The 60948-nt window shown below is 43.7% G+C and overlaps 3 protein-coding genes across 4 annotated transcripts; all 3 read left to right on the forward strand.

Moving 5' to 3' along the window:
- Nucleotides 1-2871: 2871 nt before the first annotated feature.
- On the forward strand, nucleotides 2872-32227 carry OGA (O-GlcNAcase). Its single transcript, XM_036734423.1, has 16 exons — nucleotides 2872-3565; nucleotides 7420-7471; nucleotides 7771-7868; nucleotides 9768-9898; nucleotides 12864-13035; nucleotides 14137-14235; nucleotides 15049-15333; nucleotides 17691-17849; nucleotides 18562-19172; nucleotides 19534-19708; nucleotides 23073-23158; nucleotides 24151-24255; nucleotides 25013-25098; nucleotides 25544-25736; nucleotides 26732-26891; nucleotides 29953-32227. Exons 1-16 carry the CDS (start codon nucleotides 3346-3348, stop codon nucleotides 30087-30089), a joined length of 2769 nt encoding a protein of 922 aa, XP_036590318.1. The 5' UTR covers nucleotides 2872-3345; the 3' UTR covers nucleotides 30090-32227.
- A 3836-nt stretch (nucleotides 32228-36063) lies between these two features.
- NPM3 (nucleophosmin/nucleoplasmin 3) lies at nucleotides 36064-38868 on the forward strand. Its single transcript, XM_036735974.1, has 6 exons — nucleotides 36064-36197; nucleotides 36564-36649; nucleotides 37014-37133; nucleotides 37401-37494; nucleotides 38124-38236; nucleotides 38387-38868. The coding sequence occupies exons 1-5, from the start codon at nucleotides 36074-36076 to the stop codon at nucleotides 38225-38227; spliced, it is 528 nt and encodes a 175-aa protein (XP_036591869.1). The 5' UTR covers nucleotides 36064-36073; the 3' UTR covers nucleotides 38228-38236; nucleotides 38387-38868.
- Nucleotides 38869-46054: 7186 nt separating this feature from the next.
- On the forward strand, nucleotides 46055-52670 carry FGF8 (fibroblast growth factor 8). Of its 2 annotated transcripts, none has more exons than XM_036736396.1 (5): nucleotides 46055-46107; nucleotides 46281-46317; nucleotides 48361-48541; nucleotides 51062-51168; nucleotides 52383-52670. In XM_036736396.1, the coding sequence occupies exons 1-5, from the start codon at nucleotides 46055-46057 to the stop codon at nucleotides 52668-52670; spliced, it is 666 nt and encodes a 221-aa protein (XP_036592291.1). The 2 variants fall into 2 exon arrangements, with proteins under 2 accessions (XP_036592291.1, XP_036592292.1); XM_036736397.1 differs by having other exon boundaries at nucleotides 46076-46107; nucleotides 48394-48541.
- Nucleotides 52671-60948: the final 8278 nt, after the last annotated feature.

The raw sequence follows: 60948 nt of genomic DNA on the forward strand, positions 1-60948 counted from the left end.
TCAATTATGCCAAATGCTGCAAAGAGGTCAAAAAGGATGAGGAGTAAGAAAATGTGATACTTTTAAAAATACTGAAAGAAAGAGAGGATTTACATTTCATTGAGTAGGTTTGGAACCAGACTTCAAGAGGCTGAGAAGTGAGTGAGAGGAGAGGAAGGGAAAGCAAAGGTTCTCAGGGTTTGACTGGGAAAGAGAAGAGAGACAGAGGATGATAGTTTGAGGTGATAGTAAAGAAGTGAGGATATTTTAAGGATTGGCCTTCCTGAGGAGAAAGGCCACCTCTTCATCAGAAACTGGGGTAAAGAAGAAAAGAGATGAATAGGGGAGAAGAGGGAGCTTACAGAGAATGGCCTCTTATTTTCTTAGTAAAAAATGAGGTGATATCCTCTGTTGAGAAGGTAGGAAGAAGGGCAGTGCGGGTGCTTTGAGAGGTGTCTAATACTTCATTTGAAAACTATGCTAGATCTTTTCTGGTGGTAAAGAATTAGAAATTGAGGGGATGCCCATCAATAGGGGAATGGCTGAACAAATTGTGGTATGTGATTATGATGGAATACTATTGTGCTATAAGAAATGATGAGCAGGATGGCCTCAGAAAAACCTGGAAAGACTTACATGAGCTGATGCAAAGTGAAATGTACTGTGTACAAAGTAACAGCAATATTGTAACATGATCAATTGTGAATGACTTAGCTATTCTCAGCAATATAATGATGCAAGACAACTTTGAAGGACTTAGGATGAAAAATGCTCTCCCTCCCCAGAGAAAGAACTGATGGTGTCTCATTGAGACATACTTTTTTTTTAAACTTTATTTTTCTTGAGTTTTTTTTTTTGTCTAGGTTTTCTTTCACAACACGGAAATGTTTTGCTTGACTACATGTTTGCTTGCCTTCTCAATGAGGGGGAAGGGATGGAAGGAGGGAGAGAATTTGGAGCTCAAAGTTTTAAAAACAAATGCTAAACTTGTTTTTACATGTATCTGGGGAAAAATAAAATACTAAATAAAACAAAAATGAGGAGAAGGGATTGCCTGACTGTAGTGAAGGCCCAGTCAAGATTAGATTAACAATTGTTTAAAGATAATCTCCTTTTCTCTCTAAGGCATCCATACAAAGTCCAGTATCAATATGGTGAGCTGGGGACCATTAGGTTGACTAAGGAGGGTCAAAATAACCTAGTTTAAGAACAGCAGATTAAAACTCCCATGCTGATAGGTAGTGGAATTGGGTCTTTGAATAACCACTGCACTTTCAGCCTTGATCATGGAAGTGAAACACCTGTGGGTGATGGTGAGCTAAAGGGGTGACCCTTCTTCCCTGTACCTTGCTATGATGCAGTAAAAGAGTAGGTCATGGGATGTGTCTATTGAAGTTCCATTGTATAAGGGAAAAAGTTGGAGTATAGAGGAAGGCTGTGAGGCAGGTAGGTATTGAACTCCTTGAGAAAGGAGGGAGGATGAGCTGGGAACCGGTAGATAAAATTGGACAGAATCAATCTCAGAGGAGGAGAGGTTGCTGAGTGATGATAGCAGAAGGTGGGTCAGAAGCAGTAATGGGAGCAGACAAGAAATATGCAACCCCTCTCTCCAGGACCAGAAGAAGTCAGGCTGAACTGTTCTAGCTGTACTCATTTAAGCTGAGGATCAATCCAATTCAACAAACATTTTAAATGCCTTCTCTGGGTTAGGCCTTGCCCTAGGATTCAAAAGATGAAAAATGACAAGCCTTCCTCTCAGGGAACTTACAGTCCTATAGGTGGCATATGACAGGTACAGAGAGATAGGGTAGTCTAGTGGCTAGAGGGTTGGTCTTGGCATTCCAAAGACCCGAGTTCCAAGTCGAACTGCCTCTGACATATAGTAGGCCGGTGACAGTGGCCAGGTTGGTTAATTTCCCAGTGCCCCCATGCAACTCTTTAAGCCTATAACTCACAAAGGAACTGCAGATCTGCATCAGCAGAAGGAACTTATAGTGGGAAGTTTCATGTACTTATGGAATCACAGATTGTGACAACAACAAAAATGCAAGATATCACTTTTAGGTAGGGGAATCAGGGAAGCTCAGGGAGCTGGGTCTTGAAAGAAGAGAGATTTCCACAGGTAGCGTAGCATGTTGGAAAGAATACTGTACTGTACGGTTCCAGGCCTGGTTCCTGATTCTTCCCAAAGTGACTGTGGCTAAGTTTTCTTACCTGCAAAATGGAGAGGACACGAGCACCCTTCGGGTGGGAGGAAAGCGCTTTATTAACTTTAAATCACTGTAAAGGGTGACCCTAAGGTCTTAGGGCAGCTGTAAACTTGAGTAGCTTCAGGCCTTTGGGGACACCCAGTGTAAACAGACGATAGTTAATAACAATGACGTGTATACACGGAAATAGACAAGTGCAAGGTGAAGCCTGGACAAGCCTAGCCTTGCACTCTAGCTGGAAGAAGAGCATGTGAAGGGGAGTAATGTGAAATATGGCTGCAAAGTTAAATTGTGGAGGCCAAGTTAACTAGAGGCCTGAGTCCCGGTGGCGGGGGAATTTAGCCAGAAACTGCTGCAGTGGAAAAGTAGGTCAGAGCAGGGAGAGAAGACCCACCTGTCACTTTAAGAAACAGATGCCGGGCTTCCGCGCCTGCGCACCGTGGAAGTAAACACTTCTCCCCCCTCCCATCCTCCCCTTCTTCTAGTGATGTAATGGTCCGTCCCAGAGTGCTCGCCTGGTTCTATGGGGGAAACGCAAATGGTATGCCCTGCTGTTGCTTCTATAGTCCGTGTCCCCGCGGTTTCTCAAGTGTTTCCCTCCCCCGCCAACTGGGCCCAGTGGCTTGGTCCAGAGGCGGGGAGGGAGAGAAGGGGTAGAAAGGACCGGTCTGAGCCGGTCTGCGGCGCAGGCGCAGTGCGGATAAACAGGAAGCGGGCGGTAGCAGCAAAGGCAACCTAGGGGCTCCGGGGAGAAGCGGCTTAAGGAGGAAGGGTAGTGGAAGGGCGGCGGCAGCAGCAGCGGGTGATCGGGAGAGAAGAGTAGGAAAATAAGTTGCCCTTCTACCTTCGGGGAACAAAAACGCTAGCTTGCTCCCCTATTCCGGCTCCGGTTGCCCGGATCCGGCTCAGGCGGCAGCTGACAAAGGGCTTGCGCCGGGCACCGCCGCCTTCTCATCCGGGCATTCGGGCCCCTGTGGAGAGGTGGCGAGGGAGGAAGAGGGGGAGGGGAAAGGAAGGCGTAGCGGGCGCGGCGTTCGCGCTCTCTGCTCCGTGGTCCAATCCGAATCGCTAGGCCGACAGACCGACCGGGAGGACGGACGGAGGCCGGGAAGGGCCCGCGGTGACTGCGGCGGTGGCGGCGGCCGGGGCCAGGAGGATGGTGCAGAAAGAGAGCCAGGCGGCACTGGAGGAGCGGGAGAGCGAGCTCACCCCCAACCCCGCTGCCGCCGCCGCCGCCGCCGCCGCCGGGGGCCCGCTGGAGCCTACTGCGGCCCCATCCCCCGGGGAAGGGACTCAGGCTGGGGCAGGAAGCGGCTCTACGGCCTCCGCCGCGACATCGGGCGGAGCGCGGAGGTTCCTCTGTGGTGTGGTGGAAGGTGAGGGCCTCTGCTGGAATTGGGATCGGGGGGGAATCCCCTGACTTCTCTAGGATGGGAGTTGGGGGCAGGGCAGAGATAGTCCATGGCCCCACCCTGCAGAGAATTTGGGCTTTGGAAAAGGGGTCGGGGGATGGGTGGGGGGTGGGGGGAAACTTATTCCTCTTTTTCCTCGCTGGAATTGATGCTTTCTTCTGCTCTGGGCTGTCTGACCGCACCCGATTTGGGCACCTTTCCAAGTACCTTAGCTAGCCCTTTGGCACGGGCCGGGAAAGGGAAAGGGCGGGTTCAGATTCTGTAGTCCTTGCTGCGCAATCTTAAAATTCCTTTGGATCTTTTTTTGCTGCCCCTTCCTCCCTCTCCCAAATCCCGTCTCTGACCCCACCTCCACCTCACCTCCACCCCCGCACTTTTGTAATCTGGGCAGAAGGGAAGCAGCTGCAGCACCGCATGTTTTTTTTAATGTCTGCTGTGTTGTTTTTCTCTGCCGCCTTCATTCCCAAATTCCTTTGAGGGCCATACTGCCGGTTTAGAAAACGTTTTGAGAGTCTTCCCCAGTTCGTTTTCCTGTGTGCTATGTGAAAGGCCTAGTCTTGTTCTTAGTAAGGAATTGAAGGACGGGCACCTACCTCACAGTGGGAGGATCAAGTAAGATAATGTACAGTCTTTTTCAGACTCTAAAGCCATTTATAGATGTTACCCACAGTTACTAGAACCAGTTTTAGTGAATTAAGAGGATACTGAAGAACATATCGCAGGTTACCCAGTGATTAGCTGGAAATGTACCATAAGCTCCTTGAGAGTTCATTTTTCAAAAGTAACACTTTCTTACCTAGAAGAGCTAACCAGAAAATGTTAAATCTGTAAATAACCTAAACCAATTCGGGGGTCCTGCCCTTCTCCCCCCCCCCCCCCCCCCCCCCGTCCGCTCCCCAGCATTATGCCTGTGTTCGTTTGCTGCTTTTCTCAGTTCCCCACCTCCATTCAGTATGCTTTTGAGACATTTTGGCTACCTCAAGTTTTAACAGATGTTTGTCTTGTTAGCACGCATCACTCCTTACGTTATGTAACAAGTATGTTTTTATATGTCAGAAAAACCCCGTATAATGAGATTCCTGCTAAAAGTAGGATACTCTTGCCTGCCAGGTTCCAGTCAACCAGAATCATGATTCTAATTGGTTTTATAGACTCTTCTTTTAGTATTCCTTAGAAGGTCAGCCTAAATAAAGAAGAAAAATATTTTCCAACTTGGGAAGGGAACTCCTTGCTATTACAGGACTTTCTAGGGCTGTTCCTAAGTGAGGGTTGAACAGCTGTGAATTTGGCCTTCATTGTTTACTCTGAAATAGTTTTGACTGGATTGGTTAAAGTTTTAAATTTTTGTAGTACTACGGGGATGGAGAGCAAATAATTCCCGGAGGCAATGGAGAGAAAGATGGACTGTTTATCAAAGTCACTAATTACCTTGCAGAATACTTTTTGTTCGGAGTTTACAATGGTGCAGATTGCATTTGCTTGCCGCAGATGCTTACGAAAATGTAACTACTATATGGCTTGGCTTCTTAGCTAATGTATTTTATTAGCACGTATCCAGTTAAATGCAACCAGAAAGATGTCAGGAGAATCTGCAAGACCCCAGATGTATGTGTGTATAGGTATGTATTGTGTATAGGTGTGTACATAAATAGGTACATACAGTGCACACAAACACATATGTTCTTGTACCCTCTAGTAGTGAAAAAGTCCTAGACTGAGACAGTACTCAGGTAATGGAAACTCTAATCCAGAGGGTGCTCTTGGTCACAACGTTTTGTTTTTCAAAGCAGAATTGTACAGTTCTCCTTGCTGCCCCTAGAGGCCAGTTCTCTGTATGTTCCCTTGTGACTGTGCACCTGAGTCAGCACTGATTCTTTGTTCTTCAGGATTGGCCCGGTTCCTAAAACGATTAAGAATAAGCAGTATAACTTTGAAGTACTTCCAGGTTTCCTCTCCCCCCCCCCAAAAAAAAAATCCTTGTAAGATATATTACTGGTTCATAACAACACTTTTGCCTTCAGTTTAAAGTAGGATACTCTTGCCTGCCAGGTTCCAGTCAACCAGAATCATGATTCTAATTGGTTTTATAGACTCTTGTTTTAGGATTCCTTAGAAGGTCAGCCTAAACCTAAAGAAGTCTGTTTGTTGCTTTTTGTTTTGGAAAGACTATCAAGAAAGATGCTCAATGATGGCATTAGGAAAAGCAAGAAAAATTCTAAGACTATTAAAAAAAAGCTGGGAACTCTGATTAAAATTTATTCTATAAAAGCTCCTTAAAATAACCTGTAAGGAATAGATGGGAGAACTTGACAGGATTAGAAGCTATCTTGATTAGGATGTCACTGACTCTTGTAAGTCTGTTTGGAACTTATTAAATTTATGTTTTAGATAGCTATATGTAGATTACTGGCTTTAGAAATGTTGCATCCACAGGATTTGCCTGGGGCTGTATTAGGAAGTACGTAAATGTGAATACAAAGTAAAAAAAATTGTAGTATGGATACATTTTCTATTGAAACGTTACCACAGTAGAATGGAAAAAATAGCACTTAGAGAGTCTTTTTTCATCTTAAGATCATAGGGCCAGAGCTAAAAAAAACCTTAGAGGTTAAAAAAATGCTCTTTATCATTTATAAATATATAGCTACTCTCTCTTTCAGAGATGACAAGTATGAGGGAAAAAAATTGCTGTAGTAGAGTTAGGATTGGGGAGTGCCCAACTCCAGTGCTACATTCATACGGCTGTTGAGGTCATCTATCCATCAGGTGTTTTGGTTTGGTTTTTTGGCGGTTGTTGGGTGTTTTTTCCAGTGAATGTTAATAGTTCTTCTGTCTTTTAGGGGAATTGTTCTGGGGCAGATCAGGTTCTTGAGAATTTTGTATCTTTAAAGTATCTACTCTAGAAAGGAAATTGCTGGAGAATTTCCTATCCAGGCCTGCTTCCTACTGCATAATTTGTTGTGAATGTGGCTTTGCCAACCCCCTTTTTGGTTGCAGACAGTTTTGGGGTCTGAGTAGTTCAAGAAATTTAAAATAAAAAATAGAAATGATCATAATACCAGGTAAAGCCAAGTTCTTCCCATTTTTTCTGTCCCATTCTACCTTAGTGCCTACTCACCCCACACACTTCATCAGAAAGCAGTAAAAAATTCTAGACCCAAACCACGGATGAATATAAGTGGTATAATGTGTGTGACCAACAATAATTGAAAAGGTTATCTTTAAATACTATTCTAGGGACAGCTAGGTGGCGCAGTGGATAGAGCACCAGCCCTGGAGTCCTCAGACACTTGATACTCACTGGCTTTGTGACCCTGGGCAAGTCACTTAAACCTGATTGCCTCAAAAAAAAAATACTATTATATACTTTTTTGTAACTTTGGGCATAAAATATAAGTTTTTATTTGTTTAGTTTTCTTCATTGGATTATCCCCTAAACTTAATTGAAACCTATTTTGTTTCCCATAGATAAGAAAAACAAGGCATTTCCCTTAAGTGAAGTAGGGTACAATGTGAACTATTTAGAACCTCAGAGGGCCAGAAAGAAGTGAATAGTGGCCACCAGGCAATTTCCATTCCCACACCAAATTGTCCAAAGTACTTAAACATTCTTAGAGTACCAATCTGGGATCTCACTGATTTATAGATAGTTTTGGTTTTTTTTTGCTGCCTCAGGGCATGACTTTCCACTACTATCATCACCAGTGACCTCCCAACCCTAATTTAGAATTGAAGGTATCTGTACAAAAATTGAAAGGAAGGTGATGTAGTTAGTTTTGAGATGTGAAAAAATAACTTGAATATTGCTTTCAATCTAGGATTTTATGGAAGACCTTGGGTTATGGAACAGAGAAAAGAACTCTTCAGAAGGTAAATCATTATTTTTCAAAGGAGAGAAATAAAGGTGTGCTACTCCTTGTAAATAAAACATTTTCCTTTCATGTGGGATTGTTAACATCACTATAGATCTACTCATGGATAATTTGTTATTCTTACAGTCTTTTGCATTGTGTTTTGATTATTTTCTATTTGAGTATTGGTACTTTTTGAAAGAATGTGGGGGACTCCAAGGAAAGAAGAGTATACAAATTTTCAAATTTGTTTCATAATAATGTCTATACATATACAAACAACTGTTTAAACATTTTATTCCCCTTTTTCCCTTGAAGGCTACAAAAATGGGAATTAAATACATATTTATATGCACCAAAAGATGACTACAAACACAGGATGTTTTGGAGAGAGATGTATTCAGTGGAAGAAGCTGGTAATCTTTTTCCTTTTTAAACAATGTTTTCTGAGTGTGTGTGTGTGTGTGTGTGTGTGTGTGTGTGTGTGTGTCCATGTCCTAATATATACATATACACACATTGATATGGCAGAGAGAAACTGGTATTTATTTAATCTTTTATCTTTTTAGTTGTGCGAGGATTTCAGTAAATGATTTATTATTACTTTCCAATTTTTTCTACTTTTTTCTGTAAACACTTAGTTTAGTTTGGTAAGACTAATTGAAGTCAAGCTTATGGATTTTAATTCCATGGGAATCAATTAGCTTTAGTTCATTCCAAGTGTCTAAACTATGTGCTACTGATGAAAAAGGAGAACTTTGTCACTAAGTCGCATTTATATAGCACTTTAAGGTTTACATAGCACTCCTTGACAACAAACAGCCCTCTGAGGTAGGTAGAACAAATGTTTTATTCCTATGCAGATGAGGAAACAAATCTGAGGGGTTTTGACCTCAGAGTCAAAACTAAGCTCATACAGCTTAGAGTGATTTAGAATTAGAGGTTAAATGGAGAAAATTAAGACCTACTCAAGAGAAACTGATTTAGAATCACACATCTAAAACTGGAAGAGCATTCAGAGGCCAGCTCATCCATTACCTTCATTTTACAGACAAGGAAACTGAGGTCTAGGGAGGTTATGTGATTTGCCTAAAGTTGTCAGAGCAAAATTATAATTCAAACAGGGGCCACCCTCTCACTCCCAAGTCAGTGTATTTTCTGATGCACTGTGCTAATATGGATAACTCTATCTCTGCTACATTGCCTTTCTGGCAGTGGTTCAGTTAGCTTTAATAAGCAATGAAAAGCATTTTTTTAACCTCAAAATTAGAATATGAATTCCCCTTGCATAGAATATTGAGTGAATGAATGGAGATAAAAGTCCTATCAGTTTTTTCCTTTGATTTAAATTATCTTCAAAATTACCTAACTGGCATTTGGTGCAATATAGCCAAGAGGACAAAATCTAGCCAAGAGGAACGACTTGAGAACATTTTGTTATTTTGCTGGGATTGTTTTTAGTTATGAAGGACCAGTTAAAATTGTTGCTTCTTTTTATAGCTTCCATTGTGTACTTGCTGTAGTTAATTCATTATTATTCAAAATTATAAAAATTAAACTATTCAAATTAGTATCTTGAGGTACTACTAAAAAAGTAAATGTTAAGATGTGCAAAACAACCTTTGTGGAATTATTTGGGGAAATGATATGGGGAAGTTACATGGGGAATATTAAAGATTCCATTAAATTTTAAAACTTTTGTATTGCATGTGGTACTGCTTTCTTTAATGAAGGGACACTCATTCATTCAAGACGAGCACTTAAAGCACTAAAAATTACTTGATTCTGAATACATTCTTTTCTATTTCCCAAATTATTTTAAATTACAGATTTTTTGTTTAGGATTTTGTATTAAAACCATCATTTGTATTGTATGGGTGCTTAAAGATGCACAATTAAATAATCTTTATTTACAGAATAGCTGTAGCTTGGCATTTTTGAAAAATGGGAAATGGGAATAGTTTTTAGTTTGATTGCTTGTAGGTGGAAGGGTAATTTTTTCAGGTAAAAGAGGAATCTATTTCTATGCCAATTGTAAATTTTAATACTATTGTCAGTATTCATATCATTCAACTGTTTTTGTTTTCCTCTACCCCTAAATAAAATGGTACCTAGTTTGTATTTTTGTATGTCTTGATATTTGACATAGCATTCACTTTTAGCACAATTAAGAAAGATTCTTTTTCCTTTTTTATACCAAATTTACTAGAAATTTGAAGACTTCAGTTGCAAGGTTGGCTTGCTTTGCCTTGTAGTATTTTCTACAGGGTATAAAATTATCTGTAAATTTAGCTTTTTTATTTTTATTTTTTAAGAACAACTTATGACACTTATTTCTGCTGCACAAGAATATGAGATCGAATTCATTTATGCCATCTCTCCCGGACTGGACATCACCTTTTCTAACCCTAAAGAAGTGTCCACATTGAAAAGAAAACTGGACCAGGTAGTTCTTTGTTCCTTAAATGAGGCTGGGTTAAAGATGATTAGGTACGTTTATGTCAAGTTTAATGAATTTCTTTATAGCATCTGGAAGGAAATGAAATTCGTATTGCCTCTAGGGCAATCACATTTTATGCTTCTGCTAACAGGAGGATAATTTGTAAAATGAAGTTGAGGAAATTTCACCTCAGTAACCTTTCAGTTCAGTTCACGCAGCATTTTTAAAGTGCCTACAAAGTACTGTGTATATGCAGATAAAAATGAACCAGTCCTTTTCCTCAGGTAGCTTACATTTTACTTGGGGGAGCGGAGGTGGTGAGAGTGAGGCAGGGATTTATACCTAAGTACAATATATACAAAGTAATTTCAGGGCTGGGGAAAGGCGGGGGAGTGGAGAGGTACTAACAACTACTGTGAACTGAAAAGGCTTTTTATAGGAGGTGGCATTTGAGCCAAGTGTTGAAGAGGGTGTGGGGCGCTGGGTTTTCCAAGAGGAAAGGTATACTAGGCATGGTGAATAAACCCTTGTAAAGGTATAATACTCAGTGATTGTTTGATGTATTAGCAGATATTGACTTGGCCAATTTGCCTGAAAAGTAGAATGCTTGAAAAGAAATATCTGGGGAAAGCTAGATTGGAGCCTCATTGTGAAGAGCTTTAAATGCGAAACAGGAGTTTGTATTTGATCCTAGAGGTAAAAAGGGTGACGCTGGAACTTCTTGCGCAAGGGAGTAATGTAGGCTTGTCTTTTACTAATATGAATTTTAAGGCTGTGTTGAGGGTGAATTAGAGTAGGGGAGAAACTGGAAGCAGGAAAAACAATTAGGCCCTTGCAGTTGTCTAGGTAAAAGGGGGTGGTGGGGGTGGTCATGATGTGAGTGGAGAAAAAGGATAGATGAAAGAAATAGTGCAGAGTTAGAATGAGGAATATTTGTCAATCAGTATGGGGGGAGGGGTGAATGAGTTGAAATTGGGGTTGTCTTCGTAGTGATTGAGCTGGCTGACTAAAAAGGTGGTGCCTTTCCCCAAATTAAGAAAGTTAGGAGATCTGTTAGGCTGGGGCAGAGGTGAAAGTTGGGAGGGAGGAGTTTTAAGTTTGAGAACCATGGGACACTGAGGTGAAAATATCTGTCATCTCTATGATGTCCAGCACTTGGTGTTACAGGACTACAACTAGGAGAGAGAGAGAGAAGAAGATGAAAAAGTCAGCATTTATCATTCTGTGTCAGGCATTAGGAAGACAAAGATGAGAATGAAAATATCTGACCTTAAGGAATTTTTGTCTGGAGGAGAGGTGTTCATAAATAAGTACATACAAAATAATAAAAAGCAATTCTGGGAAATACTTCATGCAAGCAATGGAAAGGAATGGTACATGTAGGTGCAGAGAAGATGGCAAGGTGTCTGGGGTGGATGGATGTGAAGTACTGTGTAGAATTGGTTAGATCAGTTTTTGTTTTGTTTTGTTTTACCAGTTGGGGGACAGCTCAGCCCCAGGGCAATCTTAAAAAACCAAAGAAGAAAATATCTAAGAGGAGGTGATTAACATATGACATAGAGGCCAAGAAGGATGAAGACAGAGAAGAAGCCATTGAATCTGGAATTTAAGAAATAATTGGTAACTTTGGAAAGAGCAGTTTCAGTTGAGTGAGGTTGGAAGCCAGTTTGCAGAGAATTGAGAAGTAAGGTTGAACAGAAGGACCCAGGATTGAAAGCATGATGGGCCACCCCCGTATAGAGAGTAAGGCACTTCAAAGCATCTGGGCCAAGCTCCCCTAGAGGGCTAGGGATGATTTCTCAGGTCAAAAGGTTCTTGGTTTAACACTACTTTCCTAGCACAATCTGCTTTTTGGAAAGAGGATCAGTTGGACAGGGCACATTGGGTGAGGCAAGGCAGGGGAAAGAAACAGCCCTAAGCTTTTCTGAGAATGCCTGTGGTCCTGGAGTCCCTTCCCTGGAAGCTTTGCCTTCCCAAGCTGCTCAGTCTTTCCTGTGGAGTTGAAACAGGTAAGGTGAATGAGCTTGGGGTAAAGGTAGAGAAATTCCCCCTACCTCTTTTGTGTTCTGTCCTGAGTCATGAGTCAAACAAGTGCTTCATTATATTCCAGGGTTACTTTTCTTCCCTTTTCCCCTAGTTAATATTGAATTGAATATCCTTTGAGTATTATACCTTTATGAATTTGGGGGTCTTTTTCTGCTGATTTTATATGTAGAAGGCACATGTGTTAAATTGTTAGGTTGAAAAGGATGAGAATTAGGAAAGGCTATCAGATATGACAGTTAAGAGGTCATTGGTTACCAGTGATCTGGAGAAGGCAGTTGAAGTTCAATAATGAGTTTAGAAGCCAGATGGCAAGGAGTTGAGAAGTGGAGGCAATGAGAAAACTGAGGTTTTTGTGTTTTGTTTTGTTTTTTAAGAATTTTGGCTGAAAAGAGGGAGAGAGAGAGAGAGAACAATAGCTGGGGGTAATGATGAGGTCAAGTGAAGTTTATTCAGGAAAAAGGAGATTTGGGTGTGTTTGAAGGCATTAGAGAAAGGAACCAGTATATATGTAGAGATGGAAGATTCAGTCTATGGGAGAAGAGGGCATGGGGTCAAATGCATATGTAGAAGGGTTGACTGTGGCAAGGAGAAGGGTCACTTTATTGTCAGACACTGGGGAAAAGGTAGGTGATGTTGTCAAGGGGTATTGAAATGAAGATAAGAGAAGAAGGACTCACATCCAATGACCTCAATTTGTACATAGTAGGTTTTTTTAAATGGGTGAATTGAATTAGAATATTTTAGTTGGCATTAGAAATCAAAATGTTTGACTAAAAAGATAATAGAATAAATCTGAGAAGTTAAAGGGCTAAATTTTCCTTCAGGTTCTAAGAAATGACATCTTAATAGGATTGAGATATATACATGCATACATATATATATTTATGTTAGCTCTTGTCTTAAGAATCTTAATGTTTTCTTCCAGGTTTCCCAATTTGGTTGCAGATCTTTTGCCTTGCTTTTTGATGATATTGATCATAACATGTGTGCAGCAGACAAAGAAGTGTTCAGTTCCTTTGCACATGCCCAAGTCTCTATAACAAATGAAATTTATCAGTATTTAGGAGAGCCAGAAACCTTTCTTTTCTGCCCCACAGGTAAAAGCATCATTACCCTTTTACAGCTTGTCACCTTCAGGGGGATGGGTGTATATGTACAATTGGCTGGTAGGGAAGAATCATGCTTTCTAAAAATAGTATCTAAAGGTTTTGGTGAAAACTTTTAAGTTGGGGAAAATCACATTACTATTACAACAGCTATGTTAGCTAGCGACTTTATCACTTTGAAAGTACTGATATAGTATTTGAAGGGATGGTTGAGAAACAGTGTTCATATACAGTTCTCTATATGTTCTATGTATATGGAAATGGGGGAGGTTTGGTTATTATGTTTAGAGTTTTAAAAGATGTGTGTAATATTGAAATGGAAAAATCAAACTAGGTAGTTTTTAACTCCACTTTTCATTTCTGTCTATTCCCTTCTTTGTCCCCATTTATGTCTGTACTTCTCCCCACCCCCCAACTTCTTCCAATTTCTAATACATGGCTTGAGGAGAGACCATTTATTTTTTCATTTTCATTTTTCCAATAAGTAAAAAGCTACTTCAGTTGTCCCCCCCCCACTCAACCATAAGTTTTGTCTTAGGAAGTGATTAAATTATAAAAACAGTTTGGACTGGATTAGTTTCTTTGAAAGTAATTAATTAATTACCTTTCCTATAGCAACACCACCATAGAAATTTTACATACATTGAGTTTTCAGTACTTTAATAAGATTGTATTAAGAATCACTTAAAACACATATAAACTTGAATTACATTTAGAAACATTAAACTTTGTTGGATGTAAGCCTGTATTGTCTCTGAGATAACATTTCACTTTCACTGTCTCTGAGAAATGTGGGCAGTTCAAACTCAAGGTTGATTGTTGTCATTCACCTCACAATGCGATTTCTAGTGATTACTTTTAGAATAATAGGAGGACTTCTGGAATAGTGTGAGGATAATTGTTAGAATTTGTTAATTGATTCTTAAATGAGTGGCTTAGGAGATTTCAAAACTTTTGAGGACTAATCCAGTATTTGATGTAAATGATACTCATCAAACTTATAAAAACTAGAACTTGGGTTCTTTCAGAACAAGATTTTTACTTGTATAAAAACTTTTTCCGCACTAATCATTGTTTTTGAACTTTATTTAGAGTACTGTGGAACCTTTTGCTATCCAAATGTTTCTCAGTCTCCTTATTTAAGGACTGTGGGTGAAAAACTGTTACCTGGTATTGATGTGTTGTGGACAGGTAAGTCTTTATCTTTTTAAAGTATAGAAAATGGAAATTTTGATGAAATAAATTAGGGAAGGTAGTTATCTGGTTAATTGAATTTTCTGGTTATCTTTAATCAGAAAATTTTTTGCTTTTACTGTTAAACTTTCCAAAATGTGGGATATTTTTTCTAATAGTGCAATAAACTAAAGGTCATTAATCAAAGTCAACGCTGCCTTTACTACTGTGAAAAAGGCATGACAACCAGTGACTTCCCAACAAGAATCCCTGTGATTGAGTTTGTTCCATTGGCCACCTGAAGACTTCTCTCTATTCCTTCATACCCATCCATGGCAACCCTCTCCCACACTTTCTTACCCTTCTATTGTGCACCTCCCCCCCACCCCCAAACCTTTGTTCTATTGTTAATAAAGTATCTTTCACATTAACTTATCATTCTTTGAGGCTCTTGCAATGCTTCCTAGTCATTCTGAATGTGTTATTTTTACAGCACTGTATACATATATGGCTAATTAATTGGAATAAGTGTTTATTGGATTAGAATGTGTTTATTGACTTTAGCACATGATATAGTCTTAAAAAAAGATCCTTTGAATTTTCTAATAATTTATCTATTTCTCCTAAGTCACATTCTTCCTACTTCTCCCTCTTCCTTCCGAAAATGTGGGGTTTAGGTTAGTTGAGTTCATATTAATGTGTGATAAACTAAATTGGTTTTATGAGCTGTCTAGAAAGTCACTGTAGTAGATTAAATTTATGTTGTTAATATTATATATACTTAAATAAGTACAGATAAAATACTCTAACAGGCCTTACTTATGGTTATAGGTCCGAAAGTTGTTTCTAAAGACATTCCAGTAGAGTCTATTGAAGAGGTTTCCAAGATTATTAAAAGAGCTCCAGTTATTTGGGATAACATTCATGCTAATGATTATGACCAGAAGAGACTATTTCTTGGCCCATACAAAGGGCGATCAACAGAGCTCATTCCACGACTAAAAGGAGTCCTGACTAATCCAAACTGTGAATTTGAAGCTAACTATGTTGCCATTCACACTCTGGCCACCTGGTACAAATCAAATATGAACGGAGTGAGGAAAGATGTCGTAATGAGTAAGTAAATTTTGGTGGGAGGAAAGCTGTGGGCTATTCTTTGAATAAATACAACACCTGCTTTCTTTTTCTGAGGTGACAAAGCTTTAGTTACCTTTTGAGGGCTTTGGGGTGATTTGATACACACTTACCTTGTTTATTTGAGCCAAGCAAGCGAATCCTCCAGTTCTGGAGGTTTCTCTTGTATAGACATTTGTCTTCAAATCTCATTTTGGGCCAGCATTGCATTGCTACACTTCTTTTAGCATGAATGTCTCAGTGTACATGACTGAAAATGAAAGTTTTATTTGAAAGCAAAATAAGACTCTCACATTTGTAAAATAAGCTCTTGTGTTTCCAGACTGTAATTTTAAAAAACAGAAAACAAAAAACTTAGTCCAAAAGTATATGTCTGAAACCACTGTTCCCACCTCTGCTCTACTGGCTAGGTTGGGCATCTAAATCATCCTTGATAACTCTTTAATCTTACACACCTACCCAAGCCTACCAACTGTACCTCTGACATTACTCTCCTCTGCTCATTACCTTTTCTTTTTCTTTCTTTCTTTTTAATTGAAACCAAAATTGGTGTTTTTATTCAGGGGGAGATATGGTTGTACTAAAAGAAAACAAATACTCTTAACAAAAGCAGGAATGGTCTTGTGATATTCACACATTCAAACACTAACTGAGATCATCAGAGTTCTTTGGGGTTTTGTTGCTGTTATTTTTTTTGAAGACTGTTGGTGGGGCAGTGAGTAGAGCTTTAGCCCTGGAGTCAGGAGGACTCGAGTTCAAATCCAGCCTCAAGACACTTGACACATTTACTAGCTGTGTGATCTTGGGCAAAGTTCCTACTGTGTTCTAGGCACTGTGCACATTACAAATGTTATCTCATTTGACACATAATGTGGATGTGTTAGCTTTTCCACTTCTATGCCAGACAGCCCTGCTTCACTCAAATCAAAGTCAACTGCAAGTCATGTCATCATTTCCCTGATGTCATGGTCCTCTAAGAGAACAAAGGACAAACACAATCTGTGCCAGAATTTGAAACCCAAATTTATCTTCCATGGCCACTATAATTTCTGTTGGGTCCAAATTATCCAAGCCCAGGTCTTTCATGAAATAGGAATATATTCAGTTTTTTCTGGATCAGTCTTAAATAGCTTCATGACATAGAGAGACACAATCCTTAATGCTCTCAAGAGTCTAAGGGAACAAGTCACTATATTCACCCCCTTCTTTTCACTCCCACTGCCCTGCTTAAAGCGCTGATTCTGTCTTCTCTAGACTATTCCTGTAGCTTTCTAATTGGTGTCCTTCACTTCATCAGTCTGTTTTACCAGATACCTATGAAGCAGGGCAGAAACATTGGTTCCCCATTGTCTGCAGACTGTTATTCAAACTGCTTAGGCTGGCATTCCATGATCTGAGCTGACCTTTCTAGTCTTGTCTACACTTACTCACCTACGTACCTTGTGCTTCAATTAGGCCATGCTCTTTTTCTCTCTCTTCATAAGTTTTATTTATGCCATTACTTGCACCCAAAGTGTTTCATGCCGTCTTATTAGGGGACTAGAATAAACATTTATATAGCACCTGTGTGCCAGGACCTGTGCTAAGCGCTTTACAAATGTTAGCTCATTTGGTCTTCACAACCACCCATAGATGTAGGTGCTGTTATTATCTCCATGTTACAATTGAGGCAAGCAGAGGTTAAGTGCCTTGCCCAGGGTCACAGTTGTCAGAGGTTGTATTTGAATTCAGGTCTAATTCCAGGCCCAGTGCTTTAGCCTTGGCGCCACCTAGCTGCCTGCTACTATCAGTTCAGATGTCTCCTTTTCCACAAAACTGCCTTTCCTTTTCTCACCGGCTAGAAATAACATCTGTGCTCATGTTTCCTTTGTTGATAAAACTCTTAATGCCACTGTTTTTCAGCCTTTTGTTGTAACTTACTTCTATCCATGTTACTATGTTACTATCCATGCCTTACTAGGTAGTAAGTTCTTTATGGGTAGAGACTATGTATCCTTTTTCTGTACCTACCCTCCCTACCTCTGTAGCACTTAGCAGAGAACCTTGTATAAGTGGGGGCTTAATAAAAATGTTTTGAATACATGTTTTAGAGATTGCAAGATTTCTAGTATTTGTATTTCATCATATAACGTGCTATAGTTTGCATGGGAGATATTAGAGAAGTCTCAATTTTTTTTAAAGTTATGCCTATAAATAGTGTTTAAATATATGTAAGAAGGGGGTCCTTGTAATATCTGGCTATAGATAGTTCTAACTTCCTAATCTGCCTGTGAACTTTTAACGTAGAGATTGATTTTTTTTACAATAAAAATATTTCTGTCATTTTGTTTTTGTTGCAGCTGACAGTGAAGACAGTACAGTATCTATTCAGATTAAATTAGAAAATGAAGGCAGCGATGAAGATATTGAAACTGATGTGCTGTATAGTCCTCAGATGGCCTTAAAGTTGGCGTTAACAGAATGGCTGCAGGAATTTGGTGTTCCTCATCAATATAGCAGTAAGTAAGCAGGGGGAGGGAGAGAAAAGTTATGGAGCAAGGTGGTTGAATCAAAAATACAGTCAAACAATTTTTAATGACAATGGTTAGCATTTTACTTGGAAGGCAAGGGCTATGTGGGTCATTAGAGAAGTGAAATTAAGTGAAAATTTGGAAGTAGGAAATGCGAGTCTGGGTGTAATATCATGGTGGTTGTTTTTCCCTTTATAACTAATTGCGGACTCTCCCTGGAGTGCTAATTATAAGTGCATAAGAACCTGAAAATAAAACTACTCCATGAAATAAGCAAAAAAAAAACCTCTAAAAGTGATTAAAATCAATTAGCAATCCAATTTGATTTTAAAGTCTAGTGCCAGTGAAAATGAATCTTTTAAAGAGCTGTCACATACTGTCATTTAAGAAAAGGGACCAAAGATTCATTTAGACAGAATTCTTCAGATTTTAAAATTTTATACAATGAAATATTAGATTCATAAGGAGGCTAGTCTTTTAGAGATCTTGGAAATGTTTAGTCTTTGGAGAACAAGGTAGAAGAGAAATGGAGGTGTTTTAGTTTTAGATGTATTATTGCTTTAGTTGTATTACTGCTTGATTCCCTCATTGCTGATACAAAGATGAGAAAATAGATTTCTTTAAATCTGTACTTGTTGAGTTAAAAAGGGGATTCCCAATTTCCTAATGGTATTTACAGATTATGTGTCTTATTTTTCAGGTAGACAGGTGGCACACAGTGGAGCAAAAGCAAGTGTAGTTGATGGGGCCCCCCTAGTGGCAGCACCTTCTCTGAGTGCCACCACTGTAGTGACTACCGTTTACCAGGAGCCTATCATGAGCCAGGGAACCACTCTGAGCAATGAGCCTCCACCCCTTGTCAAGGAAGAAGAAAAGAAACAGCTTGATGAGGAACCCATGGATATGGTGGTAGAGAAGCAAGAGGAAACGGACAAGAATGATAGTCAGATACTGACTGAAATCGTTGAAGCTAAAATGTCAGAAGAGTTGAAACCAATGGATACTGATAAAGAAAGCATGGCTGAATCAAAATCCCCAGAGATGTCAATGCAGGAAGATTGCATTAGTGACGTTGCCCCAATGCAGACTGATGAGCAGACAAACAAGGAGCAGTTTGTACCAGGTCCAAATGAGAAACCTTTGTATACAGCGGAACCAGTGACTTTGGAGGATTTACAGTTACTTGCTGATCTTTTCTATCTTCCATATGAGCATGGTCCCAAAGGGGCACAGATGTTAAGAGAATTCCAGTGGCTTCGAGCAAACAGCAGTGTGGTCAGTGTTAATTGCAAAGGAAAAGACTCTGAAAAGGTGAATATATCTTTATTCTACTTTTACTTCTTGCTTCTAATTATTTTCTAATAAGGAGAATTCTAATATGGAGAATGCTCCTAAAGCTTCTTCTAAGAAGTATAAAGACTTCTGCTATACTTAACCTCCTAGCTACTTGGGAATAAAGGGAACTTAAAGATGTTTTGTAACAATGTTTGTCACTGGGCTATGTTTTTATTGTTTGTTAAAAATCTGTTACCTACAATCCCTTGCTGCTTAGAAACAATCTCAGTTCCTGCTGGCATCAGTAGTGTTTCATATGTAATTTTTAGTTTCTGAATTTAAAAAATTATATTCAGAATAGTTTGAATTTTTCTCTTATATGGTTGATCCTCAATAGATTGAAGAATGGAGATCTCGAGCAGCCAAGTTTGAAGAGATGTGCGCACTGGTGATGGGGATGTTCACACGGCTCTCCAATTGTGCCAACAGGACAATCCTTTATGACATGTACTCCTATGTTTGGGATATCAAGAGTATAATGTCTATGGTGAAGTCTTTTGTGCAATGGTTAGGTAGGTGCACCAGGAACAATCTTCTCCCAGAGTATAATGTGTGTTTGAAAAAACATGATTAGTCCACAGGGGAAAATTGGATGCGTATTTTATTTTCTTCAAATTCTTTGCCTATGTTTATTCTAAATGTAGGCACAATTACAGACTTCAATTGCAAGTCATTATGATTAATCACAATAAGCTGATTTCATATTTCCCCTTGGGCTAATTCAGCATAAATATCTTTTTAATATATTAGAAAGTATTTACTTGTTCTGACTGAATGCATCCTGGACGGAATTCTGTGCACCTCTCAACAGCCTTCTGCTGATTGGGAATTGAGACACTATGAAATGTGACTCTCCATCAGCTCTCTGCTGCTTGCTGTGTCTTGATAACATAATTGCTGTGTTTTGATAGAACCATTGCTGAACTGACCGAAGGGCCTGGCCAAGAGGAAGCTGATCCTCCCAGCCCCATGCGCATGCGAGCTTGAGGACAAGGCTATTCTGGTGCATCGTATCAGATTTTCTTCCTCCCTTCACTAAGTAGTTGGCTTTAATAAGGGGTGGAAATGATAGTGCCTTTAATGTCTACTGCATTAAAATGACGCTCAAGACTTGTGTGCGTCTTTTTTTTTTTTTTGCCTTTTTTTTAATTAATTAAATTTTTGGAAACCTCCAACTTGGTAGAAAGCACCAGCATGGCCCACATTACTCCAGGGACATGACTTTATTTTTCCAGGTTTTAATCCAGTTCTAAGGAATATGTTGTATATTTGCTTATGACACACAGCAGGCAGCAAGACTGACAGATTTATGTCATACTTTTCATAGCTGTCATAGATATCCCAATGGGTTACAGAGATGTCTAAAATACTGGTGTCAATAATATTAGGAATCAGTAGTAAAAGTATTTTTGGTTTTCTGCCTAACTACTGATTAGTCCTTATATAATCTTATTTAAAATTTTTAAGAAAAATTCTGAAGGAAGCTGTTAGTGCCAAAAGTTAGTATTTCCAGTCCTTAATCATGTCATAAAAATCCTTTTTGGATTAACATGTGGAAGTGCAGCTTGGGGAAGAAATTTAGGCCTTCTTTAAAATAGTGCCGTGTTGTCCCTTCTAGGGGAAAGGACCTCAGAACTTTAAGTGATAAATAGATTACTTTCCTTCCCAGTTACTACCAAGGGAAGATAAGTCCTTATTGGAATTTAAGGGTTTTAAAAAAAAAATTGTTTTCCATTAAGCATTTTTTTTTCTGCCTTTCGCACAGGGTGAGTGGGGGAACCTTGTAAGCAGTATCAACTTAGGACTCATAAATCTCATGTTTGGATACTGACTTGAAAATATATATATATTTGTAATGAAACTTTAATGCAAGGATAATTTAAAATTTTAGCTTCTTGACTCCTTGAAACATGCACTATTGTGTCTGCTTCTACTTAAGCAGTGGGATTGGATAGTATTTAACTCTGGGTATAAATAACTTGGTCAGGAAGTAAAGAGATAATTATTGTCCACTCTCCAATGACAAAGATGCTTTAGTTAGTTTGTTTTGTTTTTTTTTTTTTGAGTAGTATGCCTTACCCAGAGCTTATGTTAGGAGTCATTTTCAAAGCTAATTGCTGAGTTTTCATAACAATATAAGATTTAGATTGCATTTAGTATAGATACATTGAGCAGTATTCATCAGAGCATGGGGATATAGATTGGAGCCCTTTTTTCTTCCCTTTTCTTTCCAGTCCAGCTGGCATTCAGTCCCTTAAAAGAATGTGGTTATCTAGTACTTTTGATTACTAATGACTTCTATTATCTTCTTCCCCATTGTGTACAGATGGGAGAATCCTCAGCACAAGTTTCTACTGCTCTTGGATGGACAGCGGCAGATGTTCATCACGCGTCATGATTAATTAGTTTAAATTGAAAGGTTTTGACTGAGGTAGTTCAGGTAGATTACTATGCAGTAGGCATGAACTGAAGTCACATTTGCGCAGCGACTAAGGCATTAACAATGGTTTTTATTTACACAGCTCTTCATTCATGCAGCTTTTTATTGTCATAGTTGAAGTGCTAGTTATGTTGTGGTCTCAAAGTGGGGGGCAGTGAAGAAAAATTATCCAAGTTATTGGCTAATCTGTACAAAGTGAGAGGGATAGTTTTGATGAGTGTAAATTATGTTGTTACGGACTGGGGCAGGTTCTAGTCAAAGCCTGAATTTCTACCCTTTTCCATTTTTCCAGATTTGTCTTATGAACTCTGTCCTGTGCTTAGGGGGGAAAATACCCCAATCCCAACCCCAACCCCCCCCAAAATACCTCACCAAAAAAAAAAAACAACCTATAAAGCTGAACTTTTTATGGGCTTATATTGTCAAAACTTGGTTTGCTTTGGGACTGTCTGACTAGCACACTATATTTTGTACTTATGAGATTGTTAACTTAAACAGGAGGTAGAATGCTGTCTTCAAAAGGAAAAGAACTTTTGCGCTGCTCGTCTTGTCAGAAGACTAGGCAATTGTTCCTAGTTCAGTCCTTAAACTTAACTCTGTTTTCCCTTTTAAATTGTCACATGGTTAACCTCAGCCTATAAAATGGATTAAATAACAGCTTTTAAATGCTCAATGTTAAATGCATTAGTAGTTTACCTGAGAAATGAAGTGCTCTTGCACTTTTTTGGAGAAAGGGGCATTTTAGGACATAAAAAGCCCCATATGAATTAAATCTCAGGAATGGCAAATTATCTAAGTTTGAATTTTGGTCTGTCTTCCCTGAGAATTGAGGCATCTTATGTCTTCAGTGTTGTTGGCTGTGTTAACTTATTGAGCTATTCCTTTTACGTTTTCTGCTGACCTTAGTTTTCTGACAAGATTAACCCCCTTCTTTCCCTTGCCCCTTGCCTTTCCCTCTCTCTAAAAAAATAAAATGTGACTTCAGACAGGTGCAATTCCTTCTTGGGGCTGTGATAATAGAATTTCTCCCTCCATCCATCTGGTAAAATTTGTGGTAGCAGATCACTCCTTCATGTAGTTTTACAACTTCAAGACAGGATGGATGGCATGATTTGTTACAGCTGTACTTAGAGAATGTAAGCTTTAGCCTGACAAGCTCAGACAGTTTGTTTTTCTTCCTGTATATGTGGAAGGAATAGAATCTGACTACTTCAAAATTTATTCTTGATTCAGTTACTATACATTTGAGGGAGTGGGCATCAATATTGGCACCTTGAAAGTTGATTGTTTTAAAGTATTATCACAGCCCTGACCTTGATATCCTGGATTATTATTGTTAGAGAGGTTTTCCACAAAGAATGTATTTGTTGGACGTTTGAGACGCTCAGGAAATCCCCTTTCTCGTAACGTTCTCCGCTTGGATCTGATTTCAACAGGGTGTCGTAGTCAATCTTCAGCACAGTTCTTAATTGGAGACCAAGAACCCTGGGCCTTTAGAGGTGGTCTAGCAGGAGAGTTCCAGGTATCAATATGAATTCACAACTGAATTGACATTTTCTTTGTTTTATGAGAAACCTTTTGTTGCGCATCAGATGGCTGGAAGGATTGGTCTGCCGAAGGCTTTCTAGTCCAAAATCCAATTTAGTTCTAGAGCTGGTTTTAAATCAAATTTTCCTCCCCCTTTCACAGTAATTTCTCAAGGAGATGCTGCCAATTCCCCCCGCGCATGCGAAGCGCAGCGGCTTTAGGTGTACATTTCACATTGTTTCTTTGCAGGTCGCACAGCATTTTAATCTGCGCCCGCAATGTACAATGCGCGCATGCTTGTCTGCCAGTGGAAATTCCATGAGCAAAGATATGAGCAAAAATGAGCAAATGTGTGAACAAATGGTAGACTGAATTTGAATCTACAGTAATTCTTTAAACAAAATGAAATAACCTGGTTTGCTATAAAACTTTCCATTGATGAAAGTATTAAGTATAGATGGAGCTTCTTATTTGGTGGTTAAATTTGTTCATGGATTTTTCAGGTGCTCTACTTTTTCCCCCCAACAGGTGCTCTGCTGCGCACAGCAAACTGAAGCGCATTGCTTTGGGGATAAAGCGTCTCCTCTGGACAGTTAACCCTCTTCAGACCAAACCTCTCCTCCTGACATTATCTATTCTGCCATCTTTTAGTACAGAGATGGTCTAGATAAGATTGGTAAAATATATATATACCTATATATATATATCTATATAAAATTGGAATAGACTTTGCCATCCTTTTAAGTCCATCAATGAGCCACTAAAGTTGTATAATATTCAGATTGAATAATTTCTATTCAGAAATATCTCACCCTTGCCCCCACCCCCTGCAAAGTGGTGTTTGCATTAGTAAAGCATATCAAACCCCTCTTCTTTAGGCCTGCCTGCAGTAGCCAGTTAATGTTCATTTGGTAATCTGCAGTGCACAGCCATGAAACATTTGACTAATTCTCAGTAGTGATGATTCTCTTCCTTTTCTTTCCACAGCGATTGTTGCCAATTGATGGGGCAAATGACCTCTTTTTTCAACCACCTCCACTGACTCCTACCTCCAAAGTTTATACTATCAGGCCATATTTTCCTAAAGATGAGGTAATGGTCATCTTCTGCATTTACCTGTGACCTGTGGTGCACATGTATAGCTCTACTTTCAGCCCAATAGTTAGATATTTTGATGATTCTGTAAGAATTGAGGATCTTTGCAGCATCTTGCTTATGGGATTGGATAGGAGGAAGATGAGACAGCTGAGCACTAGAGACTTATGTAGAAGGTTATAAAAAGTAGGACCTAGGAGTTCTGATACTTGTTCTCTCTTGAAAAAGTCAAGAATGCAGGGTTGTGACGGCTAAAGAACAATGACAGGTAGTTCCTGGAGAGTTGATTTTCCTTCTGCATATTAGTTATAAATACTCACTTGATTGTGAGGTGCCAGCTGCCAAGGTATCATTACTTTTCCATTTAGCGTCATTGTAATTGTAGCTGGCGATTGAAAATGTATAATTCTTTGAGCAACTGATGAAATGATTAGTCATACATAAAATAGCTTTATTATAGCAAATTCTATGAGCTGTTTTAAACTCCTTGGATCTTGTTGTAACTATTTAACTTTCATCCCACAAGTGAATCCTATCAGTGTTCATAGAAACTTTGAAGTTTTCCAATTATTTGATACCCCTCTGCCTGAGTTTCCAACTAACTCTAGTTAACCAACTAGAGCTTATATCAAATAGAGCTAGTTTGATTTCTCCTTCCCTATTAGCAGGTCCAGTCTGACACTTCTTTCTTACTGACATTAGATTTCTTTTGCCACCTTTCTTGATCCATCATCATACTGCATTGTGTTTTTAGGCATCTGTGTACAAGATTTGCAGAGAAATGTATGACGATGGAGTTGGTTTACCTTTTCAAAGTCAGCCAGACCTTATTGGAGATAAGTATGTACCCTCTACAAACCTGGATATAGTCATTAAGAAACCGTTCTTGTTAGCAGTTGTGGAGAGGTGGTCAGTGGATTGGAGATAGGTAGGGAGCTGAATTTGTGAAGTTAGCATTGAGCAATGAAATTGCTGTTTTCTTCATTGCCAAAATACTACTCTTTTTGAGGGTTGGGCTTTTGAATGATGCTCAAGTTTCTCAATAGGTAAATGAAACCAGATTATCCCAGCTGACATTTTGGTTGGCCCTTCGTGTCACATATACACACTAAAGAGTCTTTAAAATGTTGCTGTGTAAAAGTTTATTCTGCTTAGTCTGCTCTTATCAGTGGCTGTTTTTGTAAATTTTTAGGTTGTTCTAGTGAGTTTAGTATAGGCAAGGATTAAAGTTTTAAGTAATACCATGCTAGCAAACCATGTATTGATACTCTTTCCTTTAAAACAGGTTAGTGGGAGGCCTGCTTTCCCTCAGTTTAGATTACTGTTTTGTGCTAGAAGATGAAGATGGCATTTGTGGCTATGCCCTGGGCACTGTGGATGTAACCCCTTTTATTAAAAAATGTAAAATTTCCTGGATTCCTTTCATGCAAGAAAAGTACACTAAGCCAAATGGTGATAAAGAGCTCTCAGAGGCTGAGGTCAGTATTGCATATATTCAGAATGAAGTACAAATGGGGGAGGCCAGGCACAGTCACATTGTTAGATTGTCTTACTTGTAGGAACTAATTTTTAGTCCTTGTTAATAGCATTTTTCCCCCTACTCTTCCCTCTTGTGTTACCTTAAGACCACTTGATACCTTGGAAGGACTGTTTACAACCTGTATTTAAGTCAAAACTTTCTATAGTATAGTTTAAGATATTAATCCTTGAGAAGCATTAGACTAAAGTACACCAAAGTAGAGATGATACTATTAGATTTTTCCCAATACTTGGCAGAGCACTTTATATATAGTAAATTCTTAAAGTCCATTTCTTTTTTGAGACTATCTTAATAATATTTTTGATAGGTCACTTTAACCCCCTTTTTTTTCTGACCTTCTTGAGGGCAGAGCTAATAGTGTCTTAATGAACTTAAATCTCTCTGTATTATAGGGCTCAGGGTTCTGCACAGGGTGGAAACTTATTTAGTGCCTTTCCATCCATATCTAATAGTGAAATCTCTCCCATCGTACTGGATCCCTCACAGTCCCTTGTAGACTTTTTTTATCCTTAGCTCACTCTAAATAATATAGATAGGTAATAAAGAATATTGTTTTTGAGTGTCTTTCTCTTAACCTTCTTTAGGGTCAAACTGGTAGACTGTGGTTGAGCAGCCACATTGTGCTGGTCCACTGTAGGCAACTTACATACTTGAGGTGCAATTTTCACATTGAAATTGTGGCTTAATATGTTTCTGATAAAAATAACCAGTTTTGCTGTCACTTTTTAGAAAAGTGGTAAGTTAGAATTACAAGGTAATAAATACTTTAGTGACTATACAAGGTGACTTAAAGAGTGGTGGCTACAAAATATACAAGGGCAAGAACCGGAAAACAATCTTTATCTGTTATTTCTTTTCCTTTATCCTTTCCCTGCTCTTTGGCTGCCAGACATAAAACAGAAAGCAATTGATTCCATATTCTGTCATTTCTAGAAAATAATGCTGAGTTTCCATGAAGAGCAGGAAGTATTGCCAGAAACCTTCCTTGCCAACTTCCCATCTCTGATAAAGATGGACATTCACAAAAAAGTAACTGATCCAAGTGTGGCCAAAAGCATGATGGCATGCTTGCTGTCTTCTCTCAAAGCTAATGGTGAGTATAGGTCTTTTTGGGAGTAAGAGCCAGAGAGAGATGTAAAATAAACATTGGACTAGATGGGAGGATGGGAAAGTGGATTGACCAAGAAAACTAGTTATAAACTGTTCATATATTTATCGTTAAGACTAGTTTTTTTCTTTAAACTGATGTAACTCTTTATTTTCTTACAACTGCCTTTGGGAGATGGTTAGGTCTCAAATAAAGGTCAGGACCATGGAAATACTAATTCTTATTTTGTCAACTCCAAAAGAAAAACCACAGGTGAAAGCATTGTGACCCTGGGTAGATTACTTGGGTTTTGTTTCTTTAACCTTGAAAACAAAGGGGAGTTGACTTTTTTTTTCTTTGAAAGTTTTTATTTTTTAAAGTATGTTTTTTTATTTTTTTTATTTAATATATTTAGTTTTCAGCATTGATTTTCACAAGAGTTTGAATTACAAATTTTCTCCCAATTTCTACCCTCCCCTCCACTCCAAGATGACGTATATTCTGGTTGCCCTGTTCCCCAGTCAGCCCTCCCTTCTGTCACCCCACTCCCCTCCCATCCCCTTTTCCCTTCCTTTCTTGTAGGGCAAGATAAATTTCTACACCCCATTGCCTGTATCTTATTTTCTAGTTGCATGCAAAAACTTTTTTTTTTGTTTTTGAACATCTGTTTTTAAAACTTTGAGTTCCAAATTCTCTCCCCTCTTCCCTCCCCACCCACCCTGCCTAAAAAGGCAAGCAATTCAACATAGGCCATGTGTGTATCATTATGTATAACCCTTCCACAATACTCATGTTGTGAAAGACTATGACTCCTTCCTAACCTATCCGCCTTTATTGAATTTTCTCCCTTGACCCTGTCCCCTTTCCAAAGTGTTTGTTTTTGATTACCTCCACCCCCATCTGCCCTCCCTTCTGTCATCCCCGCCCTTTTTTTTAATCTTCTTCCTCCTTTTTTCCTGTAGGGTAAGATACCCAATTGAGTGTGTATGGTATTCCCTCCTCAGGTCAGATCTGATGAGAGCAAGATTCACTCATTCCCCTCACCTGCCTTCTCTTCTCTTCTCTTCCTACAGAACTGCTTTTTCTTGCCACTTTTCTGCGAGATAATCTACCCCATTCTATCTCTCCCTTTCTCCCTCTCTCAATATATTCCTCTCTCATCCCTTAATTTGGCTTTATTTCTTTTAGATATCTTCCCTTCATCTTCAGCTCACCCTGTGCCCACTCTTTCTCTATGTATATATACATACATACACACTCACATACACATATATACATAAACATGTATATATATTATATATACATATCCCCTTCAGCTACCCTAATACTGAGGTCTCATGAATCATATACATCATCTTTCCGTGTAGGAATGTAAACAAAACAGTTCAACTTTAGTAAGTCCCTTGCAATTTCTTTTTCTTGATTTTTCATGCTTCTCTTGATTCTTGCGTTTGAAAGTCAAATTTTCTATTCAGCTCTGGTCTTTTCATTGAGAAAGCTTGAAAGTCCATATTTTGCCTTGGAGCATGATACTCAGTTTTTCTGGGTAGGCGATTCTTGGTTTTAATCCTGGCTCCATTGCCCTCCGGAATATCGTATTCGAAGCCCTTCGATCTCTTAATGTAGAAGCTGCTAGATCTTGGGTTATTCTGATTGGGTTTCCACAATATTCAAATTGTTTCTTTCTGGCTGCTTGCAATACTTTCTCCGGAGTTGACTATTTTTAAAGATCTCTTTTACCTGTGAGATGCATTTCATTTTTCTTGTACTAAGAGATCAAGTTTACAGTGTTTCTCATGAGTCCTAGAATCTTAAAAATAATCTATCCTTTAAAAATTTCCCTTAATTGGAAAGCCAAGCTGGATTTCAGAGTTGGGAAAATAATGCTGAGTACCTAGTTTGCTACTCCTTATTGTATCCATTGTGCAGTGGAAAGACTACTTGATTTCAAGTCAGAGGACCTGGGTCCACCAGAGGCAGCTGGTAATGCAGTGGGTAGAGTGTCGGGCCTGGAATCAGGAATCCCTACAATCATATCTAGCTTCAGACCCTTAACTAACTATATGAATTTGGGCAAGTCACTTATCCACTGGTTGCCCGTTTCCTCATCTGTAAAGTGGAGGTAATAATAGCATCTACCTTGCAAGGTTATTGTGAAACTTAAATGAGATAATTTTTTGTACAAGTGCTTAGCACAGTGCCTGGCACATGGTTAGATGACTGTATAAGTGTTTATACCTTTTCCTTGCCCTCCCCTTTAAATTACACTTCTGCTATACTGTTTCTGTGTCTTGTGTGTCGGTCTCTTTGGGTCTGTTTCCTTATCTGTAAAATGAAGTCATTGGATTAGATAATTTCTAAGGTCTCTAACTCCAGATGAAAACAGTCTATGACATTTATTTGAGACAGATGCACCCTCTATTTCTAAATGGGCTTTGGGGCATTTTCAATATATAAGATTCATCTTAGATATACACAACACAATCTAGATAGGTTGTAACTGAATGGGTACAAAGCTCTGTATTTAATGGGTACCCTCAGGTAACTTGTTTTATTTTGGAATGAAGCCTTTGTGTATTTCTCACCATTAGCTCCTTTCTGCTTTTGTCTCTGAAAGATTTTTGGAATTGGGGAGAAACTTACCGTAACATAAATCAGATCCTTGATTCATCTTAACAGCTGGCATTTTTATACCTTACTTTAAAGTTTACAAAGCATTTTAAAAATAATTAATTGAGAATGTACATAACTGCCCTGTGACATAGGTGTGCTGCATATAAGGTATGGTTGTACACATCTTAGAAATGAGTGGAGACTGATGTTAGATGATTTACCCATGGGCACAGAGCTAATAATAAGTTCAAGGCTGAGGATTAACCAAGTCTCACCTGTATCTTAAGCCCAGCAATTTCTGTCATATTGTATTCTCCTGTCAGATTTTTTTGTGGAATTTGTACAGGGATAAATAACTTTTTAAATATTGATATTCTGTCAGAGTTTGTGAATCTATATCATAATAGCTACCTTTCTTTATGTTGTGAGTATTTTTGTTTTGTTTTATTTTCAGGCTCCCGTGGGGCTTTCTGTGAAGTAAGACCAGATGATAAGAGGATCCTCGAATTCTACAGCAAGTTAGGTTGTTTTGAAATAGCAAAAATGGAAGGATTTCCAAAGGATGTGGTTATCCTTGGCAGGAGCCTGTGACATCCATTGACATTGTGACCTGTCCTAATGTCTTGACAACTCCCAAGTGGGTGGGTGGTGGTTGGGGTCTTCATATGGTCCAGCCTCAGGAGAAGAAGTCAGCCAAAGGGATTGGGGCAAGGAGGACTATGTGAAGCCTCACTCATCACACATTCAGACTACTTGCTGTTCAGAAGAGAGTACTGCTGGAAATTCTGTTTAAGAATTATGGTCCTCCCTTTCAGGTCTTGGGTCAAGTGCCAAGACATCTTTCTTGTACCTTTAGGGAAGGGGGTCCTACCATTAATGAAGCCGGCAGTAGTTTTCTACATTCATATGGTTGCATTTCTCACCCGGAATATCCAGCTGACATCACCTCCTTCATCCTCATTAATTTGTTGAATGATGGGTCCCTTTCCTCTTTGGGTGACATGACAAAAGACAAAACGGTTTCCTTGGAATTCTGATGCTACAGAATGGAGAGAATCCTGGGTGGGATAGTTGTCAATTAGCAACAGAAAATAAGTAGTTACACGTCTGAGTTGGGCAGTCTTTTGCTTGTTCACAAAACCATGGCCAATGTCAGTGGGATGACCATTGGTTCAGGTGTATTGTGCTTTGTAGGGACAAATGTGCAGTTGTCTGTGACAAAAGTCACAAAATACATACTTGTATATTTCTTTGTATATAAACTAGCTGTATGATGATTAACCTCTTGTGTTTACTGTTTTTGTAATTTTTCTTTGGAAATGGAATGGTATTGATCCAAGATGGTACTTTTTGAATAATGTAAAACCATATTGGAGGATGGAGTTAACTTTTCTTTGTCCTTGGCTTTTTTAAGATTATTTTTAAAGTGCCTCCCACCCAGGGCTAAAACATAACTATTTTGGGCACAAAGTCTTGACATTGGTAAGTGAGGCTGATCTGTTAACAAGGTTAATGCTATCACTACTGTCCTAGAAATCAACCCCAATAAGTTTAGCATGTCAATGTAAGTGAGCCCTGACACATGTCAGGGGACAGGTAGGGCATAGGGAGATGATCAGGATTTGCCTATATTTCAGTAGTCCTTTAATTTCAAGACCTGTTCATACTGGTTTGATTAAATCAGAGTCTTTAATTCCTGCATGTTCTTTTTAAAAGAAACACCAGGATGAGCACACGTTAACCAATGATTTCAATGGTTACCTACTTTTTTGCTGTAACCACAGATTCTGAAAGCTTCATGTATCTCAGATTTAATGAATTGCCTCTTTTTTAGGGGTCTGAGATTGAGGCTGATAAGTAAATTCTCTGCAAAGTTATAGCTTTTCCATTACTTCAGAGAGAGTTCCAAACGTAGAACTCACCTACAATCATTTTGGTACTTTATTCCAACCTTGGCGGGAGGAGGGGAGGCAAGGGGGGGAGAAGGAAAAGGATAAAATTTGAAGCTTATTTTAAGTGACTCCAGTCATTGGAGTTTTGAGGAAGTCTTAAGTCTTAAAGCCTGCTGGGCTTTTAAGTTAACTAGCATATTGTGGGGTGAGGGCCCTTTATCCCTAGGTATCTAGGGATAACCCCCACCCAGTGGGAGTGAGAACTTTTCATTTTTGGGGTAGAAAACTTTCCTTTAACAGAAAAATCTGGCCTGTTTAATATCTAGAAGCAAATTTGCATTTTCATTTTTGAAGTGGGTCAGAGAAGTCCAACTATAGCTTTGTGGAAAGAAGAGTTTAAACGTCACTGGATTTTGAGTGCATCTCATTGAGTAGCATGTAGCTGTCTTGTTTTCTCTGAAGGAACAGTTATTCACGAGCCATGAGCGCCAGACCCAACTTTGAATTTAGTCAGGATTCCTAGCATTATGGCCTGGTTTGCTTATGGCCTTAAAGCCTGGCTTTATAAGTTGCTGGTATCTCTTTCTCTGTCCTTATTAATGTATAAATGCTAACTGTATGGAACAGATATCCAGGCCAATACCATCACTCTAGGATTGTAAAGTCATATGTTAACACATCTTTCATGGTTATGAACTTTGATTAAGGTTGGAATGCCGCTTTCATTAATCTGTTTAGATCATCTGAGTTACCTGTAGAAAATGAACTATAAAATGTATTTGAAGACCATGCAAGAAGCAAAATAAAACTTGAAGTGAGTGTTTGTTGTTTGCTTCACCTTGGGCAAACCCGTTACGTTGGCTCAGTGATATTTAGGTCTTTTGTCTCACCCTACCTTAGAGCCAGGCCTTTAACCTTCCATACCTTTGTTCATTAACATAGATGTCAGGGTCTGTCTGCCTAGAATAGTAAATAGTAAATCTATTATAGAGACTTCTTTTGACCCCAAGCCTTTCCTATTTATATGCTGTTCAGAACAAGATTGGGAATTGGAGGGGGAAGTTGTCTGCTTTCTGCTGACAGAGGATAAGCATTCCCTTTTAGAGAATGAACTATTAAGTATTAATGGCAACTAGACTTCAAAGTTTTGAGGCCTTCCGAAGAGCATTACAGCAGGGATTAAGAGATGTTATTGGAGAAGCAGGCTTAATATTCAACAAACATTTTTCTGTTTTAATACTGAAGCTGGGAATATGAAGTTCCTTGAGGGTAGGTTTTTAAATTTGTGGACACAGAATTACAATAAATAAGTAGGTAATCTGATTTCGGGATATTACAGGAGTATAGGTACCAGGCCTAGGGAATTGCTTGTGCAAATAAGTGGACTGAAGTAGGAGGAGTATGTCCCATTGTGGCACAGGATAATAGGCTGCCCCTCCCCAAGTATGTTCTAAGGACTTTAAAAATACAGATGATGATGTTGGCTTAGAATCTGTACAAATTGGAACCTTTTCGTTTTATAGATGTTACCTTTTAGAGTAGGTCGTTCTGAAGTCATAGCAAATGAATGGCAGAACCAATACTCAGTCTTTTGACTAAACTTAAGAGCAGTAGAAATAACAAGCATGTAATAAATGCAGCCAAACAACAAAGTAATTTTTAGGGGAGGGCACTAGTAACTCAAGGAGTCAAGCCTTGTGCAGGGGTAGGCCTTTAAGGAGGCTAGGAATTTTTAGAGGCTAAAGTGAGGGAAGAAATGCATTCCAGGCATTTGGGTCAGCTTGTGCAAAAGCTAGGAGACAAGATGGAATGCCTTCTAAGGGAACTTGCAAGTAGCCTCATTGGCTGGAGACTAGTAATAAATAACTTGGGAAGGGAGCTGGAGCCATATTATAAACCGATTTATATGCCAAATAGGAATATGTTCTGGAGGTAATTGGGAGCCATTGGAACTTCTTAGGCAAGGGAGTGTGATTACTATATTTTAGAAATAACAAATTTGGCCGCTGTGGAGAATTGATTGGAGAGAGAACACAGGTTATTGTAGTAGGTCAGGCGAGAGGCAGCTAATAAGGACAGGGCCTGAATTAGGAGGTACTATTCCAGTGTAGAGAAATTCCTTCCTGCTACTTAACTGCATGATCTTGAATAAATCACTTTATCTTTTGGGGCTTCAGTTTCTTCCTCTAAAATGTTGGTGGTAGGTGCTTTCTGAGGTCGCTTAAATCCTATGATTCTCTCTCCCCTTTGTTGTGCTTGAGTAGAGGAAAATAGGGTGCCGAGGATTTGACCTATGCCCAAGAGATGGATGGAGCAAGGAATTAAGACCCCCTTCCTTGTTTCTCATTAGGCCCAATCTCTTAATTTGTGTTGTGGCTTTGAAGGCCAAAAGACTTGAATAAGCTTTGAACTGCAGTGATCAGTCTTAGCTATGGGGAGGGAACCTGTTGGAGGAACCAAGTCAGTTCTGCTGCTTCTGGCCCACTTTGGTAGTCTACTCACAGGAACCACCAAGCAATGTTGGTCAAACATGGATTGAAAGTCAGAAGACTCAGGTGCTAATCTTAGCTACAAAGAAAATACAAGTAGGTTGGAGTGGAGGGTGGCTTAAGACTGGTAAAGAAGCTTTGAATTGAACATCCTAGTCTGCTCTTTCAGGTAAGTTTTTCGTTTAGCTTCTTTTTTTTTTAGTATTTGTATGCAGAAGCAACATTTCATACAACATCTAGGATTAGGCTAGACACCAAACCTAAAAGGTGAATAAGAGGAAGTGAGTGGTGGATTCTAGTAGACTTTTTGTAGTTATGTACACACATACTCCCTATCCCTTCTTTAGAGGTGTGTCCCCAGTGTTTTCAGGATGCTTGCTTTCTAACATCCCACTATGGTCTTCAGTGGGAACAAATAAGCTGGTTGGAAGCTCACAGCTAGGCTGGGAATACACAGGGTTAGTGGATTAGAGGACTGAAGGCAGTGGAGTGACCCATGCAAGTTAGAAATTGGGGATTGGAAGAGATGCATAATTATCCTTTTTAACTCAGTAAAGGGGTGGGGGGCAGAATGGGCCAGCAATTTTACCTGTACACAAGTAGTGTCGTGTATTATTTTCTGTATCCTGGGCACTACTAAAGTTGATGCTACAGATGGAACACGTTTCTGGATCTCATAACACTACTGTCCACACCTGAGAGAGAATAGCACAGGAACAGCTACACATCCTGAGGCAGGAAGTGTCTCATCAAAGAGGGGCAGAGCCGAATTCTGCATGGGCGTGAAGCAGTACTAGGGCTAGGTCTTACTCTGGTGGGTGGTTTTTACAGTGTAGCCCTTAATGTGAAGATTATTGAAGAGGGGTACTGATGAATTTTGCCAAACATAGTTCCTTTGTCAGAAGTTTGAAAGGCCTGGAGAGGAAAGGAGGTTAGGAGGAGAAAGTTTCTGAGTCTTATACCAAATAGCGGTGTGAGGTGTGGAAGGAGAAAATTCTAGGAAAAGATGTTAGTTCCCCACTTCCCTGAGATCAAGAAGCATTTATTAAGCACCTATTAATTGGTGAAGCATTAAGTGTAGCCTCTAGGGATGGAGAATACTATAATACTGTAATCTTAGCCGTCAAGGAGCTTAAGTAGAGGAGCCAAAGTATTATGCATTTGGGTTCTAACCTTTTGTTGTGTTGCACAGTACATGGCACGTAATGTTTAATAAATGCTTGGTGCCTTTCATTTCTTGGTCTCCACGCACTCCAGTTTTTTCTGAGTAGCCTTTAGGTGAGTCACAATTTAATAAATGTCAGTTTTCCTATCTATGCACAAGGAAATACCTATTAAATTAGGTAATGAGCTCCACTCAGACCCCAAGACTTGGCAGGTAAATTAAAGGGTGCTGTCCAGGTTGTCAGCCTAGGGGCCATGCATGATAACCAGGAAAGCTTTATATCTAAGCATACTGACTTAGGCTTGCAGGTCTAACGCCTTCCTTGCCAGCAAGGACAGGATCTCATTGACCCAGGGCTCTCTGTGTAGGAGGAGAGTCAAGTAGCTAAGCAGGAGGGCAGCCATCTAAGAAGCTACTGCCCCTGCTCTTGGGACTGAAGAGGGTAAAGCTCTGAACCTGCCAGAAAGTGCCCCCACCTTCTGCTACAAGAACACCATTTTGGGGGGAACCGCAGAGGAGGGGATAAGAGGGGTCCTTCTGACTGCTGCTCAAGTGGCAAGATAAGGTCAGTCTGACGCCGAGCTTGAGTGCTCCGGACGGGGTCTGCAACCCCTCCCCTCCACGCCCTCGGGGACGGGCGTGGGTGTGTCTATCTTCTGGTACCTGTTTTTGGGGAAGGAATCGTCTCCCACGGTTTGACCCTGGGTTTTGACGTGGTAGGCACCCAGGAGGGAGAGAAGTGTTTGAGGAAAAGATAGGACCTTCTCTCCGATTTGTGCTATGGATCTCGTCCTGGAGACCTGGACGAGACTCTAAAGCCTGAGGCCCAAGGGAGGAGGGACGCCGAAGAAAGCCCCTTTATCGCTCGACTCGCCCATCTGGGCGGAGCTGCTCAGTGTTTGGATGTGCTTAAGTCCCCCACCCTTGTGATCGGACAGGTGCTGCCCCTTTAAGAAGCGCGGCCGGAACCGGCGACGGTCCCTTGCTTTGTGCGTGCTGGGGGTGGAGTTTGTAGACGGTCCCTGCAGCATGGCCGCCGACTCAGCCTTCTTGGCGTTCCAAGCGCAGGAAAGCCGGGCCCGGGCTGGGGGCGCCATGGGAGCCCTGAGGCTGCGGGGCCTGGGCCCGGTCACCATGGACAGCTTCTTTTTCGGTACCTGGTGGGGCAGGGGGAGAGGGGGCCACAGCCCTTCAGATGTGAGCGGGAAGGGCGTGGGAAGGAAGACAGCTGGTGCTGGTGACCGAGGGGTTCGGAGCGACCCCCACTCGCTGCCCTCCCCCAGCTGCGCGGGTCGAGGGGAGACATCGTGATTCCCCCAGGTCTTTGAGGTGGCCAGATGTGGGCAGCACGTGGAGAGGGCGGAGCCGGGGGTGGGGGCTGGGGAGGGAATGACCTGAGCAGCCACGTGGGAGGAAGGGGGTAGGATTGGGTGAGGAAGGAGCCCTCCCAGGGCTACCCCGATGGTATCTGATACCCACCCCATCCCCCTTCCATTGCCCATTGCCCCCACCTTCTCAGGTTGTGAGCTGTCCGGGCAGGCTAGGTCCTACACCTTCAGGGTGGAGGAGGAGGACAACACGGAGCATGTGCTGGCGTTGACCATGGTGAGGGCATCCACATGACATTTATAGGCTTCCTTCCCTAATCCCACCCTAAGGATTTATCCAGCTAGGACTGGATAGAGAGGTGGCCTATCCATGTCTCTATCCAGTGTCCAGAGAATGGTATACCCCTTGCAAGGCTAGGGCTGCAGACACCTCGATCCCGGGACTCTCAGACTAACCAACTACTGCAAAGCTCCTTCTAGGAAACCTTCCATAACTAATCCTCTTCACTGGGTATGTGGTCTAGTGATCGAGGGTGAGTGGGTGGAGGTGGGGGTCTGATCAGCTCATCTGAGCCAGGGACCCGTCCTGTTCAGTCTGCTGAGGTGACGGTGAGGCCTTGGTTTTGTCATCTCCACCCCAGCTCTGCCTCACAGAAGATGCTAAGGAGGAGTGCAATGTTGTGGAGGTGGTGGCCCGAAACCATGACAATGAGGAAATTGCTGTGCCGTTGGCCAACCTGAAACTGTCCTGCCAGCCCATGGTGAGAGTAGTCCCTCCCCTTTGTCCCTTCACCCCAATCTGTTGGGGTCAGAACTTAGCCTAGAGGCTGGGGCTTTCTTTTCATTTTTATTCCTTCCCATGAAATCTCAAGCCAGAAAGACCCTAAGAACTCCCACTTCTGAAGTTACCTGTTTCTTAGATGGCTTTTGAGGTCCCTCCCAGCTTGATCCTTTGACCCCCTCAGCTATAGAGTTTGCACCAGGGATATGAGTACTCAATTGGACTTCTCCCTTCTTTACTCCCCCAGCTCAGCTTAGGTGACTTCCCACTCCAGCCTCCAGTGACTTTCCACCTGACGTCCGGCTCTGGCCCTGTGCATGTCACCGGGAGGCACCAGATTGGTGAGGGGACTGTGGAGATACCAGACTACCCTCTTCCTGAAGCTTCCTGTCTTTCACCTTCACCAGTGATCATCTTTCTGCTGTCTTTGGGCTTTAGAGACCAAACTCCCTAGCCATTCAAGACTCTATAAATCAGACACCTTCCTACTTTTTGACCCTTTTCTCCAATCCAATCAGACAAATTCTCTCATTGCTCCCATATATGCCAGACCTGAGCCTTGACCTACCTTATTCCCTGCATGGAATGCTCATCCCCCAACCTCAGTCCCCTTACTACTCAGTTGCCTTTAAACAATCTAAATCCTGCCTGTCCTAGCCAGCTCAACCTTCTTTCCTCTGGTAAGCATTCCCTTATCAACCAAACCTTGACATTCAATGGTGGTATTATCATCGGGAAACAATTGTATTATTGTTCTTTGCTTGACTCCTCTGTGGAAGCTATCATCCCAGCCAGGGTATAAACTTCTCTGTCTCTGGTGGTAGTGATGTCTTGTCCTGGGGAACCCCTGCTCCCAGTGTCTCTCCCCTCAGTGTGGCTGATTCTAAGTCTAGGTACACAAAGGGGCTCAAGAGACATGGGAGCATGCTCTCTCCCCCTCCATGATGCTGATGGTCTGTCTGCTCACTAGTGTCTATGGAAGGCAGTGAACTCTCGGAAGAGAATGAGAGTGAAGACAGGGACCCAGAACTGCTGCCCGTCCTGCCTGCCAAGAAGCGGCAGGGGAGGCTATAACTGGCAAGGGTGAGTGGGAAGGGGATTCCCCACTCCACTATCTCACTAGGGGTACAGTGGTGAGGAAAGGAGGAGCTCCCTTCTCCAGGACCCAAGTCCCAGGGCAAGATGATGGGACTGTTGAGGGCTGACCTCTGACTTTGTCTTTTGTTTTTTCAGGCCCACAGTTATCTCTCCCTCCTACTCACATGGTCCTGTTTCTCCTGGATGTTTCAAAAGTGGTTTTTTTATGGTTTTCTTGATTTCTCATCTGCAAGAGGATAGGTTCCAGAACAGGTCTTAGGGACAAAGAGAAGGAGCCCTGGTGGCCTTTCTTACTCCCCAGCAGAACCCCATCCTGAAGTCCCAGTATCTAGAGTGGGATATTGTCCCAGCACAAGTCCTACTTCCTTCTGACCCCACTCCCCACCCCCAGATCTCTTTGCTCTAGGCTTTTCTTACCTACATATAGGGAGAAAGGTGTGAGATGGTGGGGTGGGGAGGGTCCAAGGGAAGGGAAGAACAAAGATTTGCCCTTCCTTTGCCCTTCCTCCTGAGTGGGGCAGATGGACAGTAAAATGATTTTATTTAGAAATCTAAGTATTTCTAACATTTTTACATTTTTGGAAAAAGTTGAAAATAAAGTAATTTTTTCTCCCTGCAAATTCATCTGCTTATCCTCCTGGTGAGTGGTGGGAGGTGTGTCTTCATGTTTTTAATTTTAGAGGTCCTTGGGGAGTAGAGTTCCTAGTGGTACCACCAGATGGCAGTCTGGCCTCGTGGAGGGGAAGTAGGGCAGAACTGGGGAGGGGGATACTTTGTGAAGGCTGGAGGTGCTACCTCCAGAGGGAGTACTGAAGATTCAGTCCCCCTTTTACCGCTTTTCATCTATAGCTTGGTTTGGGACACAATATGTTGGGAGAATCGTCCCCCACCGAAGATTGAGCTGCTGGCTAGCTGACCCCAAAGTATCCATTGCAAAGTGGAATATATTCCCTAACATACCAATATCATTGAACTCACCATTCTAACAGCTCCCCACCCCCCCATACACACCACACACACACACACACACACACACACACACACACACACACCAATCCCAACTCCTGAGTGTGAAAGAAGGGGAGGGCCAGACCCTGGGAGGTTATCAGCATCCAAACATGGGTCTGGGCCTCTGTCAGCACTGGGCTGAGGAGTCCTGGGGCCAGGGGGGAAGGGGTTGCCGCATGCTCATGGGTTTGCGGATAATGGACTTATGGGGTGAAGGAAAAGGAATGCCTAGCCCCTTCTCTGGGGACTGAGGCTCAAGCTGGGCCCTCAGACTTGGCCTCCAGTGGCATCAGTGGGGAAACACTGTGCCCTGGGGTCTCTACCAGATAAGAGGAGGAAAGAACATACTTCACAAAGAGCTGAGTCAGCCTTTTAGCTCTATCCTACTCTCCCCCTGCAGGGGAGCTCCCCCACCCCCCACCCCCCAGCTCCATCCTTGTGAAAGTTGCTGGGCTTCTCTGGACCATCCTAAGAAACCTGATTCAGGGCCAGATGGAGAGGGAGGGGGTAGCATCCCAGATTGGGTGACTGGGTAACCAGAGTCCATTCTCCACCTCCCGACCTGGCATATGGGGGTAGGGTGCTACCAGGAGGGAGATTAGTTTACAGGTGCTCAGAAGGGACTATCGCCACCAACACCATCCTCTCAAGAATCTTGCAGTGTTGCCCATTCTCAGGACAGAAGAATGCCATTTTTCTGTGTACATTGCCTAAACATTGAGTGATTGTCTTCTCCCCCCTTCTCTTTGGTCTCTGCTTAGTCCAAAGGCCCAGGATGGTCTGCAGGCATATGTATTACAAAGTCCTGGGGTGAGCAGTTCACGGCAACCAGAAGGATGAACAGACTCGGGATTCTGGAAATGGGTTTCCTCCCCCTGCCGCTTTCAGGTGTTTCCTTTAGAATGACTCTAATTGGGTGTGAAGGGCAAGATCTTCAGATATTCCTTTTCCCAGAATGCCCCTACCACCACCGCTCTCATTCTGTGGTCTTCAAGGTGGCACAGTGGTTTGTGTGTTGGACCTGCAATTAGGAAGACAAGTTCCAATCTGGCTTCAGGCACTTGGCTGTGTGATCCTGTGTAACCTCTATCTACCTTGGTGTCCTTGTCTGTAAAGTCAGAATAATGATTGCAGCTACCTCCTAGAGTTATTGGGAAGGTAAAATATGTGTTAAGCACTTTGCAAATCTTAAAGGGATATGTAAATACTCGCTATTATTATCGTATTAGATTCCCCCAAGAAGACAGCAGCTGGGAGCAGGGAAGGGGTAGGGAGGGGGACAAGGAGAGGGAAGTATCCTGGGACTTTCTCTTGATTTCAAAAGGAAATGGCCAACCAGAGAAATGGTTATGCAGCTTCTTGGGAGATGGGTAATTAATGGCAGTTCTGTGGATCTCCCTAGAGAAGAGTAAGGGTCATTGGCTCTGGATTGCCCCCCCCCCAAATATAAATCTTTAGAATAATAAACTTACCAACATGTAAGACTCACCCTAATGAGGAAAGTTGTGGCTCTTCTAAATTGATGGGTGTGAATGCATCCCCAAAGGACTGATATAGTTGGTGAGGGGGATTAGAATCCCTAGCCTAAACCCTGCCCCACCCCAACTGCAAACCACTCAATAATACCATTGACACTGATTGCCCCCAACCTTCTTTGTATGCCATTAGAGTAGCCAACAAGCATATAATAATTCATTATGTGTCAAGCACCTTGTTAAGCACAAAAACATAGTGCTTACCCTCAAGAAGTTTGCATTCTAATGGGGAAGATAATATGCAAAAAAATTATACATGTAAGATATATAAAATATAAACAGAAAATCTCAGAGGGAAGGCACTGGATGGGGATGGGGACAGGGAAAGGTAGTATTTAAGCAGGGAAACTGGGAGGTGAGGAAGGAGAGCATTCCAGGCCATGGGGACAATTACAGGTGATCAAGGCTCGGGTTGCCTACCTGGACTAGATATTTTCCAAAAACAGATATAGCTCCCTGCCCTCCTCACAACACCACCTCCCCCATGGCTGAATTAGGGGCGGTGAGGAGGGAAGGAAGTATTGCCGGAAAACTGATCTCTCCCACCAGCATCATAATTCCTACGGACTGATACCACCTGGTGAGTAAAGCTAGAATATTACTAAGTCAGAGAAATTGGCCCCCAACCTGACCTATCACCACCCCACTCCTAGGCCCAGCTTCCCATTCTTCTCAGGCAAGGCTACAAACGTACATCACTGGGGCACTCAGGGAGTCAGCCCCAGAGGAAGAAATGTAGGAAATCCCCTACATTATACTTTAGGCACTATATCAGGGTATCTCATACCCAAGCCTGGTCAGGAGAGAAGTAAGGGATGAGGGGGGGGAGATAGCAACAAGGACAAAATCTAAAGCTTATTCATCTTTCTGTCTGTCACTACATAGCACACAGTAGATGCTTAATAAATGTGTTTGTTATGAATGGGCAAATGAATGAATCTGGAAGCATGAGTTATGCATTTGTGAGCTTAGTACCTGTGGGATGTCTCAGACCTTCATGGCTGCCGAAGAGGAGTCTTGTGGGTCCCATTCCTATATGGGGTACAGGGTGGGGCTTTTGAAGAGTCCTCCCACACATTAGGGATAGTCATTCTCTCCCTCCATCACTCATACATACACACCCTCAACGCATCTGTATCCCCCCCCCCACCTGTGGATTATGCCAAGTGTCTATGTGATCTCTAGGAGATTGTTTATTGAAAGTCTGGTTTGAAATCTGCCTTATAGAGGGAGCCTATTGTATTTATGTGGCAACGATGTGCGTGGAAGTGTCAGCCTGCATGTGTTAATAATGTTATTCAACTCTTGTATTGTTATTTAACTTTCGTGTGTCTTCTTTCCCAGGCAGACTGAGCTCCTGTAGGGTAGACACTGAGGCTTCACCTCTTCCTGTCTCCCCTACAGATAGCCCGGGCAAAGGGGCTGGCTGGCCTGGTGAGTGGGGGGTGTCAGGACTGTGGAGGGAAAGACTGGTTGATTTTGATGTATGAAGAAGTTTATACAGACTATTCCTATTGCAAAATGGATACCTCTTTGCAATGAATAATGTTGATGTTTGTAGACAGGCGACTATGTTTGGAAGATTCATGGCCTGAGTGTGTTTGTAAATATTTGGTAGCCAGAGACCATGTCTTATCTGTCTTCAGCCTTCCCCTCAGTGGCAAGCACAGGGTTGAGTACATACAAGACTCAATAAATAGAGGCTGGGTTTTTGTTTTGTTTTGTTTTGTTTTTGGCTGTTTAAAGAGTTTGTAAAGTGTATGTCAAAAGGGTTTTAGTGTGTTTGTAAAGATTTTGTCTAAAGGTGCATGTTTATAAAGTGTGTCTAAAGGGGTGTATTTGTAGTATGTTTGTTATTTGTGCCTAAATGTATGTGTTTAAAGTTTAAAGTTTAAAGTTGTGTGTCTCCAGAGGGTGTGTGTGTGTGTGTGTGTGTGTGTGTGTGTGTGTGTGTGTTTTGGTAGAGAATGTGTGTGTTCTTAAAGTGTGTTTGTAAGGGGGAGGGAAGCCTCCAAGGGGCTGAGGCTGTCACTCAGGGATCAGGCTGACAGGAGTTCCTACTATCTGGGGCTGGGAGCTCGGATTGCTGATTCGAGGAAACAAAATAGCAATTGTAATTACGGGGCTTTGATAAGATAAAGGAGCGAGCGGGAGCTGGAGAGAGCCTGGAGGAATCCTTACAGGAAATTAGCATCTGTCAGTCATGGGAAGGGGGGAGGGAGACAGACCACAAGCTCAGGGGCAGGAACAGGTACCTACTCGAGCTGCCTCTTTCCTCTTCCCACAGCGCCTGGCCCCAAATCTGAAGGCTGATCCTCCTTTTCTCCCAGTCTGCACTAAGGGGTGTGGGGTCATGCTCATCCTCTGATCACCTGACTGAAAGCTACCGATCTTTCTCAGGACTTGGGGGTTGGGGGTAACAAAAGAAAAAGACAAAAGATTGGGCTATCCCCAGCCAGCTCAGGTGGGATCTTAGTCTAAAGATGTGCCTACTTGGCTGGGTTGAGAGTAGAGATGGGGTATTTAGGAAAATTAAATGGTTGGGAAAGTACAAAGAACATAGGGCTGTAGGGGTAATGGGAGGAATCTCTAGGATGTGCAGATCTTGGGGATTAGATGAGGGTCTGGGTATGGTATCCATAATAGAACCTTAAGACTCCAGTGAGGTAATGGAGGCCCATCTGCTATAACACCACCCTGGTCCTAGTCTCAACTCCCCAGGTCTCAGCTGGGTTACAGCAAGCTGGGACAAAGGAATCCACTGGAGTGCACTGGATGGACTTTTAGTTCCCCATTAGTTTTCAGTTTGGGGAGCAATTCCAGGCCACCCTAAAGATTTGGGATCTGAGAGTGGGGTTGTTCCCCATTCCCTCAGAATGCCTTCACCAAGCATTCTCATGCAGAGTTCTCGTGCAGAAGAAGCTAGGTTGGGAGTCAACATCTTAGTAACTGGTCCAGTCTGTGGACCTGGCACTAGTTTTCCTTCAGACTTTAGTTTTACCATTTATAAAATGGGTACAATCCAGAATTTTGTTGTGGAAAGGCAAGGAGGGAGGAGGGAAGCTGATCTGGGCTGCCTTCTGGGTTTGGGGATTTGAATAAGGAGGGAGAAAATAGAGGAGTTCTTTGGAGAGAGCTAGGTTTGGTATTTAGGTTGGGTGGGATGGCACCACCTCTGAGGAATAAATAGGTGACCCATCCATTAGCCATCTCTATAGCTACTCATCTCCTAAAGCCACCAAAGTGGGTCCAAAAGTGGGTCATCTAGGACAGGTAAGGATACATCTAGCACTGTCCTGGGCCACTGCCGGCTCCCCCTTCATACTAACTCAGGACTCCCTGGCTTTCCATCCCAGTTCTCTTTGCAATTCTCTCTGGTCTGGGAGGCCCTGGTCTTCTTATCCTCAGTGGCTTCAAGAAGTGCCCTCTCTTGCATGACGACATTATCCAGACCCATACCTAGCAGAGGGGGAGCTTCTAGTAAGCCAAGATCCACCTGGTGGAAAGGGGGCAAAGGGTTAGGTTTGGAAGGGGAAAACGGTTGTACTTTAGAGGTCTGTGTAAAGCTCCCAGCCAGTCCTTTTGTGTGACAGAGACTGAAGAGTTCCTAGGGTTGATAGTAGCCGTACAGGAGGAACTTTCCCACCTCTACCTTCAGAGTACAAATCCTCCTGGGGCACAGAGGAACTGTCCTGTCACTCTAAGTCTGACCCTGGAAGGGACACTTTTTGAATGGAAAGCTGTGTGTTTGGTCCTACTGTGGGGGGAATTCTGGGGCTCCCCAGAAAGGGAGTGGAGAGGGCCCTGACCTGGATCTGCTGTAGAGGGGGCACTTTCTCTTTCCCTAGGGACTGCGGGACCAGGAGCCAGACTTCTTGGTTTCCTGATAGGAGCAGAGTGGAAGGAATGTGTTGGGAGTAGGGAGTCGAGAAATATTTCTCTCCCCATTGACAAACACCGGTGGTACATTCATACACAATTTTAATTCCGAGTGAGGAAACAAAGCACTGGACCTGCTGATTTGATGACCTTGGAAAAGTTGCTTCACATATGAACCTCAGTTTCCCCGCGGTTGTATGAGATAAGTTCTTTAAAGCTCGACAGATATGCGAGGTAGCTTGCCCACGATCATATACAGTAGCAGTTAAGTGACAGACTAGAACCCAGGTCTCCTGATACCCAAGGCACCCTTTGCAACAATGTGGTCTCTCTCTGATAAACAGAATTACAGACACCCAGGGCCTGTGACAGACACAGACACAGCAGGGCACTTAGTAGGCTTTTAAAATGTTTGTTGAACTCAAAGGCGCATGGCCATAGCCTAGCAGGCGGCCCTTAAGTTCCGGATAAGTGGGGAAACCGTATCCAGAAACCATTAAGTTATTGCTGTCTGGGTTCTAGAGGCCACGGTCCGCGGGAGGGGTGGGACATCCCGGAGGCCCCCTTCAGCTTTGGGGTCTCGGACACTGGGGACCAAGTCAAATTTCCCTGGGCTCTGGAGAGCCCCCCCCTTTCCCCCTCTCAAAGCAAGAACTGGGCAAAGGAGGGGGAAAGGGGGCTGGAGTAGCCCAAGCCTACCCCACTGTACCCGAGACCCCTCGCCCCGCCTCCCAAGCCTTCTCCCCCCAGACTCCAGACCCCAATCCTCATCTCTCGCCCCGCCCCCTCCCCTCCCTGGGGCTCCTCACCAGCCCGGTTCCCAGCCCAGGCTGCGGGTTCCGACCGCTGTGCGCTGTGCGCTCTCCCCTCTTGGCGGGTGCGAGAGCCTGCGGGGGCCCCCCTCCCCTTTCCCCTCCCCCAGTCTTTCCCTCCTTCCCTCCCCTCCCCACCTACCCCCGTCCCCACCCCCCCACCCCCCGCCCCGGCTTCTCCTCTGGCTGAGGATCCTGTGCAGCCTCCTGCCACCCGCTCCACGCATCGCAGCGGGACCTGGCGGGGGCACCTCGCCGAGCCGAGCGGAGCCGAGCCGCGCCACGCCGCGTCTGACCCTCGAATCTCTCCGAGCTGCCTCTTCTCCTTGGCCTCCACTTCTCTCTTCTCTCCTCCTCTATCTTCCCTGTCCTCCACTGTCCTGTCCTCCTCTCCCAGCTGGTCGGTCCGTCCCGGACGCGCCGCTGGCCCTCTTGGGCTCCTCTCGGGCAGCCCGCCCCGATCCCGCTACCGCGCCCCCGACGCCGCCCCAGCTCCATCCCAGGGGACTGAGTCTCTGAGCATCTGGGACTTTGCGGGCCCGGCCCGGCCCGGCCCCTCAGCCGTCTTCATGCTCCCGACCCTGCGCGTCATGGGCAGCCCCCGCTCGGTGCTGAGCTGTTTGTAAGTAAAGCCGCCGCCGCCGCTCACTTCCACCAGTCCCCTGCGCCCGAACGCCCGCCCGCCCACTCGCCCCCGGAAAGCCAAATCACTTCCCTCTTTCCTTCCCCGGGCCGCCGCAGCCTCTGCTCACACCCCTTCCTCCCCCCCCTTCCTCCCGCTTTTGTCTCCTCCAGGCTGTTGCACTTGTTGGTCCTCTGCCTCCAAGCCCAGGTAAGGAGCCCTTGGCCGCCTGTCGGCTCTGCGCGCGTGGGACTGGGCGGTGGTGGAAGGGAGGATGGGAGACTGGGGTGGGGACTTGAGCGGTCTGGAGACGGGACCAGCTCCAAGCGGGCAGGCAACCGGCAGGACTGAGTTGGGTGAGAGCAGAGCACGGCTGGGAACACTAGATGGGAAAATAATTAGATGGAGCCAGTTGGAAAAGGTCAGGCAGCGAGCGCACTGGCTCAGCCTGAGTTGGAGAGGAGGCACTGAGGTGGGACAGGATGCTGAGCGGGGGAGGGCGGGCACAGTTAGTCCAGAAATGGCAGTACCCCCAGCCCGTGGTCCAGACAGCCTTCGTCTGAGTTAATGCGGACCTTAGAAATACAGCCCTCTCATGTTAAGGATGGAGAAACTAAGGCTCAGGAAGAAAAACTTCCCAAGGTCATACAAATACGTTAATGACAGAAGCTAGAAGCAGAAAGCAGGCCCCTTGCCTCCCAGTCCAGTACACTTTCCAGCTCCCCAGGGATGACCAGAGAGGGGCCAGGACAGGAGGTTAGCCAGGTGGTTGCGAAGGCACTGTAGAAAAGAGAGCAGTGTGTCATATGTGGGAGTTAACTGAGGCATTCTTCGGAGAAAAGACCAAGGCCCCAGATGTTGTCGTTCTGAGCTGCCCTGGAGCACACACACACACACACACACACACACACACACACTCTCTCTCTCTCTCTCTCTCTCTCTCTCTCTCTCTCTCTCTCTCTCTCTCTCTCAGTGTAGGGACAGGGCTGGGAAACTGGGAGCTGCCCCAGTTCATCAAACGTAACAGGTCGGGGGCAGGGGGTGCAGCAAACTACTTCTGGCTCCTGGGACGGACAGATGGATTAGGAACAAATCCCTGTGGGTGCTCACTTGGTTGCAGAGGCAGAGAAATAAGAAGCCCCCAAACCAAACCTGCCTGGAGCAGGAGAGAAACAAAGAATGCCAGAGGAAAAAGAGAAGAGAAAGAGAGTTTGGGAAGGAAAGAAATTGTAGAAGCTGGGATTCAGTTCACACTCGGCAAAGGGAAATAGGCATCCTGACAGTGGGTGGGACTTCTCACAGAACTCCTCACAGACCCCCTTCACTTTGCCTAACAAGGACACCCCCCTTCCTAACCCCCAGGCTGTATAGAGGGAGCATTCTCACAAAGTAGGGGAGGCATCTGAGACCAGGTAGAGCGAGAGACAGGACAACACGTAAAGGTTATATGTCATCAAGAGAAGAAACTACTTGTGAGCACAGGATAGGACCCCCACGCCACCTACTGCTCTCACCCCAAACCACAGGTCTTTTTTCCTCAGTTGTTTCTTAGCCTGAAGCAGCGCCGGGTCAGGTTAAGCCCTCTCTCATCCTCAACATTTGTTCCAAATACATCTTTATAAATGTCATTGGGTGAGGTCCACATTTAAAAGGCTCAGGGGTCCTAAGAGGGAAGTGGGGGTGCTGAGGGCTGAACCAGCTCAGATCTTGAAACCTTGCCACCTCCTACTAAGAAGGACAGAAGGGAGTGAGTGGATAGAGACAGGATGTGTGGGTACCTTCTCCATACACTTGTTCCTTTCCTTCCAACCTGTTCTGAGCTCCCCACACCTTTACTGTAAATATCCCAGTGCACAGGATAATGGATCAGGGTCCAGAGAATAGTTGCAGCTGTAGCACCCAACTACCTAGGTTGGATGGTCCTGCTCTGAAATTTTCTTAATTTAGGATTAGGTTAACATATAGAATGATCCCAAAGAGAGACATTCCAAAACCCCAGAGTGTAGGCGACAAGGGAAATAGTATATCCCAGAATAATATAGATTGGAAGGGGGAGCCTGGGAGGAGAGGGGTGGTAAATTCATACGTGTTTGTATGTAGGAACAAAAACTCAGCTCTGGGCATCCATGGTGCCCCACCCCTCTGTTTTAGTGCCTGGGGGAGTCTCTCAGTTCCAGGGTGGAGAGGGTCACTCAGACCCTTGGGAGGAGTAGCATTATAATGGTGTGTTGTGTATTTTTCAATTTCCCAAAGGTAACTGTTCAGTCCCCACCTAATTTTACACAGCATGTGAGGGAGCAGAGCCTGGTGACGGATCAGCTCAGCCGGCGCCTCATTCGGACCTACCAGCTGTACAGCCGCACCAGCGGGAAGCACGTGCAAGTCCTGGCCAACAAACGAATCAATGCAATGGCAGAGGATGGAGACCCCTATGGTAAGGCTGGGCAGGGGAGGTGGGCTGTGGGCACAGAAACTGACAGGCACTGTGGAGACCCCAGGAGCACCTTCTCCCACCCCCACCCTAGGTGCAGGCATTAAATGGCCTTAGTGGGCTAGGCACCATGAGTCTCTTCGGAGAAGTTCTCTTTAGAACATTGAGGCTTCCAGGGAGAGAGAGGCTCTTCAGAGGCTCTGAAGCACTGAGGATCAAGGTGACTCCAATATTATAAGGCATCCTTCTTTCCTAGATATAAACGAATTTCCATCCTCCCCCACACCTCCACTATAGTTTGAAAATGGAGTCAGGCTGGGGTTTCTCAAGCAGCTTAGGCAAGCAGGCAGGGAATAGAAGTGGACTTCTCGTTGGTGTTGTCTGGGGCCAATAAGGGAAACCCTTGAAAGGGGATATGTCAGACAGGGCCCACAAGAAATCGCCCTGGACTCTCTTCAGAGTAAGGGTGGGAAGGAAGAGTATGCTTTGGTTGGGGGGTGGAGGGAAGTGTGAAAGTTTAAATACTTTGATCATAAGTGTCAATTACAGAAGGACTTGGTCAAAAGGGCCACATTGGGTTTTCAAGGAGGAGCTGGCAAAGGAAGCTCTCCTTTTCAGAGTGAGGTGGGCAAACTGGACGATAGAGGCTACAGTCCAAGCCAGAAACTGGTGGCTTATTTAATTTCAAAAACATTTACTATTCCTGCCTTGAAGCTGGGGCCATCTGAGAGTCTTCTGTAATGTACTGAGAGGGAAAAAAAAGGGAGCCCTCTGGGCCAGTGAGCCAGTGGGCAGGAGAGCATTGTTTCAGAGACCTATTATTGTTACTTTTTAAAACCTTTAAATAATGACCGAGTTAAACCAGCATGAGAGGAGAGAGGAAGACTCTATTAAAATGTAATAAAAAGGTGGAACATTTTACGGGCTAAGAAGAAAAATGAGGACTGATAGAAAACAGAAAAAGGACAAGCCGTTTTTTCAGATGTAAAGTGTGAAAGGAATTGCAAGTCTGTAAATGTTAAAAAAAAAAAAAAAGCTCGAGATTGTTCTCCGGGAATCTCTGGAGAGAGCCCTCGTCTGGCAGAGCGATTAAAATCCTTCTGACTTTTGCCTTTTTGAATGTTTCCTGAATACTTTCTCCTCTTCTCAGGCTAGTTTGGGGATCGAGTATGTCTCGCTGCATTTTTTCTGCCTCTATGTAGCTGACTTTCCTTTAAAGCTTGAGTAGGAGACATCATTTTCCTGAGATAAATCTGTCACTTAGAGGAAAGAATAGGTTTGAAAATGTTCAGCTTTCTAAAAGCACAGTTGCAGAATACTGCTGCTACTGTACCTGACCGGCCAGTGCCAAAACAGAGAGCAAGTCTCCAGCTTTGGGACTAGCCACCAGGGTTAAAAGATCAGCACCCTCTGCTCCCATCCAGTCCACTCTCTCTCTAAGTTCTCTGATCAGACTGTTTGTCAGGCACATTGTCGATCTTCCAGGAAAATGTATCAGGTGGCATCTTCCACTGAGCCTGCCTCCGTAAGAATACTTGGGATTAGGGGCAGGAGTTGGTGACAGCATACGCAGGAAGAGGCTAGGTGGACCTGTTGAAACTGATCATTTGAGATCTGGGGGCCTCAGAATCTCTGGCAAGATTTCCCCCTGAAGAGCAGGGCCACAGTAGTGGGCCTTGTCTTTTCTCAGGAAGAAGGCATTGACTTCCCACTCCGTTTCCTCCTCCTTCCCCCTCTCCCCCTTGCTTTCCTTTTCCTTATGAACCAAGATAGGATTCCTGATGGGTTCTGGCCCCCAGGCTCTAGTCAGGTAGTGAGCGGGAAAGGGGGGGAAACTGGTTGTATGTGAGCAGTGTTTGGAGTGAAGTGACTATGTAAAGAACAGAGAGGGCACAAGGGAGGACAGTGAAGCAGCTTCCCTAGCCGTAAATCAGCTCCCCCCCACCCCTCCCCATCTGTAAATCAGCCCCTGGGGCGTCAGGAAAGGGCTAGAGGACATCTTTAAAAGCAGTCCCATCTCTAGCTAGTTTCAGGCTGGGAGGTAGATGACATCATTGTCCCCTTTAATCAGCTTTCCTCTCCCCCTCACATCCCAACCATCAAAGTCACTCACTCTTTCGCCAACCCTCCAGCCTCTAATCTAAATTTTCCAATGTTTCTCCAGTGTTCCTCTCTCTGTGGAGACCTCTAATATATGGAGATCCATATAAGCAAGGATTTGAGGTGCCCTATTCAGTGAGGTCAGGTGGTAAAGTAGGGAGGAAGCTTATTGGGAAAAAAGTAATGACATCTGAATTTTCCTGGGGTATTGAGTACTGGGCCTAGAGGCTTGTGTATGTTCATTGGGGAAAAGGAGAGGCATGGCTGCTGTTCTAGTCTGGAGTCCAACATGAGAAAGGTTCAGTGTTCCTGGTTCTCCATGGGTTTGGGGATGGTAGCTGCTAACGCTGCTCTTGCTGCCTATGAACAAGAAGAGCACAATTGCTGTGGTCCCTCTGATGATCATTCCCTTCTCTCTGGCAGCCAAGCTCATAGTAGAGACGGACACCTTTGGAAGCCGAGTACGAGTCCGGGGGGCTGAGACAGGCCTGTACATCTGTATGAACAAGAAGGGAAAACTGATCGCCAAGGTAGGGTCTTCAGAGGCTGGAGGGGTTGGATCCTAGGCTAATAGGCTAAGTTAGATGCCCCCCTCAACACCCGTAATACTATTTGTTCTCTGGACCAAAGACATCCTTGCCACCTTCAGTTTCAGAGTGAGTAGATTGTCACCTCTGGGGTCAGTCCCATGTTTATTGTGTTGGAGTGAAGGGATAAATCAAAGAAAAAATAAAGCTTGAGGAGGAAGAAGGAAGGCCTAGTTAGCAAAGGGGGGTGGGGGGGAGCTGCCGAATTCCATATATCTTCTTAACAAATCACCAAATTGCTTTGCTATTATGTCCAATTCCATGGTACAAGCATTTGCAATGTTCAGCAGCTCTGTGGAACCAGCCCCTCTACAGAGCTCTGAAATACCCCCATTAGTCACGGCTACTCTGCTTTGCCTTGGGCCACCACTGCTTCCTGGGCTGGGGGCTCAGCCCAGCTCCAGTCACTGGCTATTCCCCACCCCCAAGCCCACCTCACCTCACTCTTCAAGCCTTTCTACTCTGAGGGAGTACTAAGGAAGAAAACCACTGTAGGTGTGCTTTTTGCTAACATTCACTTCTAAGGGTCACAAGGAACCATTCCCACCTTGGGATCATACAGCTTTCTCATCTTCTTAGATCTCCCTACCTCCCCTGTCCACTGGTGTCTTTGGCAGAACACAGCCTGATATGATGGGGGGGGGGCGGTGCCCCTGTTATGTGGGGGTGGAATCCCCAAACAGCCCCTACAGGTGGAGAAGCCTCACTCACTGGGAATTCTGGGACCTGGGCATTAGCCAGAGAGGATAGACTCAGCAGGAGGCTCAAGTTGTGTGTGTATGTGTGTGTGGTGGGGGTGGGGGGGGAGGTTAGAAAGGGTGGGTGGCTATAGACAGAGTCCTGCCCCCCAGGCTCTGTCCTTCTCTCTCTCTGCCTGCCTTGTCTGGGGGCACAGCCCCTCTGCCGTGCCATGTGTCACTGCTGCCCAGGGGGGAGGAAGTTGCCGGGTGTGCTATGGGCTGTGAAGGATTAGAGACTGAGTGCCTGGGTAGGTGGGCGGGGCTGCTGCTCCTGCCCACCTCACCATCTGCCAGGGTGCATGCTGGCTGGGCCTGCCCGCCTGCCCTCTGCCTTCTGCATTCACCCACCCCCCCTCCCTGGCTCCTGGAGCCGGATGCAGCTTTGCCCCTACCATGATGTCTCTCCCATTCCCACAGAGCAATGGCAAAGGTAAGGACTGTGTCTTCACGGAGATTGTGTTGGAGAACAACTACACAGCTCTTCAGAATGCCAAGTATGAAGGCTGGTATATGGCCTTTACCCGCAAAGGTCGGCCCCGGAAGGGCTCCAAGACCAGACAACACCAACGAGAAGTCCACTTCATGAAGCGGCTGCCCAAAGGTCATCACACCACAGAGCAGAGCCTTCGGTTTGAGTTTCTCAACTACCCCCCCTTCACTCGAAGCCTCCGGGGCCAAAGGACTTGGGCTTCTGAGCCCCGATAGGGCCCTGACCCCTCCCCAGGACTTTGAGTAGAGACTTTTCTCTTAAAAGGATAACAGAGCAGCTAAACAGAATGGAACGATGTGGGGAGGGGGGAGGGGAGTTCCTGGGTTTTAGATGTGGATAATTGTTTGCTGTTGGGTTTTTTTTTAAACAAAAAGAAAAAAAGAGGCTTTATTTTTGTATTCCACTTGGCTGTGGTTGTCTTCTTAACTCTTCCCCAAAGGTCTCATTCCTAGGGCGAAAACTGGTGGTGGTAGGGGGCTGTCTTCCTAGGACTCCTCAGGAACAAAGTGCAGGACTTTTCCTAGTCCCAGAGGGGCTGAGGTTACCCCTCTACCCTATCTCCCTCATCCTGGGTCCCAGTTCTGCCCTACTTGACCAAGGTCTGGAAGCTGGTTTCCCAGGAGTAGGCAGGGTGGGGGAGAAGAAAGCTATAGCCTGAATTGGTGGTTCGGATGTATGTTGGGAAGTGGGGGAATCATGTATCGGCGAATATTAAATGATTGAAATATTTATTTAACATGTCTACTAAAAGTTTGTGTTTGGGTGATAAGGCACCCCATTCTCTGAGGGGAAACAGCCCTCTCACAGCAGTCTGTATAGAAAGTGAAAATTAAGAAACAGCAAGTCCAACCTTCTAGTCAAAGTTTTCAGATTCTGTGGGTGGGCTCCTACTTGCTATCAGACTTCTGCTCCTCCAGGTCCCCAGCTCTCTGTAAGGCTTTGTTAGGCTTCTTTGCACCCTAGAGGAAGCCAGCAGCTCTCAGACAAGGATCTCCTAGCACTTAACAGCTATTAATTACTAACACCTCAAAATACCACCTCTGGGCCAAGGATGATTATTAACCTGTTGCCTGCTCTAATCCTCACCAGGCTGGACCAGCCCAATAGGACCCAAGGATCTGGCCAAAATCACCCACAAATCTTCATTGAGTGCATGGTCCCTGTGTGCCCTGCCTTGGAATGGAGCCTGATAGCCTCCCAATTTCCAATTCTATGGGAATTTAAAGGAGAGAGGAGCTGATTTTTGGAGGTGGGGATATGGGGATAGGGATAGGGAGAATAGGTGTTAGAGTTAGGACTATGTAAATGTGGGTATTGACAGTTGAGACATGTACCAGGTGTTCACTTTGGGAGATGGGGTTAGCCAGTTGTGAGCAGGGGGAGCTGAGCTGACTGTTGTCCGAGGAAAGGAGGAGTCCATAGCGGTCAGGACTGGATGGTGATCATTATTTCATCATGTTGAGACAGATTTAGAGCATAAAGGGACCTTGGAGGACCCCCTCATTCTACAGATGAGAAAACTGGCCCTGAGAAATGAAATGACTTACCCAAGATGAAACAGTCAATAGCAGGACAGGGATTTGAATTCAAAACTTCCCATTCCAAATCCAGTGCTCTTCCCACTACATTTCACCATCCCACAGAGTCTCCAAGAACTACAGAGTCAGAGGGGGGTGAGTGGGGTCTGTCAGCCTGGACCAGTGCAAGAAATGGCCCATTTCTTTATCTCCAGCATCCTGGGGTACAAGCGTCACACTCACTATGCCTTGTTTACCCAATCCATCTTAAAAATCCATCCTAGGAGTGAACCTTAGCTGGATCCACACGAGACACTGGCTCCTCCCTATTAGGCTTTTGGCAGCATCATTCTGTCTTAACCGGGCATCTCCAGCTCCCAGATTTTGCTTCCACAGCGTTAAAGAGAATCCCTAGAAAGAGAGGAAGACTTGGAGACAGAGGGGTTAAGAGTCTTATAGGGAGACTAGGGTAAGGGAGAAGATCTAGCCATAATTCCATTGTTCTCTGTCCCTGTCTCTGGGGGCTATCTCTAGAGACACAGATATTCTTTCTAGTAGGCTCTCTGGGATGGAGGGCAGGGAAGGAGTGAGGGGAGGGGGGACCTAAATAGTTTAAACATTTTTCTTTTAAGCTTCACCCCCCACCCCATCCCATTCCTAAGCCCCTCCCCCGCTGTTCCTCTTCTCCCCCTCCCCCTTTAATTAATTCTGGGTGAGCAGCCTGGCTTTATTGTGCATGGAGCTGGGGGTCTCACTGTGGGAAAAGTCACACCTTCTGAGCAGCTTCTGATGCCATGTAAATGAAGGAAAAGTCCAGGAAATGCTTTCATCTGCCCTGCCCGCTGGCCCCGCCACTGGGCCAGCCCCCAGCCCATAATGACCCACATTCATCTGTTGGAGAGAGTAATTCCTGGGGGAGGCCTAAGGGTGGGGGCGGGGTTGAGGTGGGGGCAACAGCTTGTAGGGAAAAAGGAATGTGAGCGCCTTAGGTCATGATCCTGGGGCTGGACTGGCCTCAGGACCTAGAGAACTATTAGATGCAGGGTGAAGATCCAAGCCTAGGTCAGCCTAATCTGTGCTTCTTGGGGAACCCGACTCATCATAGAAACTCCCACTCCCACCATGGTTTAACTTTTGATAGTGCCAGGGAGAAGTAAATCAGGCCAGACCAACTCAGCACCTTCTCCCTCAGGCCAGGGAAAGCCTGGAAAGTGTTCTCTCTGTTGGGGCAAACCTTCCTTCAGGGCAGGCTTCTTTTTGCTCTGTGCCTATGGGAATCAGGAAGCTTAAGTTAACAGCCTGACTCTGGAAGGAGTCCCCAGGGACCCAGGGCTCCCCTTGGAGGAGCACTGGGCTGTCTTCTCCTACCACTTGCAGCTTCTGTCCACAGGCAGCAGACTAGCTTCTTCCCAATGGGAAGATCTGAGGGGAGGCCCCTCTTACAAGGATTAGGCCTTTCCAGGCTGGGTCGATCAAAGTCGCAACACCTTGGGAATCCATTTACTGAAGAAGAGGAAGAATAGGAAGAGAAGTCTGTGCCTCATCACCCAGTGGAGTGGACCTGCCACCAGTTGCTAGGTCCCAACTCCTTCCTCTCCCTCTTCTGGTTCATTCTCTGCCACTGGGCAACCAACCCAACTCCAGCACCTGAAGAGAGAGGGCCAGGGCCTTTGGCCAGGGCCTCAAGCACCTCCTCCCTTTCCTGGGGTTAGCATCAGCTCCCTGCTTGGTTCACCAGAAATAAATGGGCTGAGCATATTGGGCCCAGCAATAACCCCTTGAAATCAGTTGTTATCACAGTTAACAACCAGTTTGGCTTCAGTTCAGGCTGTTAACTATCCAGCTGCTAAGTGCTGGTAATGATTGATTCCTCGCCAGTTGCAGCTTGAGTGACCGTAAAACCCCATTAGCCAGGACTCTGCAGCAGCAACAACTCAAAAGATAAACAAGCCAGTTGGGTGCCAGGCCCGGTCCAGTCAGCTCAACCCACCCTGTCACCCCATCTTCCCTGTCTCCTCTCTATGGCCTTCTCCCAGTCCTGATCCTCTACAGCATTTGAAACCACTGACTTCTTTCTTCTGGATGCTCCTTTTTCTCTGGTCTTTCATGACTACTCTCTGTCTCTTTCTATCTCTGTCTCTCTCTGTCTGTCTCTCTTTGTCTCTGTCTTTCTCTGTTTCTGTCTCTCTTCCCTCCTCCTTCCCCTCCTACTTGTCTGATGACTCCTTCTCAGTCTCTCCTTTGCTGACTCATCATCTATATCACACCCCTCCTATCTGCAAGTATACTCCAAGACTCTTATTTTCCCTATCTCCATTCATTTGATGACCGCATCAGTTCCCATGGATTCAGTTATCATCTCTGCAGATGTGTACCAGATCTATATATCCAGCCCTATTCTTTCTCCTGAGTTCTGGTTGGACCTTTCAAACTGGATATCTCATAGGCTTCTCAAATGCAACATGTCCCAAAAAGAATTCATTCTTTCCTCCCAAACCTACACATCTTCTGCACTCTCCTATTTCTGCCAAGAGTACCACTCTCTTTCCATTCACCCATATTCATAACCTCAGCCTCCACCTTGGCTTACTCTGCTTCCAATATAATGGATCACTGTTGCCAAGTCTTATCATTTCTACATCCACATCACCATTTATATCCATTTTTTTCTCTAGACTCACAGTCAGAACTCAAGTTCATGCTTCTAACATCTTCTAATTGAGCTATTATTATGATAGCCTCCTGATTGGTTTCCATGACTCAAATCTCTCCTCTCTCTAGAAGATATTCTCCGCACAGCTGCTAAAACAATTTTCGCAAAGTATGTGTCTGATCATGCCATTCCCTTATTCAATAATCTCCATTGGCTCCCTATTGCCTGCATGGTCAAATTTTTTTTTTTACATTTTTTTTTTAATTTATTTAACATATTTAGTTTTCAGCATTGATTTTCACAAGAGTTTGGATTACAAATTTTCTCCCCATTTCTACCCTCCCCCCCACTCCAAGATGGCATATATTCTGGTTGCCCTGTTCCCCAGTCAGCGCTCCCCTCTGTCACCCCACTCCCCTCCCATCCCCTTTTCCCTTCCTTTCTTGTAGGGCAAGGTAAATTTTTACGCCCCATTGCCTGTGTATCTTATTTTCTTGTTGCATGCAAAAACATTTTTGTTTGTTTTTGAACATCTGTTTTTAAAACTTTGAGTTCCAAATTCTCTCCCCTCTTCCCTTCCCACCCACCCTTCCTAAGAAGTCAAGCAATTCAACATAGGCCACATGTGTATCATTATGTATAACCCTTCCACAATACTCATGTTGTGAAAGACTAACTATATTTTGCTCCTTCCCAACCCATCCCCCTTTATTGAATTTTCTCCCTTGACCCTGTTCCCTTTCGAAAGTGTTTGTTTTTGACTACCTCCACCCCCATCTGCCCTCCCCTCCATCATCCCCCCCCCATTTTTTTTATCTTCTTCCCTCTTCTTTCCTGTGGGGTAAGATTCCCAATTGGGTATGTATGGTATTCCCTCCTTAGGCCAAATCTGATGAGAGCAATGTTCACTCATTCCCCCCTCATCCACCCTCTCCCCTCCTCCCACAGAACTGCTTCCTCTTGCCACCTTTATGGGAGATAATCCATCCCATTCTATCTCTCCTTATCTCCCTCTCTCAGTATGTTCCTCTTTCATCCCTTAATTTGATTTTATTTCTTTTAGATATCTTCCCTTCATCTTCAACTCACCCTGTGTCTGCTCTCTCCCTCTCTCCCTCTCTCTCCCCCCCCCCCCCTCTCTCTCTCTCTCTCTCTCTGTATATATATATATATATATATATATATATATATATATATATTTATATATACATACACACATAGATATATACATACATACACATTCACCCATATATATATACATAAACATATATGTATGCATATTCCCTTCAGCTACCCTAATACTGAGGTCTCATGAATCATACACATCATCTTTCCATGTAGGAATGTCAAAAAAACAGTTCACCTTTAGTAAGTCCCTTGCAATTTCTTTTTCTTGTTCTTTTTCTTGATTACCTTTTCATGCTTCTCTTGATTCTTGTGTTTGAAAGTCAAATTTTCTATTCAGTTCTGATCTTTTCACTGAGAAAGCTTGAAAGTCCTCTATTTTATTGAAAGTCTATATTTTGCCTTGGAGCATGATACTCAGTTTTGCTGGGTAGGTGATTCTAGGTTTTAATCCTAGCTCCATTGACCTCCGGAATATCGTATTCCAAGCCCTTCGATCTCTTAATGTAGAAGCTGCCAGATCTTGGGTTATTCTGATTGGGTTTCCACAATACTCAAATTGTTTCTTTCTGGCTGCTTGCAGTATTTTCTCCTTGATCTGGGAGCTCTGGAATTTGGCAACAATATTCCTGGGAGATTTCTTTTTGGGATCTACTTGAGGAGGTGATCGATGGATTCTTTCAATTTCTATTTTGCCCTGTGGCTCTAGAATATCAGGGCAGTTCTCCTTGATAATTTCTTGAAAGATGACATCTAGGCTCTTTTTTTGATCGTGGCTTTCAGGTAGTCCAATAATTTTTAAATTCTCTCTCCTGGATCTATTTTCCAGGTCAGTGGTTTTTCCAATGAGATATTTCACATTATCTTCCATTTTTTCATTCCTTTGGTTCTGTTTTATAATATCTTGATTTCTCATAAAATCACTAGCTTCCACTTGCTCCAATCTAATTTTTAAAGTAGTATTTTCTTCAGTGGTCTTTTGGACCTCCTTTTCCATTTGGCTAATATGCACATATATTCACAATTAGAAGCACTTTGCTGTCCCACCTATAGACAAGGAACCAGGACTGACAGTTGCTGGGGGTGCTCCTAAAATTGGCAAAGGGAGGTCATGCTACTGTCTGGGTTAGTGGTCAGTCTTGGCTGAAACATGGGCTACAGTGGGAACTGGAAAAGCTTGGGCTGCTGCTAGTGTTCCTTTTGACCTGAGCATAGGTGTGTAAAGAGATACTGTCTGAACTCCTTGCCCATCCCTCAAATAGTCCTCCTGGGACTTTGATTGGAAGGGTAAATGAGACCATTCCCCAAAGTTCTGGACATTTGTCTGCCTAACCATTATATGGTACCATAGAGGCAAATGAGGGACAATGGTAACCTCTAGAAGAAATTCTTTCTTTCTCTCCCCTAGCCATTTGTTCCCTATCTCTTGTTTTCTTCAGCCCTTCCAGAGGTGGTCTCCAAACTTCTTCTCTTGGGCCAAAGACACCATGAATTTTTACCAGGTAAAGGGACTGAAGCCTGACCCCCAATTCCATTCCAAAGAATAGGAATTCTTTAGGCACAGAGACTAGGTTTTTTTTTTAATCTCTGTGTTCCCCATGTCTAAGTTTATTCAATTGTATTGTATCCTAATCTGACAGCAGCCAGGTGAGCTATTTCTGATCCCCCAGAAGGAAGAGCTATGTCTAGACACAACTCTAGCCCCTGTGGTACAGTGGAAAGAATGCTTACTCTGCAGTCAGAATCTGGATTCAAGTCCTGCCCCTGACACTACCTGCATGACCTTGGGCAAGTCACTTAACTATCTTGTGCCTCAGTTTCCTCATCTGCAAAATGAGGGGGTTGGACTAGACAGCCCTTAAGATCCTTTCCAGTTCTAGATCTATGATCCTTCGATTCCCCAATTCCTACTTTCTAGTCCTCAGCCTTCCCTGTCCTATCCTTGAAGGTCAGGAATCTGTCACCCTCCAAAACAGATGGTTTTTATTTCAAACACTCTTGTCTTTGGTCTCCCCTCTGCTGAGCTACCAAGAGAATCTGTCTTCTCTCTCCTCTGGCCCTGCCTTGATTCTTTATCTTCTCCTGGTTTAATAGATCAGAGCCAGTGAGAGAGGGTCTGTCTGCAGGCCCAAGGCTGGCCAAAGGCAAGCTCTGGATTTGCTTGGGGCGCTATGGAAGCTTAGATTGGGGAGGATTCTGCTTTCAGGAACAGTGGGCAAGGCAGGGCAAGACTGCTATATCCAGACAGGGGAGTTCAAACTTAGTGAAGAGTTGGGGTTGGTGGGGGGGGCAGGGCGCAGAGAATTGATGGGTTGTGTTTGTTGTGGGGCTAGGTTCTCAGTATACCCATGGTCCAGGGATGAGAGATATGTCTGCCTATCCCACTCCTTTCTTCCTTCCCCAAGCAGCAGGACAAATTAGATGTCTATTCTGATGAGGGCTGGATGACTGGTGTGGACATCCTGAAACCTCCCCAAACTCTGCCTCCTTCCATGCCCCCAGGGTTTCTATGGCAACTAAGGTACTTCAAAGGAGACAGGAGATTAAGAGTCCCAGTAAACAGGCAAGAGAGAAGGAATGACTGGGTGTCAACCAGATTGGGGGCTCTAAAAGGGGAATACTAGAGGAAATTCCCAACCTCCCCCCACCCTACTGCCTGTCCCTCACCTGCCCTGGTTTCTCTCTCCTACCTGGTGGAGCTAACTATGCTCTGGATAACACCTAGGACTAGCTACCCCAGAGCTAACCCCTCCAATTGGGCGGCTGAGCACTGAAATGGGGGCCCTTTCTAAGAGTCTGCAGGCTCCCTCCCCCACCTGCCTGTGAGTTGGAAACCTGTTGAGTAGAAGTTGTGATAGTTGAGGAGATAGGAATGGGTCCTGGGTTCTCTGTCCTGCTCCCTTCCCCTTCCTCTTCCCCTTCCCCAAATCCCTGCCACTCACCCCAAGCCTCTATTGGCCCTGGGGCTGATTCCAGTGTGATGAATTGGGTGAAAGAGGAGTTCTGCAGATTCCCATGGGGTGGGGGCAAGGCTCTTACAACGGAAGGACAGTGTTATTCTTATGGCATCTTCACAGACAGACAGACGTTGGTTTCAGGTTATCCATTCAGCTCTACTGGCCCTGCAGTTGGTTGAATGAGATGAGAGAGTGATGATTCTGTCCCAAATTTAGGATCTAAGCTGGTGGGGGATAAGTG

The sequence above is a fragment of the Trichosurus vulpecula genome, chromosome 8, assembly GCF_011100635.1.
Source record: "Trichosurus vulpecula isolate mTriVul1 chromosome 8, mTriVul1.pri, whole genome shotgun sequence".
NCBI lineage: Eukaryota > Metazoa > Chordata > Mammalia > Diprotodontia > Phalangeridae > Trichosurus > Trichosurus vulpecula.

Bases quoted from the DNA above. Each gene is read 5' to 3' on its own strand.
- FGF8 (XM_036736396.1), top strand. From the start codon at position 46,055: ATGCTCCCGACCCTGCGCGTCATGGGCAGCCCCCGCTCGGTGCTGAGC. The intron at 46,318-48,360 runs GTAAGGAGCCCT...AATTTCCCAAAG, and splicing joins TCCTCTGCCTCCAAGCCCAG to GTAACTGTTCAGTCCCCACC. The intron at 51,169-52,382 runs GTAGGGTCTTCA...CCATTCCCACAG, and splicing joins AGGGAAAACTGATCGCCAAG to AGCAATGGCAAAGGTAAGGA.
- NPM3 (XM_036735974.1), top strand. From the start codon at position 36,074: ATGGCCGCCGACTCAGCCTTCTTGGCGTTCCAAGCGCAGGAAAGCCGG. The intron at 36,198-36,563 runs GTACCTGGTGGG...CCACCTTCTCAG, and splicing joins CATGGACAGCTTCTTTTTCG to GTTGTGAGCTGTCCGGGCAG. The intron at 36,650-37,013 runs GTGAGGGCATCC...TCTCCACCCCAG, and splicing joins ATGTGCTGGCGTTGACCATG to CTCTGCCTCACAGAAGATGC.
- OGA (XM_036734423.1), top strand. From the start codon at position 3,346: ATGGTGCAGAAAGAGAGCCAGGCGGCACTGGAGGAGCGGGAGAGCGAG. The intron at 19,173-19,533 runs GTGAATATATCT...GATCCTCAATAG, and splicing joins AAGGAAAAGACTCTGAAAAG to ATTGAAGAATGGAGATCTCG. The intron at 23,159-24,150 runs GTATCAATATGA...TTCTTTCCACAG, and splicing joins GTCTAGCAGGAGAGTTCCAG to CGATTGTTGCCAATTGATGG.